Below are 72,089 nucleotides of genomic sequence, written 5' to 3'. Positions count from 1 at the left end.
CCCTTTCCCTTTAAGGAAGGTTTAAAAAAAAACACACACGTTGCAACGAATATGCGTTGATTCGTTGCAACAGAGAGACCCATCCAGCTAGCAGGTGATGTTTGAGCTGCCATTTCATCGTTGCCACGCTCTCCCCCGAGTGAGAAAAAAAAATCCCCCCCCTCACGGGCATGATTTTCGGCCAAAAACAGTGTGAAAAATAAAGTGAAAATAAACCAGCAAACGGGCCTCTGTGATGCTTGTGCTTGATGACTTTAAACAGAGGGACTGCAGCCGGGGAAGCCTCACTGGGTAAACGAAGGCTTGCCGGTGCGTTGATCTCCGCTCGTTCGGAGAAAAAAAATGGCGATCGCTTCGCCGGAAGATCAGAAGAGAGAGCCAGGGGGAGGGACTTCGCAGAAACCGCAACAATGGTAATGCACAGAACTTTCCCGCTAGTGTTGCAGATTGGTTGCAGGTGTGTAGCGCTTTCCGGAGGGTGAATCCACTTTTTGGGATTTCCCTGAAAGCGCTACAACAAAGCGCTTTTTGCAGATCGGTTTCAGGAGTGTTGCAGATTGTCAACGACGTTGTGCATAACGGCAAAACTGTAGCGATTTCAATTAGTAACCATTGTGCTATTTTGGACGAATGCGGAACGGCCCTGAATTTAGGCAGATGGTGAGTGGGTGGGCAGGAAGGGATGTGCCAGTATTTGTCTCTTGTGGCCCTTCCTTGCATACCCAGAGAATTGTTAATCACTGTGGGATGGTAGGTGAATTTCCTCCAGGCCAGGCAGGATTCTGGAAATTTTTGGTGGTGGTGGGGAATCACTTGGGTATGAAATTGGTGTCATTGTGGGTGACAGGTAGTTGTGAGTTCCTGCCTTGTGCAGGGGGTTGGACCAGATGACTCTTGAATCACTTCCAACTCAATGATTCTATGTTTCTACTATCCCTCTTCACTACAGTGAATACTTATACATCTGTGGTTAAGGAAGTGCCAACAAGCATTTACAAACATTGCCAAAGACCAATCCCTGGATAAAAGTGGAGTTTCAGTCATGCATTCAGCTGTACGTGGGTAGAATGTAACATGAGAATTACTCGTTGCACATATAAAGAAAAATCAAACCGAGATTTTAACATTTACTCTAACTTGAAAATAGGGTTACTGAGATGAACAGAAAGGTCATCTGTGCCAGGAACCTCAGCCATGGGGTGGGGGTGGGGGTGTTCACACAGCAAACTGGGGTTAACAAAAGCAGCAAAGATGCACAAAACATGGATTCTATAGTAAAAAGAAAGTAGGCTTCTATTTTATATCCCCTAAAACTACATCATATCTATTTGCTTTAGGATGCTTAGGGCTGATCCTGCGTTGAGCAGGGGGTTGGACTAGATGGCCTGTATGGCCCCTTCCAACTCTATGATTCTATGATCTATAGTGAAAATCAAACCTAATCCAATTTGATGACTACAAAGTGGTGTAGTAGATCTTGGTGTAGTGGTTAGGAGTGTGGAGTTCTAATATGGCGAGCTGGATTTGAATTTGCGCTCCCCACATGCAGCCAGCTGGGTGACCTTGGGCTCGCCACGGCACTGATAAAACTGTTCTGACTGAGTAGGAATCTCAGGGCTCTCTCAGCCTCACCTCCCCCATAGGGTGTCTGTTGTGGGGAGAGGAAAGGGAAGGCGAATGTATGCCACACTGAGATTCCTTTGAGTAGAGAAAAGCAGCATATAAGAACCAACTCTTCTTCTTCTTCTTCTTCAAAGGGAAGTGCAGCAGCACATAGGTACCCAATTGACAGATCCATGCTCACAGTCCAGAAACAGCAGTGCAACTCCCTTTCAAGGCTGACGTGACATAATTCACATTGCCATAGTCTTGTGTTTAGTTAGGCTCCTTGTCATTCCTTCTAAAGTGCACAACCAAGCCAGCTGCTTACACAGAAGAAAGGCCGTTTTGGGAGAGATGTTTGAGAGTACCAGAAATAAAGGCACCATTATTGCAACTTGCATGACATGTGGCTTAACTAGAGGTTTATTCAGCCTGTATTGTTTTGAGGGGGGGGGGGATCTTTCTTGGGTGGAACTGGGGCTGCTAAAATATTTAAAAGTCTGTGCTGCACTTGGAGTACTAATAAGCACAGAGCACTGTGGGCTGCAGGCCTCCGCTGAGACCGCACAATAACACAGGTTTCTTCTTCTCCCCGCACTCGTAGTGGGATCACCATCCATTACAACTGTCAGCCTGGATTTACTTCTGGGAACAAAATCTTCTTCCAGCAATGTTTTCTTGTTCTAAAAAGAGTGTGTTGGTGCTCAAATCCAAGATGTCTTTCAGGCTGCTGGTGCCAGCTGAGGGGCACAAGGCATAGCAGGAACCAGGAGAGGCAGCATGACGTAGTGGAGGAAATAGAAAAAAGTGGTTTGCAGCCATGCTGGTCCAAAATTAAAATCCAGAAACAAAGCACAATTCATGAGATAGCTTCTTTTAGTACCTGCAATCTGAATGACACAAAACAGTGATATGACATCGATCTCTTTTTATAATTTGCTGATGGGCGGAAGCAGAAAGTATATCCTATTTGTGAAAGGCTAAATGTAGACAGACCAGTGTGATCTAGCAGTATGAGACTTTGGACAATGTTTGAAAAAGAATAGAAAAGGATACCTCCCCCCCCCCCCAGAGAGAGAGTGACAAAAGCGCACTGTTGTTGTCATTTTGGTTGGTCCTAACAAAAAGCATTCAGTGGATTGTGCTTCGGTTATGGTTGTACTTAGAGCAAAGGTGCCAAACATGTGGTCTTTGGGCCAGAACCGGCCTGTCCGGGGCTTGTGAGCAACTGGGGTAATGGGGGAAGCCACTCTCTTGGTGCCGTCAGTGAGATGGAACAAATTTATTAAATCTGCGGGTTCAGTGAACACAGACTCCAATTCTTCAGAACAGCTCTTTTTATTTAGCAACTCCAGCAACAAACGCCAAATACTGAACAGAGAAAAACAGGCAAACTCATGCACTTTTATACCTTTTAGACAGCCCACTGCTGCCTCTGATTGACCCTAAGCAAAGCAATCCGATTGGCCCTAATTAGAGCAATCCGATTGGCGCTAAGCAGAGTGATCTGGGTGAACCTTAACAGGTTCCTTTGATTGGTTAGTTCCTTGGCTGGCAGAAGCCCTCATTTGCATCAGTGGCCAAATGCCCACAGACATAACACCCCTCCCCCCTAAGATAGGCACGTCAGAATCTCCTGATTGCTGCCATGATTTGATCTATTCTTTAGCCATTATGTAGCCATCTTGCTCTCTCTGTTCTCTAACCCTGAACTGTCTGCTCATGTATTCATTTAAGTAACAAGTTGGTATTATCATTGTAAGTAGTAACACTGGATGCTCCAAGGTCAATGCTGTGTATATTCTTGTAGTTGGCAGCTGTCCCAGGCTGTACCGGCCATGGAAGACTTATTGTGTCTGTTAGTGTGTGAACATCTTTTGAAAGAAGTCATTGTTTCGAGTCTGTCATCCTGACAGCACCAAACAAATTACAGTTCCCCAGGTATTTGGGTGCCTGGGGCCATGTTGAGAGTAGGAAGTTAGTCCCACAGCTGCTCGATGTGGAGATGTAGCAGGTTTCCACACTTGGTCTGTACTTCATATGACACTGGTCTGGTTTTCCATAGAATTTTAGCTGGAATCCAGCGGGGACCCCCCTCCCCACATAGTTGCAGACATACACCTCGACTCCACTTGTGAAAGAGCGTAGGGTCTGGTGGACCTCTCGCCTGAGAGGCCGGGTCGTAGTTAGGTCTAGGTTCAAAGGGTCAAGGATAGAAGTAAGGTAGTGTCCCATTAAGAGTTCAGCTGGGCTTCGGCTGGTGGCTGACGATGGGGTGCTGTGCTGGTGGAACAGCCACTCCTCTAGCCTCTGATGCCAGCTTCCTTTTGAGTGAGTCTTTGGTTGATCTCACCATGCAGTTGGCCTGTCCATTGGTGGACGGATGGAATGGGGCGGAAGTAACGTGTCGGATCAGCAGGCTCGTGGTGAAGGCATGGAATTCCTCAGAGACAAATTGTGCCCCATTGTCCGATACCAGCATGTTCAGCAGTTCGTGTATTGCAAAAACTGACCTCAAGATGGTGATGACAGTCTTGGAAGTCATCTAGGACGGTGGTCCCCCACCACCAGGCCATGGCCCGGTGCCGGGCTGCGAAGGCCCTGGCACTGGGCTGGGGCTCCCTGCCTCCGCAAGGCCGCGCAGGGCAGTGCATGCATGTTTGCACGCATGCGCAGGAGTGCCGCACATGCGCGTTTGCGGCCACGCGTGGTGCAAGCGCGCATGTGCGGCTGGGCCATCGCCCTCCCTGCCGCCGCCGGTCTGCAGCCTGAAAAAGGTTGTGGACCACTGATCTAGGACACGAGAGCCACTTCAAGCCACTTTGAGTATGAGTCCATGACTAACAGGAATATTTGACCCTGGAAAGGGCCAGCAAAATCCAGGTGAACTTGTAACTATGTGGTTCTCATTGACTCCCACACATGTATTGGAGCCTGCAGCATCTCTGGGCATTCCTGGCATGTGCCACAGCACTTGACCCAGTTCTCTATGTCCTTGTAGAGGCCCGTTCACCATACATAGCTGCATGCCAGAGCATTCATTGTGGACTATTCTGGGGTAGCTGACATGCAAAGCTGCCAACACCTGAGATTTCAGCTTAGGGGGCACCACTATGCGATTTCCCCACCTTGTGAATGGGTCAAACACAGCTGAAAGCTTGTCCTTCGGCCACCTCCTCCACACCCAGTTCAAGACACAGCTGACAATCGTGTCCCAGACAGATGCGGCAGTGATGTCAGCGGCATGAAGGGGGAGGATCAGGTAGCTTCTCCAGCAGCGGGATGCAATGCGCAGGTGAGGGGTCAGTGTCAATCCCCGGGAGTTACAGGTGACTGAGGACATCAGCATGGCCCATGGACTTGCCTGGATGGTGCTGCAATAGGAACCGGGATCTGTTCAAGAAGATAGACCACCTCAGCATCCTAGGCAACAGGATTTCAGGCATCTGCTTGTCTGGGGTGAAGAGCCCTAGTAGCGGCTTATGGTCCGGAAAGACAAGGAACGGCCTGCCAAACATAATGTCATGGAATGTTTTCACTCCAGCCATGATGGCCAGGGCCTCCTTGTCAATCTGTGCATAGTTGCGCTCAGGAGCTGATTAAGTGTGGGAATAGAAGGTGATGGGTGCTTACCTGCCGTCAGGGAACCGATGACTCAGAAAGGCTCCAATGTCATACAGTGAGGTATTGCATTACAACGTCAGCGGTAGGGCCTCCAAGTAGTGCGCAAGACGCTGTCTGATGATACCAGGTGTCTGATGGCCTCGAACGCAACTTGGTGTTGCCTGGTCCAGGACCAAGGCTTGTTTTTCCTAGCAAGCAGTGCAGTGGTTTTGCCATGGACACCTTGTTCTGCAGGAATGCATGATAAAAGTTCAGGGGGCCGAGAAAAGCTGTAGCTCAGTCCGTGAACAAGGCATGGGAGTTTGATTGCCTTGACCTTGGACAGTGTGGGGTGGATACCTGACGTGTCTATGAGGAACGCCAGGAATTCAATTGCAGGAACACCCAGTTGACATTTCTTCTTCTTGAATCAGAGACTTGGAACTTGGACAGGACGGACTGGAGCCGGGAAGCTAGCTCTTCTTCTGACAAACCGCAGATGAGCACATCATCAAAAATGGAACCACCCTGAGCAGCCCTCGCAGGAGGACAATGCTTGGGGCGGTGCTGACCCCGAACTAAAACCGCTTGACCCGGAATGCACCCTGATTAATCACAATAGTTTGTGCTTCTTGCTGACTGGAAATTGTTGGTATGCCTGGGCAAGGTCAAGCTTTGTGAAGACCTTATCTCCTGCGAGCGATGCCAGCAGGGGGCTGACCACAGGAACCGGGTATGCATGTTATTGTAGGGCTTTGTTGATGGTGCCTTTGTAATCTTTGCAAATGAGGATGCTCCCATCAGCCCTCAATGGCATCACAATAGGAGTTTCCCATTTGGCATGCGGCACTGGGTCCAGGATACCTTGGTTTATTAGGCGGTCCAACTCCTTGTCTATGCGTGGCTTGAGAGCAAAAGGCACTTGGCGTGCCTTCAGGCGAATCAGCTTGACTGCTGGGTCGAGATTGAAGCAGATCGGCGGGTCTGTGTAGCAGCCAAGTGTGCCGTCGAATACGGCCCCAAACTCAGTGTAGACTGCCTCAAGTGGTGAGGGCTGTAGGCGATTGATGCCAGAGATAACAATGCCTAGCAGGGTGAACCACTCAAGACCCAGCATGTACCCGTAAGTCCTTGGTGATGGACTTATGTTGCACCCGGAAAGTGCCGATGCCAGTGTCAGAGATGTGGTTCCCCTGGAGGTTGGTCAATTGCAGTCCGAGATCAAAGGCCCATCCTATTTTCTCCCCTGCCCCCTGAACCTATATAAGGTGTCAGCCCCCTATGTCCTTTATCTCTGTCAAGATTCCTGTTTTCAGCATTGCTATGTTTGCTGTAATGCGCAGTGAGTCTCTCCATCAAAAGATGCTATGCCTTCAGCCTCTCGTGAGTCTTGAAGATTTGATCTGGTGATCTGAGTCGGGTACAGCCTATACCTTGGTTTGTGACAGGGGCAGAATAATTCCATAGTTTTTGACACTTCTGCATAACATTCTTCCATCCACTGTCCTCTTGTATTGGATTCTTCTCTATTTGCCCTCCAAAAAGTGCTCCATGAGTTCTTTCTAAGAACTCTTCATCCTCCTTTATAGAATAAATTGTGGACAGGGATTTTTCTAGCTTCTGTACCTTCTCCTCCAGGAGCGCTACTAACTTGCACTTGGTCCTTGTGTATTTAAAGTTACTCTGAGGCAAAAATACAAACATGCCACAGACAGTGTAAGTCACAGCCTCAGGTCCATTGCCAGCTACGCCACCTAAGCCCATTGTGGGAAGAAACAGACCCCTTCTCCAAACACTGGAACGCTTACAAAGTCTTCCGGCTTGATCCTCATGCAAAGTGTCATTTAGCTTTTATACCTTGGAAATCAAGATCCTTTTATAGTACAATGGCCCACCAAGCAGAAGGTGGAGGTAGCAGTAAGCCCCAGGCAAAACTTCCAGCTAATGCAAATAAGCTAATGCCGTTAGATGCAGTTCACCAATACCAGGCAAGAAAAAAACAACAATACTCAAACAGCTTCCCATCTCCTGCAACCTATATACCTTCACATATGGCCCTTACACAATGTAAGGAAAAAAATCAACACTCACCAGTAGCTCCACCCTCTGCTGGGTGACCCTTTGTGACAGAGGCCTTTGTGACACAAGCAGCTAGGAAAGGAGAATGAGAAAGTGCCAGCTTGGGAGCTACTGGTGCATGCTGCTTCCTTGCCCTCCGGGGCAAGAGAGAACAGCTCTGCTCCATCTTCTACATGGCACCATTGTAAATACTTTTAAATACTTTTTAAATACTTTAAAATACTTGAAAATGGTTATCAGATCCCCTCTTAGTCATCTCCTCTCCAGGCTAAACAGACTAAGCTCCCCCAAACTTCCCTCATACGTCTTGGTCTCCAAGCCCCTCACCATCTTTGTTGCCCTCCTCTGAACACACACCAGTTTGTCTATATCCCTCTTCACCTGTGGTGCCCAAAACTGAACACAGTACTACAAGTGAGGCCGAACCAGAGCAAAGCGGTACCATCACCTCCTGTGATCTGGACACACTACTCTGTTTGATACAGCAGAAAATCTGATTTCCCTTTTTAGCTACTGAGTCATACTGCTGACTCATTTTTAATGTATGGTCTACTAAGACTCCTAGATACATTTCACACATACTTTTGCCAACACAAGTCTCCCCATCCTATCTTGGTGTAGATGGTTTTTCCTACTGAAATGCAGAACTTTACATTTGTCCCTATTGAATTTCATTTTATTTAGTTTAGCCCACTTCTTGAGCCTATCAAGATCATCCTGATTCTGTCTTCTGTTGTATTTGCTACCCCTCCAAGTTTAGTATTGTCTGCAAATTTAATAAGTGTCCTTTCTAATCCATCATCCAAATCATTTATAAATATGTTGAACAACACAGGCCCTAGGGCAGATCCCTGGGGCATTCCACCTGTCACTCTTTTCCAAGAGGATGCTGAACCATTAACAAGTACCTTTTGGGTATGATCTGTCAATCAGTTATTGATTCACCTAACAGAATTAGGATCTATACCACATTTTACCAACTTGTCAACATCGTGTGGAACCTTATCAAAAACTTTACTGAAATCCAGATAAACTATGTCCAAAGCATTACTCTGATCCATCAGTCACTTTCTGGAAAAAAGAGATAAGGTTGGTCTGACATGAGTTGTTTTTCAGAAACCCATGCTGAGTCTTAGAAATCATAGCTCTCCTTTCCAGCTGCTCAAGGACTGCCTGTTTGATGATTTGTTCCAAAATTTTGCCAGCTACAGATGTCAAGCTGATGGGTTGATAATTACCCAGATCCTCCTTTTTTCCTTTCTTGAAGATGGGGAGAACATTTGCCCGCTTCCAATCATCTGGCAACTCACCTATTCTTTAAGAAGTGTCAAAAATCACAGAATCACAGAATTATAGAGTTGGATGGGGCCATACAGGCCATCTAGTCCAACCCCCTGATCAATGCAGGATCAGCCCAAAGCTGATAATGGACAAAATAATGGACAGAGGTTCAGAGATGACATCTGCAAGTTCTTTTTGTACCCTTGGCCCAGAAGAGGTTCAGAGATGACATCTGCAGGTTCGTTTAGTACCCTTGGCCCAGAAGACTTTGTTTCATTTAAAGAATGTAGGTGTTTATAGATTCTCCCCACAGTGATCCTAGGCCACCATTCCAATCTTCCCTGTTGTGATGTTTTTGCCACATTGAGAATTATTTTTCTCAGGAATAATAGGAGGAATAATAGGAGTTAAGCAGTTCAGCCCTGTCTTCATCATCTGTTATAATTTCATCTTCTTGTCCTCACAGGGGTCCTACAGAGTCCCTACTCTTATTCTTACTTAAAATATAACTAAAGAAGGCTTTTTTGCTATGTTTAGCATTTCTCGCTAGCCTAAGCTCATACTGAGCTTTAGCTTTTCTAATAATCTCCCTACAATCATTGGTTATTTGTTTATACTCATCCTTGGTAATAAGGTTTTCCTTCCATTTCCAGTTTGGTGTAGTGGTTAAGAGTACAGACTACTAATCTGGCGAGCCGGGTTCAATTCTGCACTCTCCCACATGTAGCCAGCTGGGTGACCTTGGGATTGCCATGGCACTGATAAAGCTGTTCTGACTGAGCAGTGATATCGGGGCTCACTCGTCCTTACCTACCTCAGAGGGTGTCTGTTGTGGGGAGAGGAAAAAGGAGGCGACTGTAAGCCACACTGAGATTCCTTTGTATAGAGAAAAGCAGCATATAAGATCCAACACCTCCTCCTCCTCTTCATGACTCTTTTTTATTCCTCAAATCATTTGACAGCTGCTTATGGAGCCACCTGGACTTCCTTAGGCTCCTTCCATCTTTTCTTCTCAAGGGAATTGTTTGTGATTGAGCCTTCAGTATTTCAATAATAAGAAATTCCCAGCCCTCTTGGACTTCCATCTCTTTAAGTCTTTCTGACCACGGGACTCTACCCAACATACCTTTAAGTCTCTCAAAATATGTGTTCCTGAAGTCCAGTCTATACGTCCGACTACATAAAGGTTTTCTCTTTCCTACAATTGAAAATTCCAGAATCACATGGTCATTAGTACCAAGTGTGCCCACTGCTTCCACCCCATCTACCAGTTCTCCCCTATTGATGAGCATCAAGTCTAAAATTGTGGACCCCCGAGTTCCCCTCTCTGTTTTCTGGGAAATGAAGCTGTTGGCAAGACCAGAAGTTAATGGATTTTGTATTTTTAGCAGACTTGGTCTTCCAACTCTGGGTAATTGAAGTCTTATATGACCACTGTTTTCCCCCTCTTTGAAAATTGTGTAATTTGGTCTATGAGTATCTCACCCAAGTCCTCTTACTCTCATGGTGGTTTATAACAGACCCCCACAATAATACCATATACATTTCCTACTCCTTTTTTATTTACCCAAATACATTCAACTGAACTTTCATGATCAGGGCCTGTATTTCTTCACAAGTATATAAATAATTAACATATATTGCTACACCTCCCCCCTTCTTTACTTTTAGTCCCTTTTCAATAGATTTGTACCCCTCCATTCTAGTATTCCAATTGTGAGTATTATCCCACCAAGTTTCTGTGATACCTATTAGGTCATAGTCCCCTTCCTCTTTTACATCTACTAGTTTCTCCTGCTTGTTTCCCATATAAAAACAATCTGTTATCCAAGCTATTAAAAAAACCCATCCCCCACACACCAGACAGTACTCCCTGCCTCGGGTACAACCCCTTTAGAGGGGGATGGAGATCCATGATCTTCACCTTGCCTGTTTTTGTCCTCCAATAATGGTTGTTTTCTGAGAATCACTTGCATGATATCCAGCAGCAGATAAGCCTCCCCAGCACTCATTTGCAAAGGTTCTTGAGCTGCCTCTCCATTTCACCACTTGGAAAGATGAAGTGCAATGAAGTCCATCTTCAAGAAATGACCTGAAACTCTCAAGCATGGTGAATTCAGTCAGAACTGAGCTGTTTCTCAAGGGCTCTTAGCACCTAATAGGGAGATATTCTGTGGGCTTCTGCGGTGATGTGGGTAGGGCATTTTCCATTGAGCATCGGAAAAATCAATTTACCACCATACGTCTTGGAAGTAGCACCTTGTGTGCATCTGTTGGCTTGTGTAGCACTGTTTCCTGACCAACTCCTTTAGATTTGGTGGGGCTTTAGTCAGCAGTAGTATTGATATGGAGACTTTAGGTCCCGGTGTACCAGCCAACTGTTGGACACCCCTGCTTTCTGTCACACCTCTGAGACTTTTACCTATAGTGGTTTAACTAAAGGACAATAGTGACTGGAAGGGAGGCATTACTGCTTCTATAATAATATTGGATTTCAGAAGGTCTGCAAGATTTACATCTGAAGATCTCTGTTAAGAACATTGGAAAAGGCATTCCAGATTTGTACTAAATTAAAGAGAAATACTGTAGGCTTGTACACTGCATCCTTCTCTCTCTCTGCTCTGCTGTCTGCCAAATGGATTCGTATTATGATAATGAATACCTGAGGAATTAAATGTGATTTGTCACTTGTAAAACATTGCCTGCAATGGAAATCCTTCACTCCTTTGTGGCTACGAAGGTTGGTCTGTCACTGAGATTTCTGAGTGAGATGGCAATATCTTCATGAAATCTCTCTCCTTCTCCCGCAGCAGCTCTTAACAACCAGTTTCAATCCCCCTTTGGCCAGCAAATTCATAGTTACTGGAGGAGACTTGGGTGGCATGTGCTTTATTGCAAGTCACATACATGGATGCTTTCTGGGGTTTTGCCATCTTATATCCTAGTTACAGCCATGCGTGACAGTTCTGCTCTTCCCTGTAGCATGCAGCGAGCAGATGGAATGGTCAGTGATTCAAAATGTGAGATACCGAAAAGGTCATGTTCCATAAGGATGCCGCTGCCGGTTTCATCACTGATATTCTTATTCTCATATCAAAAGTCATCGTAAGGACAGTAACGAGAACATCGTAGATCTGGTCCTTTCACCTCAAGGCAAAGAGCAAAGAAGAAGGGAGTCTGTCACAAACCAAATAATGGCACCAGCCCTGGTTCTTCAGGGGAAGGAGGATTCCTCTGGGTACAAACCCCTGGGCTGGTACAATCCAACATTCAGTTCCTCCTGGATCCCACTGTTCCAGGATTCTTGCTTCAGAGCAAACATGTAACATCATGCTCTAATTGTGCTTCCCTCGTCTTTCCCCCCTGCTCAATATGTCCTTCTCAAACCCTCTTTGCTATGATCATTTTTGGGGAGAGCATTGTCCAAGGTATGTTTGGACAGGAATGTACATATTTCTAAAGGCCCTGCTCCCTGCATCTTCACCGTTGTGCTCCTGTCAGCAACTGCATTTTTCCCTGCTGAGCCACCAAAGAGCTTTACAAAATCTGTAACTGTTATAGTACTCTAATGTTTTATCCATAGCGCTATAGCACTATGAGGCCTGAAGCTGCCTACTGAAAGGTATAAGCTGCCTACAAAACATAAGACTGTGAAAAGCTTGGCTGGCACATTTCATTCTGCCTCCTGAGTTATAAACATCCAAGGCAACATCCAGCCAAAAATAAGCATGGATTTCACTGGGAAAAAGGGTAAGCAAGTGGTTATTTCCCAGGTAGCACTGAGAACTTAAAGTGTTTGGTAAGGAAGATTTCAAATTCCCTGTTGTTATTATTTTACTCCACCTTTTTCCCCACGATGGCTTACAACACTCTCCCTTCCTTCATTTTACCCTCACAACAACCTTGTAAGGTAGAATAGACTGAGAATCACCTAGCAAGCTTCCATAGCAGGGTGGGGATTAAAACCTGGGTCTCCCATATCTTAGTCCAACCACCACTACGCAACACTCTTTCTGTTACAATGCACTGAGTGTTCAGAGAAATGGGGCATCTGTAGTCTATGGACCCGACATATGAGACCTCTTGCAAGAAAAGGTATCCAATCTCAGAGAGGGGGTAGGGGGTAGGTAGCCCCTTGCCCTTCTCTTTTTATCACTCCAAGTAAATGGTACACTTAAAGGCCACGAATAGAGGATTGGGGGAGAAGACTGTCAATCTTTCTCATTGGCCCTGGAGACCACACCCACTGTAACTTAATCCTGCTCCTACCTGCATCGTTCCTCCCATTGATTTGCATGTTTCCTGATCACACTAGGCACACACTAGGTGGCCAAACTGTGACTCTCCAGATGACCATTGACTACAATTCCCATCAAAATGCTCCCCTGTATGGGAATGGGAAGAACTGGCATGTGCTGGCCTGCGTGTGGAAAAGGTCAGTATAGGACCCACCACTAATTTGTTCCACTATATATTTTTGGTAAGGCCTTGGAGGAGGAGCGTGTCTCATATCTTAAGTGCCGCACTTAACACCCAACTCAGGGGGTGGCTGTCCCGCCACTGAGTGCCTCCTCTTCCAACCAGCTTGCCTGTCTGTCCAGCGGCCAGCCTTCCATCCCCCACCCCTGGCCATCCCTTCCTTCTTCCACTTCCCTCACTGTGTGTCAGTGTGTGTGGTGGTGGTGAGGGTTTGAATGCAGCAGGGGAGGCACAAACAAACAAGTCAGAGGTCTCTGTCACAATGGTTGCTAAGCGGTTGCCAGGTAGAAGAGGATCTTTTGTCTTTTCCCTCCCCCAGGAAAGGCACCAGCAGAAAGCCTGGGGCTCCCCAGATGTTCATCAGAGGGAAGTCCTGCTGCCTTGACATTGAAGCAGCTGCTGCAAATGCCGACTGAAAGCCCTGCTTTTCGTTTTGTATAACAGCACCTAGAAAACGGATTCTCCCCCAATCTGGCTTACCTCTCCCACCCAACCTCCTGGGGATTTCTTGGAATTACAACTGATCTTCAGCTCTCCTTGAGAAAATGGCTGCTTTGGAAGGTGGATTCCAGAGCATCTCTCCTGAGTTCCTTCCCCTCTCCATCCTCCCAGGGTCCTCCCCACATTTCCTAAAATTTCCTGAGCAGGAGTTGCCAGCCTTGTGGCCCACTGCCTCCTGACACTGTCTGAGGTCTCTGAACAACAGTCAGTATGGTTGCCAGACTCCAGATGAGTCCTGCAGAGCCCCCAGTGTTAAAAGGAATCTCCAGACCACAGAGATCAGTTCCTCTGAAGAAAACAACTGTTTTGGAGAGTGGCCTCTATGACACCATCCCCCACTGAGGTCACTCCCTGCACTCTGCCTTTCCCAGACTCTATTCCTAGATCTCCAGGAATTTCCCAACACAGAGTTGGCAACCCTTGTGTGCTGGGCATAAATGTCATGGCATGCCTCCTCTTGTTTATATAATGCTATAACCTATTATATAAATTGTATAGATATGTAACTGCTCCTGTCCCACATTTGCCTTCTGGGCCTCCATAGAAAGAATCATCCAGAATCACACCCAGACTCTTGTCAGTAATGTCAGAATTTGCTAACTGGACACTCTCAAAAGTCAAGAGTTGCAATGACCCATCTAGGGTGTGCCAACCCAGCCAGATGACCTCCATCTTGGCTGCATTCAGCTTCAGCTGACTTGGCCTGGGCCAATCTGCCACAGCCTCCAATCATCTGGCGAAGAATCTGGGAGTGTCAATGGATGACCATCCATCATCTAATATAGCTGGGTGTCATGGCAGAGCAACAAGATTTTCTCAGCAAAAAAGCCTGCAAATGCCTCACAGCTAACATGCCCAATCATGTCATTCTGGGCTGTCCTATAGTTAGGGATGTCAGGACTCAAATAGACTTAAACAATTGTGCCGGGTGTGGACTGCAAAATGTTCCCTTTTTGTAGACTTCACAGCCATCTCATAAGCATTCATAAGCACTTTATAAGATGTTCTTGAGGCCTTGTCTCAAGTTTCCTGGCAAACTTGCTCTAGTCATGTCATTTCCTATTTCCATTTGCGCAGTTCGAGTACCATGGACTCATTTAAACTAATGGGGATTGTGATTCAGCTCAGATAACCCCCTCCTAACCCCCCCCCTAAATCAGCACTGATTTGAGTTTCTTCTGACTTATCTGAGCCGAATTGCACATATATGAGAATATATGAGAGTAAACATGAAATAAGGAGCTACTTGGCAGTGGTAGAAAGTGCCCCCACGTGACAGCTGACTTACGGCAAAACCTAATAGGGTTTTCAAGCCAAGAGATGAGTGGAGGTGTTTTGCAATTGCCTGCCTCTCTGTAGTGTCCCTGGAATTCCTCAGTGGTCTCCCATCCAAGTAGTAACCTTGGATGATTGTTTAGCTTCCAAGGGCTGATGTGATCTGGCCAGCCTGGCCATCCAGGGAAGAACAAAACTAATTAGGTGCCATCAAATCACAGAAGACTGAATGCCATCGTAAAGGTTTTCAAGGCAAGAAAAATGTGATGCCATTTTTACAACAGCACCTCTTCATGCCTTCCCCTCCCATGGTCTCTTGCAACATGCCACCTGGGATCCTGGTAATGGACGGGAAGCACAGAAGTTCCTTAGATAAAGAAACAGTGGCCTAAGAGGGGAATGTTGTCATGACCCTGTGAGGCCCATCGGACTCTGGACACAGAAACAACCTCAGGCAGTCTTTGAGCTCAAAGTCCATGAGGAGTTCTATTAGTCCCAGAGTGCAGAAACGGGAACAGGCAATCCTTGTTAAAGACAAGTGCCATCGGAATGGACTAGATACATCTAGGCTTTAGCCCAAAGCCCCCCTTCACTGGGCCACTTCTGAGCCAAAACCTTTTCCCACCAAGAACTCCAAAAGGATGGCCTTTCTCCCAGGAGTTGTGTGGAGAGGGAGGTATGCCACTGGGCTTTCTCTCTAGAGGCAGCCATGGAAGCCACTTTGAGGTGCCATTCACCACCTCCTTTCAAATCCTGAATCTGCCTGCAGCCTCAAAAAGTTGGGGATCCAGATTCCGTCCCACTACCCTTCACTCCAAGGATCCGCCCCATGGGTTTTCTGGCCCAGAAACTGGGCAACACCAGAAAGGGCAGCATGTGGACGGGAGCTCCAGGCAGTATCCCTTCAAGACCGGTCTTCAAGGCAGAACTCTGAAGCCTCGGCTGATGGATTCGGCAAGTGAGCCCCAAAGCAAGTTGTAATTTTCACATAAAAGATATGCACAACCATTAATTTTACTGACTGATCCGGATGTAAGGGGAAACTAGGGATAAGAAGTCGCTTCTGAGGGTCAGAGATGTTTGGGTGGCTCAGCACAGGGGAAGAGCAAAGGTTTTGGGTGGGGATAGATCAGGATAGGAGAGCATGAAAGAAATATTAGGGAAGGGAGTTAGGCTTCCGGAAGCTATCAAAGTAAGTACAGCAGGTGTGCAGAACGGGCTCCGTGGCTAGGCCTGCTGACCTCTCAGTGGGGCCTTGAGATCTCCCCAAATTCCAGGTGATTATCACACCACAGAGCTCAATTCCTCTGGAGAAAAGAGCTGATTTGAAAGATGGACTCAAGGGCATTATGCCCTATCCAAGCACCCCTCAAAAAACAAACAAACAAACAAAAAACACCAGGAGTGTCCCAATTCCTGGTTTGACTGTTAGAGCAGCCTCCTCACCTAAGTCTCCCTAATTAGCCATGTGAGGGAGGAAATGAGGGGGGGGGGCAAGCAGAGCCATGCATAATTTGTAAAACTAAATAGTTCTTATAGATTAACAGTACTACAGCCCGCCCCCCCCCTCCCCAAGCCTCTAGCAGTGACCTTCTGCATTTTAACACTCTGAGTTCACACATGCTCACAAAATGCCCCTCTCCCTTCCCACGTGGCCAGGGGGATGGAGACCTGTGGACACTGTAGCTCCTTCCTGCACCTTTCATGAGACTGGCCAGGCTAAAAGGGTTTCCCTCTCCAAATCCCCCAAAGAATCTTAGTGAAGCACACGCCTTCGCCCCCTCCCTAGAAACCCATGTGAGCTGTTTTCACTGAAGGCCTGAAGACAGGCGTGGGGGAGGAGAGGGGAGGAAGGAGGAGACTTCCTCCCAAGGATTCTAAAATAACATTTTGCATCCTCAAGTAATTTCCAGTTCTCCCTGGCAACCATTCATTCCTTCCGAATGGCAGAAATCCGCAAGATGAGAGCGGATTGGCTCCCCTTTCCTCACGGGGCCACGTATCTTTCTCTTCATCCACTGCCTTGGGTAAAAAGCAATGCATACGTTTACAATATAAATGTGATTTAATCGACCTCCCTGTCAGCACGAAATGGCAAGCATATCAAACAAGACCAAGATGTTAGAAGAAGGAAAGGGGGAGGGGGAGGGGTTCAAGAATAATAAATTATGGGTACTACTATGAGCTTCAGAGTCTGCTTCTTTTTTCAGAGGTGGGGGCTGGGGGGGAACCATGAGATCATTTGGTGCAAAGCTCTTCTTCAAAACAATAATTAAAATAAGTTGATATGACAAGGGGAAAATGATGCGCTTGGTACAAAATGTCGCTTTACGTTCAGCAAATGGAACATTTGTGGTATCGATTTGAATTCCCCACAGCTTCTGCCGTGCAAAACTAAAATGAATTGAACTGTGCACCCTCTCTCCCCCACCCCCACCTTCTCCTGTCCTTAATGAGCGGTCCTGTGTAGATCTGGAGCTGAAAACTGAGAGGCCTGCCTGTCTGAATGTGGGGGGCCACAACACAGCAACGAGAAGACCGTCTGAGGCCGACCCTAGCGTCATGCAAGGCAAGGGCACCTAACTTGGCTGGCAGATTTGGGACATGCAGGGAATTTCTTTCAGAATTGTGGCTTTCTTACCCTCCAGTTGACAATAACGTGCCAGCCGCCAAGACTGCATGAGCCCCCTCGAGACAACCAGCAGATGATGAGCACAGTATTTGCCCTTCTTTTTCATTTTTCCTTCATCTCCCTTAAAAAAAAATCATTCTTTTTTTTATACTTCTTACTAGGGGCAAAGGCTATTGTGTCTAGGAATTCAACAGGCACTAGAGCTTGGTGGTGGGAAGAGGAAGGGGAGGAGTTGTGCAGTCTGTAAGGGCATGGGGTTGAATGTGGGTGTTGTGTGGGAGGTTGTGGTGACAAATGAGGGCATGGGTGTGGAGAGATGGGTGTCAAGAACCTGTGGTTTGGAATGTTCGTTGATTGTGGGAGAGGACTGACCTTTGGGAATTGTGGCATAGTGGTTACAGATGAGCTTTCCAGAGCCATGTCCTCAGATATGTGAAGGGAAAATCAGACTGGAGACTCTTCTTAGGGGAAGATTACATGGCAACCAATTCCCCCCAGTTCTGCGTCATTTCCCTTCTTGTGTGAATTCACCGAAATGCCCCTCTGCCCTAATACACATAGGGTAGTCACAGTACACAGGTGTCCAACCTGCTCCTTCTGTCTCCATTTTTTTTTTACTGTTGATAAAATGTTATGTGCCCACATGCTTCTTTCATAGTTGCTCCTTAGAAGAACAAGAACTAGATTTTTATACTCTACTGTTTACTACCAAAAGGAGTCTCAAACACCTTTTCCCTTCCTCTCCCGACAATAGGCAACCTGTGAGGGAGGTGGGGTAGAGAGCCTCACATGGAAGATGGCAACGCTAAGAGTAGGTTTCTCTGAACACAGCAGTCTTGACCCTAGTCAGGTTTATGCACACCTAGGAAATGTGGGATTCTAGAACATGAACCTGTGCCAATCTGGAAACCTTACCTCCTCTCTGCAATGTTTTCTTGACCAATGTTTTGGTTTTGACCTGAAATAGGTCAGGGGATGCTAGGTGGCTTCAGGGGCATTACGCACTTTTGAGGCCCCACCTCCAGACTTCAAGGAATATGTTCAGACCAGGGACAGCCAACCTCCAGGTGGGGCCTGGAATTGCTGCTCATCTCCAGACTATACAGACCAGCTCTGCAGGCAAAAATGGCTACTTTGGATGGGTGAATGTGTAGCATTGTACCCCACTGAGGTGTGGGGATTACAGCCGAGAATCCCCTGGAAGTACAGCTCATCTCCAGGAAGTTAGGCTGAAGAGAAAGCTCTCTCCCCTCACATGCATCCCTTCAAAAAGAATGCATGTGGCCCCAGAATCCACTTGGCTGCTGATGTCTGCCCTTCTGAAGCCTGAGGCCTACTGCTGGCAACTGCAGTCCCTGTTGCTGTCTGCAAGGCCAAGTCTAATAAAAGTGGATCACCTAGTTTCCCCCATAGCCTCACTCTTTACTTTCCTGTAAAGCTAACTCCACTTGAATTTTTGGGATTTCCTGGCAAGTACTGATTTTTAATTTACCTGGCCAAGCTTGAGAAAAGTTTCTTCTTCAGCCATTTACTTGTTCACTATTTACAGTTTCATCCTGAAGATATTCTTTATTTAGATCTTCCTTCACTTTCCAGACTCACATCTTTGTTGCCTTCCTCTGGACACGCTCCATTTTGTCTACATCCTCCTTCAATTGTGTCCAGCACTGATCACAGTACTCTAAGCGAGGTCTAACCTTATATCTCTGCATCCCCTCCATTCTGACAGGCTCGGACTGAGAGTCCGCCTACCGTCCTATGCACCCCAAAGAGCCTTACGCTCTGCGGGTGACAATTTATGGGTTGTTCTTGGCTCCAGGGAAGCACGCTTGGCCTCAAACAGGGTCAGGGCCTTTTTGATGCCAGACAACCTGGTGGAATGAACTCCTGGGTGAACTGCGGGCCCTGCAGGAGCTTTCAGTGTTCCGCAGGGCCAGCAAACTGGAGCTCTTCTGGCAGGTTTATGGTTGAGGCTGGGAATAGCGAGGAAGATATGCAGGGCTCCCCTGGTCTACTCAGCAGTCAATTGTCATCGTGACCCTAGAGTTTTAGGGGGGGAGGAGGTTGGGGAAGTTTTACTGCCATGTTGTTCTGTTTTGAATATTAATTTTTAACCGCTCCTGCGGAGCAGATTAAATAAAGCGCTAAGGCCTCCAGGGGAGGAGTTAGGGCGGGCCCTGTCCGGGATAAAAACTCGGAAGGGCGAATCAGGAGCCGCAAAGCGGCTCCTGATTTGCCCCTCTGAGTGCCACTCGGGGGCCAAACAGCCAATAGGGAGCCTTGCGAAGCGCAGCTCCCCATTGGCTGCTTGGCCCGGCCTCACCAGACGAAGAAGAACTCTGAGCTGGTGAGTCCTCCCACCGACCTCTCCTCCCCATTGGGAAAGGAGCAGGGATGCCGCGTCGGAGACACGACATCCCTGTTCCTTTCTGCCCACCCCCCTAGCTAAGCTACCAAAACCCACCCTGCATCTTTCTCTACCGCCGCCCTCTACATAAACCCCACGCACACGCACACACACACGCACCAACCCTACGATCGCGAGTCCCCCTCGATCTCCTGAACCCTTCCCGCACCGCTGCCCCACCTCCACAACCTGACACCCACCGGTCACCTATCGCTCCGCCGCCCTCCCGCCCCTTCCCACCCACACCCCAACCGTCCCTTTCCTCGGCCCCTCTCCGCTGCCCTCCTTACCGTCACACCGTCCTCCGCTTTCCTGTCCCTTTATAATCCTTCCTGCAGCGCCGCAGCTAGGCTGTGCCACCCGTGCATGCCTGGTTGTCCTCGCCACCCGGAGCTCAAGGAAGTTGGGTGGGGGAGAAGGCTCCAGGTCTCCGCTGCCTCGCCGCCTGGCCCCCAGCCTTCTCCCAGTCCCGGAGACAGCCTTGCCACATCACGGACATGCCAAGGCTGCTCCTGGGGCCGGGAGAACGCCCCGCGTCGCTCATGGGGGGGGTGCCCGGTGCCCTTTTCCTGGCCCCGGGGACAGCCTCGTCACGTCTGTGACGCGGCGAGCCTGTTCCCGGGGCCCAGAGAACGCCCCAGATCGCGGCTTACTTACCGCACAGTGTGAACCCCAGGGAAGCCCAGTAGTAGTAGTAGTAATAATAATAATAATAATAATAATAATAATAATAATAATAATTAATAAATAAATAATTCAGGTCTGATTCCTTTTTTTACTCCCTTCTCAGTGCCTGCAATTTCTCACTCCCCTATCACCAGCTCTGCTTTCCCTGCCTTGTGCTTCCCTGCCTCACCTCCTTCTAGTGGTCACTATGCAACTTCTGTCGCCATTTTGGGTTGCTATGATGTAGTGGTTAAGAGCTTGGTTTAGTGGCTAAAACCAGTGGCTTCTGATCTGCCAAGCCAGGTTTGATTCCCACTTCTCTACATGCAGCTAGCCGGGTGACCTTGTGCTAGTGACAATGCTAATAGTGCTGTTCTCACAGAGCATTCCTGTCAGGGCTCTCTCAGCCTCACCTCCCTCACAGGATGTCTGTTGTGTGAAGAGGAGGGGAAGGAGATTGCAGGCTGTTTTGAGTCTCCTTCAGATAGAGAAAAGCAGCATCTAGGAATCAACTCTTCTTTTTTCATTTCCAACTGTCCAAATGATAACTACAGACAACTGCAAACAAATTTTCAGTTAGGAGCCTTTCTGGAAGTCATTCTCATACCTGAAAATATCAAGAAAACCTGATGCGTTTCAGTTAGAGAAAGAAGGTGGTGCAAAGAACTGGGGAGCATTTCTTCCAGACTCTTCTTTGCTTTTGGAAATGTGCTGCCGCAGACTCTGGCTTTGCAGAAATTATTGTTTTTTGACGGGGTCAGAAGGAGATTTCCTCTCTGGAAACAACTAAGGGTCTATCTAACAGGCTCATTCATTTTTGAATATTAATTTCAAAGAAAAACAGTAAACTAGCTCTGTAAGTGCAAAAGAGGATAATCCTCAACCAGATTATCACGTAAACCTACCATAGTGTCCTCCAGTGGAGGAGCTCAGGGTGGCCTAAGTGCTCCATCATTACAGGCTCTCCCATCCAGCCCCCCTCCCCAACAAATACAGAAAAGTCAAGAGGATGAATAGCTGCTGGGTTTTGTACCTCGCTTTTCACTAACCAAAGGAGTCTCAAAGCAGCTTACAATTGCCTTTCCTTCCTCTCTTGATGCCAGACACCCTGAGAGAGCTCTGACAGAACTGTTTCTGGGAACAGCTCTGGCAGGAGAACCAAACAGTGCCCCCCAGGAAAGCAAGCCAGAGCAGAACAACAGTACCCGAAGTTGGCAGCCTACTACAACAATTACAACAGCTACCAAACTGGGAAAAGGGACAACTTTAAATACAACAGGAGTTCTCCCCCTAGAACAAAATACTGAAAGAAAGAACTGTAAAAATCAACTTTTAAAAGGAACACAACCCCAAGAAAAAAAGCCAAACAATGCTGCCTCTCAGATAAAAAAAGAAACACTAGGAGAAAGAAACAGTGAATCCCAAAGCACCCCCAAAACCCACCCCAACCACAGAAACCAAAAGAATAGTTTGGAAGAAGTGTATAAGAAGTGGAAGAAGAAAAGTGAAGGCAAGAGGGGAAAAGTCCCTCAGTCAAACCAATGATGTCTTCTCCAGCGATGATCCTCCAATGTTCAGCACAGCAGCCAGCCAGTCAGCAGCACACTGTAGGAGTCTACCAGACAGAGCACCACAGGCCAGGAGGCCAGCAACAGAAGGCAGGTAAGAAGACCCCTAGCCTTATATACTTTCCTGGCCAGAAGATTTTCAAAAAGGAAAAACCTTCTATGCTTGGCCAGGAAATCCCCCCCCCCCCACCAAAAAAAAAATGCTTTCCTATAGACTAACTTCCTTAGCTGGCTTCCCACAGCCTCAGCAGGCTGTTGAAAAGAATTACCATATACACTCAAGTATAAGCTGAGGGGGCCTTTTTCAGTGTAAAAAATGCACTGAAATACATGGCTTACACTTGAGTATATATGGTAATTAAAGTCCTTGTGTTGTCACCCTTTTCTGTTCCCTACCATGTCTTTTTTTTTGTTCTACAACCTGCAGTCCTACAAATCTGTCAGCTCTTCCTGCAGGGGAAGGATTCTATGGACTCCTGGCCAGATTCCAGGTTTGAGTCATTATTTTCTGTCCTCCCCTTTTTACTATTAGATGCAGTTCTTTGGATTCTTCTTGGCTTCCCTCCTGCTAAGTGGCCACCAACTTGATCTCCAGACTTCTAAGCTTAATTTGCCTATCTGGAGTGAGGGGGGAAAGTACATCAAGTGGCTAATTCCTGCAAATAATACCAAGAAGGTTTTGCTGGTCAGAGGGACAGATGATTCCATTCCATTGTATTCTGTTATTGTTCTGCAGCATCTGACTTCCCCCAGATTCTGCTCTTCTAATGCAACTGTTTTCAGTCTTTTGACCACCTTAAAGAACTTTTTAGGTTTCGAGAGCTCTTGGCTGGTCATGCCTCCCTGCCATGCCCCTAGAAGTGTAATGTCACGACATAACCACACATACCTCTTATCCTCATTTTGCTCCCTCTCACTTCCTTTACTATGATTATGGTGACCCCACCTTATGTAAGCCAGAAAGGGCAGAAGCTAAGAAAACAGCCGAACCCCCCTCCCATACCACACTGCAACTGATTCCCCTTTGATTTTTAAACCCATGGCCTACCCACCAAGTTCTCCTGGTGGGGGCAACTAGTTCTCTAACTTGTGGCCAAGTCCATTAAGGCAGGAGGGGAAAGGCCACACAGCCTCTCTGGAGCTCCTGTGGATCCCCAGGGGTCTATGGTCCTCTGGTTGGGAATCCCTGTTCTAATGCTACAAGGACCATTTCTAGAGTTAATTCTGGAATTGGTGCATGTCAAGTTAGCTTCCCTTTTCAGTGTGTAGTTCATTTTTCATTTTTGGTTTTCATTTTCATCTTTGGCTAGTGATGCATAACAGAGTCTATAGATATGGGTTAAATTATGGAACAAAACAGGATTTGTGAAGATTCCTGTTTGCACAGTGAATACAATCAATGTATGTCTCTACTGATACACACTGGTAGCCTCTAAAAAACATATATGAACTGAAAATTGCAGTGAGCTGTCTTTCCTAATATGCTCCTCAGAGAACAATATAGTATGCAAACACAAATCTATTGGCAATCCTTGGCCCCACAGAAGTTTGACTGGCCTCGACCAGAGCTAGGGTTTTTTCAGCCATGGCTCCTGCCTGGTGGAATGAGCTACCTATACCGGGGATTTGACAGAACTGGCAGAGTTAGAATCATAGAATCAGAGAGTTGGAAGGTACCTCCTGGGTCATCTAGTCCAACTCCCTGGCTGGGACTCACATGCCTGGCTCCCATTGGCCCTGAGAAGGACCGGTGTAGCCTTTCTCAGCCTGGCTTGGATTTGACTGTCCCCCTGCCCCAAGCAGTCTCACCAAGGCTGAGAAAGGCAGTGCTGGGCCTTCTCGAGGCCAATGGGAGCCCTGGCTGGGACTCACATTCTTGAGTCCCAGCCAGGGCTCCAGTTCGCCCCAAGAAGGCCCAGTGCGGCTTTTCTCACCTCAGTGAGCTATCCTGGGGTGAAGGGGAGGGCTGGGTTGGAAATACCTGCCCTCCCCCCTAAGGCAAGCTCACCAAGGCTGGGAAATGGCGTAGTATGCCTTCTGGGGGTCGGGAGAAGGGAGGAGATGCCAACCTCCTATCCTGACGGCATCCAGGCGCTGAGTGGCGGCAAGTGCCTCAGAGTTCCTGTCACTGGGTTTCTTGGGGGCAGGTGTGACTCGGTTCAACCTTATTGGTCCGTAGCATTCCAGGAGACCAGAAGCAGAGGCTAGACTGGCTCCGACCAGGAGGGCTCTGTGCAAATATTAATACAACTAAGTGTTAAAGATGTGTTGTCAGATGCCCTATGCCTGCTCACAGGCCTATATAGTAAATATTAACATCAACATGTGCACCAGACAAAGACCCAAACTGATGGAGAGGCCAGAATGTGGGGTTAGAACAGCCTTTCTCAACTTCTTTACCATTAAGAAACCCCAGAAGTGGCATCATGGAGTGAAGGAGGTGGGGACCCTAGGGGGAAGTGACCATGTCCTCATAGAATTCCTTTTGAGATGGGGAGCCAAGGAAGCTTGTAGCCAGGCGCGGATGTTGGATTTTCGTAGGGCAAACTTTAATAAACTCAGAGACATGATGAGTGTCATACCATGGACGAGAATGCTGGAAGGGAAGTGAGCATGTGCAGGGTGGGTGCTACTCAAACAAGAGCTATTGCATGCTCAATCCATGACTATCCCAGAAAGACGAAAACACTGCAGGAGCTCTAAGAAGCCTATTTGAATGAACAGAGAACTTCAAGAGGAACTAAGAAAGAAAAGGGAAATGTTCAGGAAATGGAGGAAAGGACAGAGCTCTAAAGAAGAGTACCTACAGGTTACTAGGCACTGTAGATCAATCATCAGAAAGGCCAAAGCTGAGAGTGAACTAAGATTGGCCAGGGAAGCCCATTGTAACAAGAAAAGATGTGAGGAGCAAACATAAAGTAAAGGAGGCAATAGGACCACTGTTCGGTGCAGATGGACAAACTCTAACAGAGGATGCAGAGAAATCAGAAAGGCTCAGGGCCTATTTTACATCTGTTTTTTCCCACAGGTCAAAGGGTTTAGGCACATCTAGAGATCGCAGTAGCCAAGGGATAGTGTCTGGGTGGCAGGTTGACATGGACAGAGAGGTTGTCGAGAGGCATTTAGCTGCACTGGATGAGTTCAAATCCCCTGTGCCGGAGGAAATGCACCCAAGAGTGCTTGAAGAACTTGTAGAATCCTTGTCCATCATCTTTGGGACCTCTTTAAGGACTGGAGATGTCCCGGAGGACTGGAAGAGAGCAAACGTTATTCTGATCTTAAAAAAGGGGAGGAAGGATGACCTGGGAAACTACAGACCAGTGAGTCTGACCTCTGTTGTGGGGAAGATAATGGAGCAGATATTAAAGGGAGCGATCTGCAAACATCTGGAGGACAATCCAAGGAAGTCAGCACGGATTTGTCTCCAACAGGGCCTGTAAGACTAACCTGGTTTCCTTTTTTGACCAAGTAACAGGTTTGGTTGATCGTGGAAATTCGGTTGATGTCATTTACTTGGATTTTAGTAAAGCTTTTGACAAGGTTCCCCATGATGTTCTGATGGATAAATTAAAGGACTGCAATCTGGATTTTCAGATAGGGGGATAGGGAATTGGGTAGCGGTCCACAACCTTTCTCAGGTCAGGGTCCGCCTCCGGGGTGAGGGGAGAGCCGACGGCCTGTGTGCTGCGCAAACTCGCACACGCAATTGCAGCGCATGCGTGTTTTTGCCACCAGGGGGTGCATGCGCGTTTGCGGCGACGGTGCGTCAACGGCTGCGCCTGCCTCTTCCCTTCCTTCTCGCCTGTTCTTCCTCTCCCCATAACAGGCACCCTAGGAGAGAAGTGGGGCTGAGAGCTCTGAGGGAACTGGGAATGGCCCACAGTCACCCAGCAGGCCTCAGTTGTCTCTAAGCTGTTTAAAATAGCCTTTTCTTCCTCTCCCCATAACAGACTCCCTAGGAGAGAAGTGGGGCTGAGAGCTCTGAGGGAACTGGGAATGGCCCACAGTCACCCAGCAGGCCTCAGTTGTCTCTTAAGCTGTTTAAAATAGCCTTTTCTTCCTCTCCCCATAACAGACTCCCTAGGAGAGAAGTGGGGCTGAGAGCTCTGAGGGAACTGGTTTGGCCCACAGTCACCCAGCAGGCCTCAGTTGTCTCTAAGCTGTTTAAAATAGCCTTTTCTTCATCTCCCCATAACAGACACCCTAGGAGAGAAGTGGGGCTGAGAGCTCTGAGGGAACTGGGAATGGCCCACAGTCACCCAGCAGGCCTCAGTTGTCTCTAAGCTGTTTAAAATAGCCTTTTCTTCATCTCCCCATAACAGACTCCCTAGGAGAGAAGTGGGGCTGAGAGCTCTGAGGGAACTGGTTTGGCCCACAGTCACCCAGCAGGCCTCAGTTGTCTCTAAGCTGTTTAAAATAGCCTTTTCTTCATCTCCCCATAACAGACACCCTAGGAGAGAAGTGGGGCTGAGAGCTCTGAGGGAACTGGGAATGGCCCACAGTCACCCAGCAGGCCTCAGTTGTCTCTAAGCTGTTTAAAATCGCCTTTTCTTCCTCTCCCCATAACAGACTCCCTAGGAGAGAAGTGGGGCTGAGAGCTCTGAGGGAACTGGTTTGGCCCACAGTCACCCAGCAGGCCTCAGTTGTCTCTAAGCTGTTTAAAATAGCCTTTTCTTCATCTCCCCATAACAGACACCCTAGGAGAGAAGTGGGGCTGAGAGCTCTGAGGGAACTGGGAATGGCCCACAGTCACCCAGCAGGCCTCAGTTGTCTCTAAGCTGTTTAAAATAGCCTTTTCTTCATCTCCCCATAACAGACACCCTAGGAGAGAAGTGGGGCTGAGAGCTCTGAGAGAACTGGGAATAATCCACAGTCACCCAGCAGGCCTCAGTTGTCTCTAAGCTGTTTAAAATAGCCTTTTCTTCCTCTCCCCATAACAGACTCCCTAGGAGAGAAGTGGGGCTGAGAGCTCTGAGGGAACTGGTTTGGCCCACAGTCACCCAGCAGGCCTCAGTTGTCTCTAAGCTGTTTAAAATAGCCTTTTCTTCATCTCCCCATAACAGACACCCTAGGAGAGAAGTGGGGCTGAGAGCTCTGAGGGAACTGGGAATAATCCACAGTCACCCAGCAGGCCTCAGTTGTCTCTAAGCTGTTTAAAATAGCCTTTTCTTCCTCTCCCCATAACAGACTCCCTAGGAGAGAAGTGGGGCTGAGAGCTCTGAGGGAACTGGTTTGGCCCACAGTCACCCAGCAGGCCTCAGTTGTCTCTAATCAGTTTAAAATAGCCTTTTCTTCCTCTCCCCATAACAGACTCCCTAGGAGAGAAGTGGGGCTGAGAGCTCTGAGGGAACTGGGAATGGCCCACAGTCACCCAGCAGGCCTCAGTTGTCTCTAAGCTGTTTAAAATAGCCTTTTCTTCCTCTCCCCATAACAGACTCCCTAGGAGAGAAGTGGGGCTGAGAGCTCTGAGGGAACTGGGAATGGCCCACAGTCACCCAGCAGGCCTCAGTTGTCTCTAAGCTGTTTAAAATAGCCTTTTCTTCCTCTCCCCATAACAGACACCCTAGGAGAGAAGTGGGGCTGAGAGCTCTGAGGGAACTGGTTTGGCCCACAGTCACCCAGCAGGCCTCAGTTGTCTCTAAGCTGTTTAAAATAGCCTTTTCTTCATCTCCCCATAACAGACACCCTAGGAGAGAAGTGGGGCTGAGAGCTCTGAGGGAACTGGGAATGGCCCACAGTCACCCAGCAGGCCTCAGTTGTCTCTAAGCTGTTTAAAATAGCCTTTTCTTCATCTCCCCATAACAGACACCCTAGGAGAGAAGTGGGGCTGAGAGCTCTGAGAGAACTGGGAATAATCCACAGTCACCCAGCAGGCCTCAGTTGTCTCTAAGCTGTTTAAAATAGCCTTTTCTTCATCTCCCCATAACAGACACCCTAGGAGAGAAGTGGGGCTGAGAGCTCTGAGGGAACTGGGAATGGCCCACAGTCACCCAGCAGGCCTCAGTTGTCTCTAAGCTGTTTAAAATAGCCTTTTCTTCATCTCCCCATAACAGACACCCTAGGAGAGAAGTGGGGCTGAGAGCTCTGAGGGAACTGGGAATGGCCCACAGTCACCCAGCAGGCCTCAGTTGTCTCTAAGCTGTTTAAAATAGCCTTTTCTTCCTCTCCCCATAACAGACTCCCTAGGAGAGAAGTGGGGCTGAGAGCTCTGAGGGAACTGGGAATGGCCCACAGTCACCCAGCAGGCCTCAGTTGTCTCTAATCTGTTTAAAATAGCCTTTTCTTCATCTCCCCATAACAGACACCCTAGGAGAGAAGTGGGGCTGAGAGCTCTGAGGGAACTGGGAATGGCCCACAGTCACCCAGCAGGCCTCAGTTGTCTCTAAGCTGTTTAAAATAGCCTTTTCTTCCTCTCCCCATAACAGACTCCCTAGGAGAGAAGTGGGGCTGAGAGCTCTGAGGGAACTGGTTTGGCCCACAGTCACCCAGCAGGCCTCAGTTGCCTCTAATCAGTTTAAAATAGCCTTTTCTTCCTCTCCCCATAACAGACTCCCTAGGAGAGAAGTGGGGCTGAGAGCTCTGAGGGAACTGGTTTGGCCCACAGTCACCCAGCAGGCCTCAGTTGCCTCTAATGAGTTTAAAATAGCCTTTTCTTCCTCTCCCCATAACAGACTCCCTAGGAGAGAAGTGGGGCTGAGAGCTCTGAGGGAACTGGGAATGGCCCACAGTCACCCAGCAGGCCTCAGTTGTCTCTAAGCTGTTTAAAATAGCCTTTTCTTCCTCTCCCCATAACAGACTCCCTAGGAGAGAAGTGGGGCTGAGAGCTCTGAGGGAACTGGGAATGGCCCACAGTCACCCAGCAGGCCTCAGTTGTCTCTAAGCTGTTTAAAATAGCCTTTTCTTCCTCTCCCCATAACAGACTCCCTAGGAGAGAAGTGGGGCTGAGAGCTCTGAGGGAACTGGTTTGGCCCACAGTCACCCAGCAGGCCTCAGTTGTCTCTAAGCTGTTTAAAATAGCCTTTTCTTCATCTCCCCATAACAGACACCCTAGGAGAGAAGTGGGGCTGAGAGCTCTGAGGGAACTGGGAATGGCCCACAGTCACCCAGCAGGCCTCAGTTGTCTCTAAGCTGTTTAAAATAGCCTTTTCTTCCTCTCCCCATAACAGACTCCCTAGGAGAGAAGTGGGGCTGAGAGCTCTGAGGGAACTGGGAATGGCCCACAGTCACCCAGCAGGCCTCAGTTGTCTCTAAGCTGTTTAAAATAGCCTTTTCTTCCTCTCCCCATAACAGACTCCCTAGGAGAGAAGTGGGACTGAGAGCTCTGAGGGAACTGGTTTGGCCCACAGTCACCCAGCAGGCCTCAGTTGTCTCTAAGCTGTTTAAAATAGCCTTTTCTTCATCTCCCCATAACAGACACCCTAGGAGAGAAGTGGGGCTGAGAGCTCTGAGGGAACTGGGAATGGCCCACAGTCACCCAGCAGGCCTCAGTTGTCTCTAAGCTGTTTAAAATAGCCTTTTCTTCCTCTCCCCATAACAGACTCCCTAGGAGAGAAGTGGGACTGAGAGCTCTGAGGGAACTGGTTTGGCCCACAGTCACCCAGCAGGCCTCAGTTGTCTCTAAGCTGTTTAAAATAGCCTTTTCTTCATCTCCCCATAACAGACACCCTAGGAGAGAAGTGGGGCTGAGAGCTCTGAGGGAACTGGTTTGGCCCACAGTCACCCAGCAGGCCTCAGTTGCCTCTAATCAGTTTAAAATAGCCTTTTCTTCCTCTCCCCATAACAGACTCCCTAGGAGAGAAGTGGGGCTGAGAGCTCTGAGAGAACTGGGAATGGCCCACAGTCACCCAGCAGGCCTCAGTTGTCTCTAAGCTGTTTAAAATAGCCTTTTCTTCCTCTCCCCATAACAGACTCCCTAGGAGAGAAGTGGGACTGAGAGCTCTGAGGGAACTGGTTTGGCCCACAGTCACCCAGCAGGCCTCAGTTGTCTCTAAGCTGTTTAAAATAGCCTTTTCTTCATCTCCCCATAACAGACACCCTAGGAGAGAAGTGGGGCTGAGAGCTCTGAGGGAACTGGGAATGGCCCACAGTCACCCAGCAGGCCTCAGTTGTCTCTAAGCTGTTTAAAATAGCCTTTTCTTCCTCTCCCCATAACAGACTCCCTAGGAGAGAAGTGGGGCTGAGAGCTCTGAGGGAACTGGGAATGGCCCACAGTCACCCAGCAGGCCTCAGTTGTCTCTAAGCTGTTTAAAATAGCCTTTTCTTCCTCTCCCCATAACAGACTCCCTAGGAGAGAAGTGGGACTGAGAGCTCTGAGGGAACTGGTTTGGCCCACAGTCACCCAGCAGGCCTCAGTTGTCTCTAAGCTGTTTAAAATAGCCTTTTCTTCATCTCCCCATAACAGACTCCCTAGGAGAGAAGTGGGGCTGAGAGCTCTGAGGGAACTGGGAATGGCCCACAGTCACCCAGCAGGCCTCAGTTGTCTCTAAGCTGTTTAAAATAGCCTTTTCTTCATCTCCCCATAACAGACACCCTAGGAGAGAAGTGGGGCTGAGAGCTCTGAGGGAACTGGTTTGGCCCACAGTCACCCAGCAGGCCTCAGTTGTCTCTAAGCTGTTTAAAATAGCCTTTTCTTCATCTCCCCATAACAGACACCCTAGGAGAGAAGTGGGGCTGAGAGCTCTGAGGGAACTGGGAATGGCCCACAGTCACCCAGCAGGCCTCAGTTGTCTCTAAGCTGTTTAAAATCGCCTTTTCTTCCTCTCCCCATAACAGACTCCCTAGGAGAGAAGTGGGGCTGAGAGCTCTGAGGGAACTGGTTTGGCCCACAGTCACCCAGCAGGCCTCAGTTGTCTCTAAGCTGTTTAAAATAGCCTTTTCTTCATCTCCCCATAACAGACACCCTAGGAGAGAAGTGGGGCTGAGAGCTCTGAGGGAACTGGGAATGGCCCACAGTCACCCAGCAGGCCTCAGTTGTCTCTAAGCTGTTTAAAATAGCCTTTTCTTCATCTCCCCATAACAGACTCCCTAGGAGAGAAGTGGGGCTGAGAGCTCTGAGGGAACTGGGAATGGCCCACAGTCACCCAGCAGGCCTCAGTTGTCTCTAAGCTGTTTAAAATAGCCTTTTCTTCCTCTCCCCATAACAGACTCCCTAGGAGAGAAGTGGGGCTGAGAGCTCTGAGGGAACTGGTTTGGCCCACAGTCACCCAGCAGGCCTCAGTTGTCTCTAAGCTGTTTAAAATTGCCTTTTCTTCATCTCCCCATAACAGACACCCTAGGAGAGAAGTGGGGCTGAGAGCTCTGAGGGAACTGGTTTGGCCCACAGTCACCCAGCAGGCCTCAGTTGTCTCTAAGCTGTTTAAAATAGCCTTTTCTTCATCTCCCCATAACAGACTCCCTAGGAGAGAAGTGGGGCTGAGAGCTCTGAGGGAACTGGGAATGGCCCACAGTCACCCAGCAGGCCTCAGTTGTCTCTAAGCTGTTTAAAATAGCCTTTTCTTCCTCTCCCCATAACAGACTCCCTAGGAGAGAAGTGGGGCTGAGAGCTCTGAGGGAACTGGGAATGGCCCACAGTCACCCAGCAGGCCTCAGTTGTCTCTAAGCTGTTTAAAATAGCCTTTTCTTCATCTCCCCATAACAGACACCCTAGGAGAGAAGTGGGGCTGAGAGCTCTGAGGGAACTGGGAATGGCCCACAGTCACCCAGCAGGCCTCAGTTGTCTCTAAGCTGTTTAAAATAGCCTTTTCTTCCTCTCCCCATAACAGACTCCCTAGGAGAGAAGTGGGGCTGAGAGCTCTGAGGGAACTGGGAATGGCCCACAGTCACCCAGCAGGCCTCAGTTGTCTCTAAGCTGTTTAAAATAGCCTTTTCTTCCTCTCCCCATAACAGACTCCCTAGGAGAGAAGTGGGGCTGAGAGCTCTGAGGGAACTGGTTTGGCCCACAGTCACCCAGCAGGCCTCAGTTGTCTCTAAGCTGTTTAAAATAGCCTTTTCTTCCTCTCCCCATAACAGACACCCTAGGAGAGAAGTGGGGCTGGGAGCTCTGAGGGAACTGGTTTGGCCCACAGTCACCCAGCAGGCCTCAGTTGCCTCTAATCAGTTTAAAATAGCCTTTTCTTCCTCTCCCCATAACAGACTCCCTAGGAGAGAAGTGGGGCTGAGAGCTCTGAGGGAACTGGTTTGGCCCACAGTCACCCAGCAGGCCTCAGGTGTCTCTAATCAGTTTAAAATAGCCTTTTCTTCCTCTCCCCATAACAGACTCCCTAGGAGAGAAGTGGGGCTGAGAGCTCTGAGGGAACTGGGAATGGCCCACAGTCACCCAGCAGGCCTCAGTTGTCTCTAAGCTGTTTAAAATAGCCTTTTCTTCCTCTCCCCATAACAGACTCCCTAGGAGAGAAGTGGGGTTGAGAGCTCTGAGAGAACTGGGAATGGCCCACAGTCACCCAAAAGGCCTCTGTTTTCTCTAAGAAAATAGCCTTTTAAACTAACTTAAACTAATTTGTGTATTTTAAAAAGAAAATTCAGTGATTGCCGGAAGTTCATCTGTCAATCAGCCATGCTAGGAGGGGATTAGTTGGCCAAAGTGATTGGCAGTGGTAGGCAGGAGAAAGCGCAACAAGACTGAAGTGCGTTGCTCTCTCTTCTCACGTTTTTGAGGAGTGCAAAACACAAGAAAACATTTGTGACAGCTAGGGTTGGGCGCTTTGATGCCCGAAGCGGCTGTTTGCTCCTGACGCTGAACAGCACCGCACCGCCTCTGCAGCACAGTGCTGGCTGCGTCGGGAGCGAACGGCCACTTGAGAGGTGTGTAGTGACAGTAAGTCGCAATTATTTCTTACACTTTGTTATTTGTTATATTTTGTTAGACTTTTGTATTTTTGCCATACAGCAGGCTTCATCGGATAATGTCCAATGTGTGGAAAACCTCCCTTCCTCACAGCCTGTTTTGCTCATTCCTGTTAGTGCCCAAGTGGGCAGGAACAGGCACTGGGACCCAGAGAAGCCAAAGTTCTGCAGGTAGCCAAGGGAGAACTGCAGCCCTGAGGAACCATTGGACGTGTTCATAGCAACAAGAGCTTTAATGTTGGGGATGGATGACAAAAGTGGGAGGGGGGGTTCTCCCAAAGCAGGAAAACCACATAATTATGGGAAAATAGTCCTCTGTCATAACCATAGAAACTGTATGGCTGAGCCAAGAGGAATAATCTAAGCACCGCATAAAGGCAAATCAGTGAGTATGGAAATTAAATGCACGATGGGGAAATGTGCCTTTCCGCTGCCTAAATTCAGAATCTCCATGTCTGCAAACCTGAGAAAAGAGTGTGTGTTTTCCTTTATTCATAAACTGTGATGCATTTCAAAGCAATAGCACAAAGAATAGCTCACACTCAGGGAGGCTATGCTATTATAGGCTATCCTGTTATAAGGATACCAGCCTCCAAAGTCAGCATTTTCTGTCACCACTGGTCTTCTGAATCTTTGCTTTCATATTTTTTTCATTTTGAGTGTCTGCTCTTGTAGAATAAGGCCTTCAATTTGGAAGCCACTTCCAGATGCTTCCATTATCAGCTTTCTTCTCTATGCCTTTCATATATTGCCCATACAAGTGCTTTTGCTTCCAGTTGTCAAAGGGAGTTTTGATTTTAATCGTTTTGTCGTCTTCTTTGGCTTCTGTCACCTTAAATAAGTCTGCCTTGTACACTTCAACTAAAAGCTTATTTTTGCTGGGTGTAGTCATTTAGTGCTCATTTTTCTTCTTCAGCTGCTTGCTTACCTTTCAAGAGGCCTCTTCTGCCTAATATTCTTTGTAGGTTGAGATGATCAACATCAATTCTAGGATGTAGCGATGATGATGATGATGATGATGATGATTGATGACGATGATAAATCTTTCTAGCACCATCAGTTTACAGAGATTCATCAAAAAACAATGTGCTAAAATATATAGGCATGCTTTGATGACTATACCATCTAGGTTTTGACTGCAGGGAAGTGGGACCAACACAACAAGAGTGAAAATGAGACAATGAGTAATATTTATTTGTTTTTTTAGGTATTTATACTTGCTTTTTATCTCCAAGGGAGGGGAGGGGAGGGTATTTTAAGGTCACAACAATCCCACAAACCCGGGCAGAGTCTGCACTTATTATGTTTATTCCATTGTCAATCCTGTTGAATTCAGATTGCTTTGAACTCGGGTCTTCCACTTCCCCCCCTCCCCATTGAAACAGGAAAGTGTTCTGCACGTGGTTAGGGAGGGTCAGAAGAGGGGGGAGGCAAATGGCGACTCTTTCTTTGTTTTCTTGAAGGGGGGAGAGGATCAAAGAAAGAGAAGGGAGGAAAAATCCGTTCTTTTCTTGAAGGGGGGGGGGGAATGAAGAAGGCACAAAAAAAAATCCAAGGCCGACAGAAGTTGAGAGAAATTAGGGGCTTCTTCTTTAAGGCAGGCTTGTCACATGACCACCTGTAGCCAATCACGGGTCCTCTACCACGGAGGAGAACCCAGATTCAAAACAATGTGATTTTAAAATATATTGAGCATTAAAAGCACTCCAAGATATCGCACAATAAAGGTAGGGTCACTCTGGATCAATCCTTCTTGCTGCAGAAGGAAATTTTAAATCACCCCAAATCCAAACGGAAATCGCATTCTGTGTAGAGGGCAGAGACTGAATTGACGTGGAGTTGGAATAAAAGCTCCGTGCAGTTTACACCCAGGTTAGGCTGAGAGAATGATGGGCCCAGGTCACCTCTGAGCTTCTGCAGCAGGCTGGCATTTCAAACCCATGTCTCCTAAACCTTAGTGAGATATTCTAACCATTACATCTTGTTGGTTCTTGGTATGCAGATGAAATCAGAAACACAGAAATTAGGGAATACTTGATGCAGCTTTAGATGCAGACTTAGGCTTAATATCTATAAGAGAAAGGGACTTAGGAGACCATACCGGTACTGGGATTCAGGAATATTCGGAAATACCTATAGTTTGGTTCAATATATCCAAATCCAAAAAATACGGGGGGTGGGGGTTGCACACCCCACACTGGTATTCTGGGCATTAGCATACTTCCAATCAGATCCTTGCAAGGGAGCAGGACAGAGATTGAAGGCAGGCAAAGTTGTCCTCATCATCAAGAAGAGGAGAAAGGAAGATCCGGATAACGACTGACCCATCAGCTTAATGTCTATAGCTGGCAAATATTTAGAACAAATCATCAGTCAGTCAGTCCTTGAGCAGCTAGAGCAGATGACAGTAATTACTAAGTCATATGAGGAAAGGTTGAGGGAGCTTGTTCTGTTTAGCCTGGAGAGAAGGCGACTAAGAGGTGATATGATAACCATCTTCAAATACTTGAGGGGCTGTCATAGAGAAGTTGGAGCAGAGTTGTTTTCTGTTGCCCCAGAGGGTCGGACCAGAACCAATGGGTTGAAATTAATGTAAAAGAATTTTCGGCTTAACATCCGTAAGAAGTTCCTCACGGTTTCCTCTGACAGAAATGCTGATTTTATGAACTTAGGCAGACTGTGAGTGGGTGAGCAGGAAGAGATGTGCCAGTGTTTGTCTCTTGCATAACCAGGGAATTGCTAATCACCATGGTGGGATTTTAGGTGAATTTCCTCCAGGCCAGGCTGGAATCTGGAAAATTTTGGTGAGGGGATCACTTGGTCATGAAATTGGGGTCACTGTGGGTGAGCAGTTAGTTCTGAGTATGGTTGTGCGCTTCGGCATGGTTCGGCCGCCTTGGTGATCACCGAAGCCTCAAACAGCATGTAGGAGGCCAGTGCTGCAACACGGAGAGGAGGGGCAGTGGCGGCACACCAGCCAACAACTGCACACAGGCGCAGAGAATTCAAATTCATTTGAGCGAGGTTATCTTTAATAACTCTCGCCCCAGACCCTCAAACTGGCTGTCCATTGAAAAGAACCCTTTCTATAGTGTGTGTGGAAGGAACTGCATCTGCTTGCAGAAGACGGTGTGATGGGTACAAATTTCTCAAAAAACCTGGGGTAAATGCACTCTTGGATACCCCCCAAGAGGGGGGGAGAAAGTGAACTGACTCCAAAGTGGAGCCTGAACATTACAAAAATGGTGCAGATGGGGGGGAGGCAAAATGCATCCAAGCAGAAAGAGGCATTAGATGCAGAGATTTTATTTTAAACCAAGTGGAATGTACAAGAAAACCCAGTACATAATTGGTCTGGAAGACCACCCAGGGAAGACAATGGAAAACCACCTCTGTTTCTCACTGGCCTTGAAATCCCCTTGCTGTGGTCGCCGTAAATTGTAACTTAACAGCATATAGGCAAACATGGAGAAGGGCCCCAAATGAAGAAGAAGAAGAAGAGTTGGTTCTTATATTCCGTTTTCCCTACCTGAAGGAGTCTCCAAGCGGCTTACATTCGCCTTCCCTTTCCTTTCCCCACAACAGACACCCTGTGAGGTGGGTGAGGCTGAGAGAGCCCTGATATTATTGAAGAAGAAGAAGAGTTGGTTCTTAGATGCCGCTTTTCCCTACTCGAAGGAGGCTCAAAGCGGCTTACAGTTGCCTTCCCTTTCCTCTCCCCACAACAGACACCCTGTGAGGTGGGTGAGGCTGAGAGAGCCCTGATATTATTGAAGAAGAAGAAGAGTTGGTTCTTAGATGCCGCTTTTCCCTACCCGAAGGAGGCTCAAAGCGGCTTAGTCACCTTCCCATTCCTCTCCCCACAACAGACACCCTGTGGGGTGGGTGAGGCTGAGAGAGCCCTGATATTATTGAAGAAGAAGAAGAGTTGGTTCTTAGATGCCGCTTTTCCCTACCCAAAGGAGGCTCAAAGCGGCTTACAGTCACCTTCCCTTCCCTCTCCCCACAACAGATACCCTGTGGGGTGGGTGAGGCTGAGAGAGCCCTGATATCACTGCTCGGTCAGAACAGTTTTATCAGTGCCGTGGCGAGCCCAAAGTCACCCAGCTGGTTGCATGTGGGGGAGTGCAGAATCAAACCTGGCATGCCAGATTAGACGTCCGCACTCCATACCACTGCACCAAACTGGCTCAATGATGCTCTGTTCAGGGCCATGTCTCTGCAACTCTGTAAAAGAAGGAACAGACATCTTTATGGAAGAAGGCTTCAAATGAATCACTTGATGTATTATGGGTTGCTCAAGTAAATGCGCATGAGAGAAAGAGAGCAAGCAAGAGAGAAGAAACGAAGGAATGAAAGAGGAACAGAGAGGTACAAATCAGCATTAAATAGGGAAGCAATCTCGGTCTTGAACAGGAAGCACTACTGCATGGCTAAATGGTATAGTTAGAAACCTGGTGTTCTGGGCATATTGCTGTGAGCAGATGGTTAATACGCATTGTGCTTTCCAAGACTTCCTGAGCCTCACACCCTTTCCCATGGCAGTGTGCCTGGCTGTTTCCAAGTGGGGGGTAATCTGGGAACTTTCCTCTCGTAGTCGTTTCCTTCCCGCCCCCCCCCCCTGCCTTTTGACAGAGGGGCAAGAGGTGCCTTTGTGTGCCTCGACAACAGCGGCAGTCATGAGAACCTCACGTGGGCAGAGATCTGTTGGTCCAAATGACTTCTCGTCTCCAGAAACAATTTGCGGGCTTCGCTGACTGATTGTGCAGATCATGGCCCCCAGCGTTCCCGATCAGCCTGTCACAGTGGAGAGGCTGCAAAGACATCAATCCCACCAGCCAGGGCAGGTTTCAAAACAGCAGGCCCAAGGCCTTGCTTGCCATGACAGCTCAGGCCATATGCATGCCCACCATCTGGTTCGGAGGACAGCATATGTGGCTGACACGGGCTCTGCAGTTATGGACAAAAGCCCCTTTGCCCTGAAGACGCAGGTCAGAAATGTCCCCTTCTCCTTCGCTCTCTGAGGTGCTTCCCATCCCCCACTCCCAAAATGCCCTGCAGATTTTAACTGGAAGAAAGCTGGTTACAAGGTAGGCATCTCCACTATTCAGCAGCTGATTAGCTCCACCACACACACACATACACACACACGCACACACACAAACAGTTAAAAGAAAAAGAAGAGAGACTATAGTGTGCACAGTATTCCTAATGAAGCCACACTGTAGACCTATACAATATTGGCCATGTTATTCTCAACCCCATTCCTAATAATCTCTAACAATAAATTTCAGAATCAGACCGGTGGTCTGGCAGTCTGTCTCACCCAGTGGCCACCTGGTTCCCCCAGAGGGCCAGCAGTAGGGCATAGAGCAGGGGTAGTCAAACTGCTGCCCTCCAGATGTCCCAGGAGCCCCTGCCAGCATCCGCTGGCAGGGGCTCCTGGGAATTGTAGTCCATGGACATCTGGAGGGCTGCAGTTTGACTACCCCTGGCACAGAATCATAGAATCATAGAATCATTGAGTTGGAAGGGGCCATACAGGCCATCTAGTCCAACCCCCTGCTCAACGCAGGATTAGCCCTAAGCATCCTAAAGCATCCAAGAAAAGTGTGTATCCAACCTTTGCTTGAAGACTGCCAGTGAGGGGGAGCTCACCACCTCCTTAGGCAGCCTATTCCACTGCTGAACTACTCTGACTGTGAACATTTTTTCCTGATATCTAGCCTATATCGATGTCTCTGCTTTTTAGGATGCTGTCTAGATTTGCCATAGCTTTCCTCCCCAGGAGCAAGCATCTTTTAATTTCTTTGCTGCAGTCCCCAACTGCAGTGATCTTGGAGCCCAGGAAAATAAAATCAGTCACTATCTCAATTTCTTCCCGATCTATTTGCCAGGAATTGAGAGGGCCGGATGCCATGATCTTTGTATTCTTGATGTTGAGTTTCAAGCCAACTTTTGCACTCTCCTCCTTCACCCGCGTCAACAGGCTCTTTAGTTCCTCTTCACTTTCTACCATTAGAGTGGTATCATCTGCATATCTGAGGTTGTTGATATTTCTCCCTGCAATCTTGATCCCAATTTGTGACTCCTCTAATCCCGCCTTAATCATGATGTGCTCTGCATACAAGTTAAATAGGCAAGGTGAACTCCTTTCTCAATTTTGAACCAATCAGTGATTCCATGTTCAGTTCTCAATGTTGCTTCTTGACCTGCATATAAGTTTCTCAAGAGACAAATAAGATGCTCTTTAAGAATTTGCCACAATTTGTTGTGCTCCACATAATCAAAGGCTTTAGCATAGTCAATGAAGCAGAAGTAGATGTTCTTCTGGAACTCCCTAGCTTTCTCCATGATCCAGCGTATGTCGGCAATTTGATCTCTAGTTCCTCTGCCTCTTCGAAATCCTGCCTGTACTTCTGGAAGTTCTCGGTCCACATATTGCTGGAGCCTAGCTTGTAGGATTTTGAGCATAAATTGGCTAGCATGAGAAATGAGGGCAATGGTGCGGTAGTTTGAACATTCTTTGGCATTGCCCTTCTTTGGGATTGGAATGTAAACTGACCTTTTCCAATCCTGTGGCCATTGTTGAGTTTTCCAAATCTGCTGGCATATCGAGTGTAGCACTTTTACGGCATTGTCTTTTAAGATTTTGAATAGTTCAACTGGAATGCTGTCACCACCACTAGCTTTATTGTTGCTCAGACTTCCTAAGGCCCATTTGACTTCACATTCCAGGATGTCTGGCTCCAAGACAGTAACTACCGCACTGTGGCCATCAGGGATGTTACGCTCGCTCTTGTATAGTTCTTCTGTATAATTTTGCCACCTTTTTAAAATCTCTTCTGCTTCTGTGAGGTCCCTACCATTTTGGTCCCTTATCATACCCATCTTTGCATGAAATGTTCTCTTTCTTGAAAAGATCTCTGGTCCTCCCCATTCTATTGTTTTCTTCTATTTGTTTGCACTGTTCATTTAAGAAAGCATTCTTATCTCTTCTAGCTTTTCTCTGGAATTCTGCATTCAATTGGGTGCATTCAATTTCTCCCTTGCTTTTCACTTCCCTTCTCTCCTTAGCTATTTGTAAAGCTTCCTCAGACAGCCATTTTGATTTCTTGCATTTCTTTTTCTTTGGGATGGTTTTAGTTGCTACCTCTTGTACAATGTTGCGAACCTCCGTCCAGAGTTCTTCAGGCACTCTATCAGATCTAATTCCTTAAATCTACTGTATATTCGTCGGGGATATAATGTAGTTCATACCTGAGTGGCCTAGTGCTTTTCCCTACTTTCTTCAATTTAAGCCTAAACAAGAAGCTGATGATCTGAACCACAATCAGCTCCTGGTCTTGTTTTTACTGACTGTATCGAACTTCTCCATCTTTGGCTGCAGAGCACATAATCAATCTGATTTCTGTGTTGACCGTCTGGTGATGTCCATGTGTAGAGTCGTCTCTTGGGTTGTTGGGAAAGAGTGTTTGCTATGACCATTGTATTCTCTTGACAAAATTCTACCAGCCTGTGCCCTGCTTCATTTTGTACTCCAAGGCCAAACTTGCCTGTTATCCCGGTTATCTTTTGGCTTCGTACTTTAGCATTCCAATCCCCCATGATGATAAGCACATCACTTTTTGCCGTTGCTTCTAGAAGGTGTTGTGGGACTTCATAGAACTGATCAACTTCATCCTCTTTAGCAGCAGTGGTTGGGGCATAGACCTGGATTACTGTGATGTTGAATGGTTTGCCTTGGATTCGAACTGAGATCATTCTGTCATTTTGGGGACTGTATCCCAAGACTGCTTTTCCTACTCTCATATTGATTATGAAGGCTACTCCATTTCTTCTGCGAGATTCTTGTCCACAGTAGTATACCTGGTGGTCATCTGAATTAAATTCACCCATTCCTGTCCATTTTAATTCACTGATTCCTAAAATGTCAATGTTCAGTCTTCTCATCTCTTGTTTAACCACATCCAGCTTGCCTTGATTCATGGATCTGACGTTCCAGGTTCCTATGGAATAAAAATCTTTACAGCATCGGACTCTCTTTTCGCCACCAGTTACTTCCACAACTGAGCGTCCTTTCAGCTTTGGCCCAGTCTCTTCATTCATTCTTGCGCTACTCATACTACAGCTAGTATGTCTGCTCATACTTGCCTTTTTAACCAGTCCATTAGGTTTTCATGGCAAAGATACTGGAGTGGTTTGCCATTTCCTTCTCCAGTGGATCACTTTTTGTCAGAGCTCTCAGCAATGACCTGTCCATCTTGGGTGGTCCTGCACGGCATAGCTCATAGCTTCACTGAGCTATGCCAGCCCCTTCGCCACAACAAGGGAGCGATCCTTGAAGGGGTCATAGAATAGGCTGCCTAAGGAGGTGGTGAACTCCCCCTCACTGGCAGTCTTCAAGCAAAGGTTGGATACACACTTCTCTTGGATGCTTTAGGATGCTTTGGGCTGATCCTGTGTTGAGCAGGGGATTGGACTAGATGGCCTGTATGGCTCCTTCCAACTATAATTCTATGATTCTAATCTTTAAATAGGACAGGGTCCTATTAAATAAAAGAGTAAGGCCACCTGGGGAGGAGTTAGGGCGGGCCCTGTCCAGGATAAAAACTCAGAGGGCCCAATCAGGAGCCGCAAAGCGGCTCCTGATTGGGCCCTCCGAGTGTCCATCCAGGGCCAAGCAGCCAATGGGGAGGCGCGCAAAGTGCCTTCCTATTGGCCCCTCACCAGGACAGACCAAAATTCCATTCACCCAGCCAAGTCTGGCTGCCAGTCTGCTCCTGACCACCAAAGGAAGAAGAGGTCAGCAGGGCTGCCAAGGGGGATGAAAACAGAGGCTGCACCAGCCCCTTTTGCCCCAAGGCTGTCCTAACTGTCAAGTCCAACTGTAAATTGCCTCAGAACCCTGACAGAGCTGGCAGGAGGCTGCAGAGTGCTCCCCCGCCCCCTCCCTTCAGGCCTGCTGCAAAGGAGCCTCTTACAGGCCCTGACTGAGGGAAGGGAGGCCTTTCCAAGAGCAACGCAGGGGAGACTGAGGGCCTTCCTTTTGAGGGGGGGGACTTTCCCCTTCTGCCAAACAGTTGGCTGACAGGGAGGCCACAGAAAAGCCCCTTCTCACTTAAAATACTGCTCAGGCCGGGGGTTAGACACAGCCAAGCCATGTGTCTTTCTTTGCAACTCTCTGCAAATTTGAGGCCACTGCACAGCGTTATTCTGCCGAGGAAACTGGCTCTTTTGTCTCCTGTTCCATCTGCACAACAACCCTGTGCAGTAGGCCTCAAGTCTTTCAATTCAACAACAACCTGTGTGGGAAGCCTTAAATGTTTCTTCTCTACCACAACCCTGTCCAAAGTAGCCCTTTCTGCTTGGGGAGCTGATCTTTATACTCTGCAGGTGAGCTGTAATTCCAGGAGCTCTCCAGGCCACACCTGTAGGTTGGCTACCCCTGGGTTCGAAATATTCCTGGAGGTTTGGAGGTGGGACTTCCAAATCGTACAATGCCTCAGAGTCCAGCCTTCAAATGAGCCATTTTTGCCTGCAGTTGGTAGGGAGTGGTGCAGGAGTGTCCCTCCTGGCCTATGGGTTATGTCCAGCCCTTACCAGCAACTGTTTGTATTCTGGGGCGCAGACAGGCAGACCAGCATCAGTCCTGTGAGTCTGGAAAGTGCAGGAAGATCTAAATAAATATTTACAACCTGAAACTAAATAGAGAACAAGTAAATGTCTGGAGACACATCGTAACTGAAATAGTAACTGGCAAATAACCTTGGCCTGGCAAATAAAAAAAACGTATACTAAGGTCAAGACTGCTGTGCACAGACAGTCTTCCTCTTAGGGTTGCCAGCTTCCCTGTGAGGCTCGCTACCCCACCTCCCTCATGGGGAGTCTGCTATGGGGAGAGAAGGGGAAGATGGTTGGAAAATGCTTTGAGATCTCTCAGATCTCTCACAACCCTACATACCTCACAGGTTGACTATTGTGGAGAGACAAATGGAAAAGGTGTTTGTAAACCGCTTTGAGACTCCTTTGGGTTGTAAGCAATAGGGTACAAAAATCCGTTCTTCTAAGGAGCAACCATGAAAGAAGCATGTGGGCACATAACATTTTACCAACAGTGAAAATATGGGAGATAGAAGGAACAGGGTGGACACCTGTGTACTGTGACTACCCTATGTGTATTAGGGCAGAGGGGCATTTCGGTGTCTGTGGCCTAATTCACACAAGAAGGGAAATGACGCAGAACTGGGGGGAATTGGTTGCCATGTAATCTTCCCCTAAGAAGAGTCTCCAGTCTGATTTTCCCTTCACATATCTGAGGACATGGCTCTGGAAAGCTCATCTGTAACCACTATGCCACAATTCCCAAAGGTCAGTCCTCTCCCACAATCAACGAACATTCCACACCACAGGTTCTTGACACCCAAATATCCACACCCATGGCCTCATTTGCCACCACAACCTCCCACACAACACACATGACAACCCCATGCCCTTACAGACTGGACAACTCCTCCCCTTCCTCTTCCCACTGCCAAGCTCTAGCGCCCGTTGTATTCTTGGAGACAACGGGCTTTGCCCCTAGTCATAGAATAATAGAATTGGAAGGAACCTCCTGGGTCATCTAGTCCAACCCTCTGCACTATGCAGGACACTGATGAAGAGTGCTTGCACTCGAAAGCTCATGCCTTGAATAAATATTTGTTGGTCTTAAAGGTGCTACTGGACTCTGATTTTATTGTGTTACTTCAGACCATCACAGCTACTCATTTGAATCTACTTGAAGTCAAGGAGCTTGAAGTCAAGGAGCTCCTTGGATACTAACAAGTTTTGGGGGTAAATGCTTTCAAGATTCTTCACTCCTTTTTGTCTGGAAAGTTTATGCTCAAAAATCTGGTATTTAAAGTGCTACTGGATTATTACCTAGTTGATCTACTGCAAGGCAACATGGCTACCCTTTGAAAAAAAATGAGCAAGACAGAAGAAGAAGAACTGTTTTTTTGTACCCTGCTTTTCACTACCCAAAGGAGTCTCAAAGCAAATTACTATTGCCTACCCTTCTCTCCTCACAAAAGACTCATTGTGTGGGAGGTGGGGCTGAGAGAGCTCTGAGAGAACTGGGAGAGGTGGAAGGCCACCAAGCTATCTGCATGTACAGGTGTGGGAAATGAAACCCGATTCTCCAATTTTGAAGCTGTCACTCTTAACTTCTCTGCTAAGTGACACAGTGTCCTTTCCTCACTGTCAAATGTTTAATTCCTTCTAATTATCACATGATTTCATGATCCTAGGGGGAGTGAGAGGGCATCTACAGAGTTCTTCCACCCCACCCCCCCAGTCTAGTGTCTGCGGTATTCCTAATTGCAATAGGCTTTGTCCCTAGTAAATTATAATTCAGTCATTTCCCTTTCTAGGGCAGAGTCTGCACTTACTTTCTTTATTCCATTGTCAATCCTGTTGAATTCAGATTGCTTTGAACTCGGGCCTTCTTCTCTCCCCCCCCCCATTGAAACAGGAAAGTCTTCTGCACGTGGTTAGGGAGGCTCAGAAGGGGGGGGGAGGCAAGCCTCTTTCTTTCTTTTCTTGAAGGGGGGAGGGGGGGAGAGGAGCCAGGCAGGGAGCCTCTTTCTTTTCTTGGAGGGGAGGGGGAGAGGATCAAAAAAGGTAGAGGAGGGAGGAAAAATCCAGGACGGACAGAAGTTGAGAGAAATTAGGGGCTTCTCCTTTAAGGCAAGCGTGCCACATGACCAGGTATAGCCTATCAGAGGTTCTCTACCACGGAGCTTTCTTTCCCAAATGGATATTGAGGATTAAAAGCAGTCTGAGATATGGCACAATAAAGGTAGGGTCACTCCGGATCAATCCTTCTTGCTGCAGAAGGAAAATTTAAATCGCCCCAAATCCAAACGGAAATCGCATTCTGTGTAGAGGGCAGGGACTGAATCGATCTGGGGTTGGAATAAAAGCTCCGTGCAGTTTACACCTAGATTTGTGCGATTCGGCCACCAAAGCGGCCGTTCCCGTCCATAGCAGCCAGAGCCGCGCGTCGGTCAATGCACACATGGAGGTGCTGCACCTATGTGTGTGCATCAACCGTTGTGCCGGTGCCTGCGCCTTCCCCCACTCCCTTACGAGGCGCTGGCTGCTATGGGTGGGAACGGCCACTTTGGCAGCTAAATTGCACAGCCCTACAAGTTTCCACTCTTTTCCTAAAGTTTCTTTGCAATAAAACAGCTACTTTGACGTCATCCACTGAATGTTCTGAAAGGCTGAAGTATTCCCCTGCAGGTTTCTCAGTCTTGTGATTCTTGATATCAGATTTGTGTCCATTTATCCTTTGACAGAGGGTTTGACTGGTTTGCCTTATGTAGAGAATGGAAGGACATTGTTGGCATTCAATGACATATACAGTGTTAGAAGAATAATCCTAAAACGATGTAGTTGATGTTGTTAGGTCCAGTAATCCTGTTGTCTGGGTGTATATAGCAGCAAAGTCGGCATCTAGGTTTATTGCAAGCTCTGGTATCAGTGTCCACATTCATTAGATGTTGTATTATTGTGGAATTGTTTAAGATTTGTGGGCTGCACTGATAACTTCCACTTAAGTAGATCTGAAGAAATGTGCATGCACAATACCTTGAGCATTGCACCCCACAAAAGTTTTGCAAAACCAATGATAGCATGGATAATTTAAAGCATTCTTCACTCTTATAACGAATGACCTTGGAAAAACAAAATTATCACTTTCTTGGTCTTAAAGGTGCCACTTGGCTAGAATTTTGTTCCCTTTTTGACAGGAATTTTGGGAAAGTAAGCAAAATCTCCAGCAGGGTTCTTGCATATTCCTAGCAGAAAATCTAGTGTGGAGCGGTGGTATTTAAATGGACTCTGTGTCCCCTGGGAAATAAGTCAACAGGAAGTACTAACAGTGCTCATGACATGTTAAACAGGCTCTGATGTTGAATGATAAGCATGTGTGCGCACAGAAGAAATGATCTGACTGACATGTGGAGGGTCCTGGTTCAGGGGAACAGATTGAGCAGTCTCACCAGCCCCTGTTATTAATTGGGCTTTTATATCGTTTGCCCTGTTTGTTTTCCCCCTTAATAAATTAGTTGTTCCCATAGTAACTGTCACATTACACGAGTCTCAACCTGTGGTCTGTGTGAGACACAGATCAACAACTCAGATAAATAAGCATCTCAACATGACAGAAACATCAAGCCTTCGTAATGTGCTATTGAGCAAAAATAGTTACGGTTAAAAAAACCCGAAAAAGAACACGCAAAACACCAGAATGTGTTTCTATTCACATCCCCACTAAAATTGCCTTCTTGAGTCTATGAATGGTCTGATTAACGAAAGGCCAAAAATAGAGCTGAAATCAAGATGCTTATAAGCTAGCGGATCATGTCATGACTGGCTTGGGCCTTGTTCCAAGAGAACCAGGCTAGGAGTTACAGTCTCCTGTTGGGGACTGGAAATCTCCTGGAATTACAACCGATCACTAGATCACTTAGACCAGTTCCCCCAGAGAAAATGGAAACTTTGGAGGGTGACAGCCAGCTGAGGCCCTTCCCCTTTCCAAACTCCAGGTTCTATAGCAGGGTTGGCCAAACTTGCTCTCTAGATGTCCATGTACTACAATTCCCATGAGCCCCTGTAGTCCATGGACAGCCACAGTATGGCTACCCGTCTAGTCCAACCCCCTGCACAATGCAGGAACTCACAACTACCTGCCCACCCATGGTGACCCTAATTTCATGACCAAGTGATCCCTCCACCAAAAATTTCCAGAATCCAGCCTAGCCTGTAACCTACACTTACAATCCCACAGCGGAAATTAGCAATTGCCTGGTTATTCAAGGGAGGGCCACAAGAGACAAACACTGGCACATCCCTTCCTGCCCACCCATTCACAATCTGCCTAAGTTCATAAAATCAGCATTTATGCGAGATGACTACTAGCCTCACCACCTCCTGAGGAAGCTTGTTCCTGTAAGGAACCGCTCTAACTGTCAGGAACTTCTTCTGTATGTTTACCCAAAGATTGTTTTGAATTAATTTCAACCCATTAGTGCTGGTCTGCCCCTCTGGGGCAACTGAAAACAACTCTGCTCCATCTTCTATATGACAGCCCTTCAAATATTTGAAGATAGTTATCATCTTCTCTCCAGGCTAAACCAACCAAGTTCCTTCAACCTTTCCTCATATGACTTAGTAATTACAATCATCTGCTCTAGTTGCTCAATAAAACAACTAATTTGGGGTCACCCACTGAATGCTCTGAAAGGCTGAAGTATTCTCCTGCAGGTCCATCTATCCTTTCGTGGAGGGTTTGACTGGTTCACTCCAAACCCCTCACCATCTTTGTCGCCCTCCTCTGGACACGCTCGAGTTCTCTACATCTTTCTTCAGTCGTGGTTCCCAAAACTGAAGTGAAGTCTAACCAGAGCGGAGTAAAGTGATAACATCACCGTGCGTGATCTGGACACTACTTCTTTTAATATAGCCAAGAATCCCATTTGACTTTTTACCTACCAAGACATACTGCTGACTCATGTTCAGTGTCTGGTCTACTAAGACCCCCCAGATCCTTTTCACATGTGCCAAGACAAGTCTCACCCATGATGCATTTGATTTTTCCTACCTAAATGCAGAACTATACATATTTCATTATTAAAATTAATTTTATTCATTGCAGCCACGTTTTTCAGCCTGTCAAGATCATCCTGCATCCTGATTTTGTCTTTTGTGTATATGTTTGCTACGCCTCCCAGTTTAGTATTATCTGCAAATTTAATAAGCACCCACTCTATTCCTTCATCCAAATAATTTCTGAATATGTTGAACAACACAGGGCTCAGGACAGATCCCGGAGGCACTCCACTCGTCACTCCTCTCCAAGAAATGACGAACCATTAACTAGTACCTTTTGGGTGCGATCTGTCAACCAGTTCTCAATCCACCTAACAGTAATAGGATCCATACCGCATTTTACCAACTTTCCAATAAGAATATCATGTGGAACCATATCAAAAGCCTTACTGAAATCAAGGTAAATGTCCCCTGCTTTCCCCTGATCTAGTAAGGCAGTAACTTTCTCAAAAAATGAGATAACATTAGTCTGACATCATTTGTTCTTGAGAAAGCCATGCTGACTTTCACCCATCCGCTCTAGCAGTCTCACCAGCCATCCACTCTAGCTGCTCAAAAACCTACTGTTTGATGACTTGTTCTAAAATTCTGTCAGCTATAGATGTTGAGCTGATGGGTTGGTAGATACTCAGATCCTCCTTTTCCCCCTTCTTGAAGATAGGGACAACATTTGCCCGCCTCCAATCTTCTGACACTTGATCTATTCTCCAAGAAGTATCAAAAATAATGAACAGAGGCTTAGAAATTACATCTGCAAGTTCTTTTAGTCCCCTTGGATGCAATTCATCTTGAGCAGAGGATTTGGTTTCAGTTAAAGTTGATTACCTCCTCCCCACAATATGCCGGGGAGCTCAGGGGGTTCCAGGATGTCCCCAGTATCCAACAGCTGGAGAGAGACATAAGAAACAGGAAGAGAGGGAGGGTGGTGAAGCCTTGTTTCAGCTTTAGGACCAGCACTTCCCTTGTAGCCCTGAGCCCAGCTGGGGAAGTTTGGCATGCTGTTTTCCTGGACACGAGAGGCCGTTTCCTTACTCCCCCCCCCGCCCCCTTTTATCACTTATGGTTACGAACTCCTGTGGCACAGAGTAGACTAAAAACGGATTTGACAATATTGGGACCAGGCTGGCCTCTTGGCAACTGGTCTACTCAGGATTCAACAGGCAGACAACTCGTGAGTCAGGCACTCTCCCAGAGAGAGCGTTGCTACTCCTATATTTTGGCTGGAATGAGAAACGCAGCAGGGGCTGCTGCCCCCACCCAGGTTTAACACCAAATTGTTCCTGGCGGCCATCCAGCAGACATGCTAGGGAGGGCCCCTGTACCACAGCCTGCAGCGTCCTCACCTCTTCTCGCTGCCCGGATTGGCAGAAGATGGATAGGTGGCTGCCCACTCAGGCCAGGGGTTCTTTACTCTTGCTCTGTGCAGGGTGCATGCATGAGTTCGTTTTCTGGGTAGCTCCTTGACAAGGTAGTTTCAAAAGTGTGGTCCTTAGCAGTGGGCTTCCGCCAGCTTCGTTCTGGGGGTGTTGCTCTTGGTGTGTGGCTTCTGGCGTGCCTCCCACGCTCCCTGGATGTGCCCCCTGCACTTCTCTGCATCGGGCGGGTGGCTCTTTTGGGAGATCGGAGCCCCCTTTCCTCCACTAGCCTACTGGGCAACAATTCACTGAGGTACTCAAGAGTCTCCCTGGCTTTGGAGCCTCTCTAGGAGGATGTGGGGGGGGGGGTTATCTTCACTGGCTGGTTTGAACTTTCAAGCATCCTTTGAGTAGGTTTTTTCCCTAGCCATGAGGCATAGCCGTGGGGCCCCTGTTGCAGCCACTTCTAAGATCTCTGGGGGAGAGGGGAAGACCCCTCCACTCACCATTCCTTCCACGGTAGGGTCGCACTCACATCTCTCTGCAGTTCCAGTGGAGATTTTGAGATTCTCTGGGACCATGATCTGGGCTGGTAGTGCCAGACATTTCTGCCTGCTCCTGGGTGTCGGAAGGGGGAGTAGTAGTAGAAGAAGAAGAGTTGGTTCTTATATGCCGCCTTTCTCTACCCGAAGGAGGCTCCAAGCGGCTTATATTCGCCTTCCCTTCCTCTCCCCACAACAGACACCATGTGAGGTGGGTGAGGCTGAGAGAGCCAAGGAACCAAGCCCTATAAAGATAGGTTGAGGGACTTGGGAATGTTCAGCCTGGAGAAAAGGAGGTTGAGAGGGGACATGATAGCCCTCTTTAAGTATTGAAAGGTTGTCACTTGGAGGAGGGCAGGATGCTGTTTCTGCTGGCTGCAGAGGAGAGGACACGCAGTAATGGGTTTAAACTTCAAGTACAACGATTTAGGCTAGATAACAGGAAAAAGTTTTTCACAGTCAGAGTAGTTCAGCAGTGGAATAGGCTGCCTAAGGAGGTGGTGAGCTCCCCCTCACTGGCAGTCTTCAAGCAAAGGTTGGATACACACTTTTCTTGGATGCTTTAGGATGCTTAGGGCTAATCCTGCGTTGAGCAGGGGGTTGGACTAGATGGCCTGTATGGCCCCTTCCAACTCTATGATTCTATGATTCTATGATATCACTGCTCGGTCAGAACAGTTTTATCAGTGCTGTGGCCAGCCCAAGGTCACCCAGCTGGCTGCATGTGGGGGAGCGCAGAATCAAACCTGGTTCGCCAGATTAGAAGTCCACACTCCTAACCACTACACCAAGCTGGCCTACACCATGTAGAAACAGTGGCTTCTCCCTCTCTCTCTTCCAGGAACAGTAGTGGAATCTTTTCTTTGCTGGGGAGCTGATGGAAAGGGACTTTGCTGGAACCACCATTCCCCAGTGGGGCATTCTCTTTGAAGGTCCCCAAATGCTCCCCCTTGATACTTCAGTCTTGGGGGGGGGAGTTGGTTGGCTACTGTTTGATAGCGTTTCCAGAGTGTCTGTATGAATTTCTCCCTCAGGGAGCCACTCACCAAAACTACTCATTAAGTCCCTTTCTGGAACAGATGAGGGGAGGTGGGTGACTTCCTTCCGTGGAACCGAGACTGTTCATGTCGGGCTAGACAAGACATCTCTCCTACTCCTGCACTCCGCTTCTCTTGTGCCTGTGCTCCCTGAGTGCACTCCATTGCAGTGGTGGCAGCAAGGTGTTTTCCCCCACATTGGGGCAATGTGAGGGAAAGGGGGGGCGTAGCTCCCCTCCCCTCCCCTCCTTGTCCTGGACACATAAGTTTTATCTCTTCCTGGTTGGAAAGCAGCTGAGGAGTTGCCTCGAGATAACATCCTTTCTCAGGTGGGCTCACAGGAGGAGTGGAGTTCCCATTGGTGGAGTTGAGTTTCCGTGCCTCTGGCTGGGTGGGGCACTTTCCTCCTCTCCCTGCTGTTGTCCATGCCGCACTGAACGAATGGTAGTCGGGGCACAGGATCTTCTTACCTCTACTTGGATCTCATCATCCAGATCACCAGCAAACCAAGTTTCCAGCACGTCTTGCGACTAGGTGGCATCGGTTTCTGGGAACAGACTGAGTATCTCTGAAGCAAAGTCATCTATAGGCCGCTCTAAATGGAATAGAGGGATTTCCCCCCACCTTTCCTCTGTGATGTTCAGCAGGCTCACAAACTGCGTGAGCAGATCAATGGCCTTGGGCAGACCCCTTTTTTGCTCTGGGTCTTCCCACATTCTTTAGCTGGCCCTCTTAACTGGGATCTGGCCTATTCTACTTCCAAATCAGGTAGTACCCTCATCTCAGCCATCAGTGGCTGGGTGCGTTTCACCATTTGGAGGAATGGAATCAGCACTCTGATTGAGCCATCAAAAGTACCAAGGGGGAAGGAAGGCCAGGAATCAAGGGGGAGGGGTGTGGTTCCTTGGTAAACCTCTAAGTCAACCAGCCAAGGAATGAGGATGGATATGACATCTGGTGTTTCTACCAGAGACTAAATGAGACACAGAAAATGGGGGTTCATGACACAAATGCACCCACAACTTTGTCAACCTATTCTTACCTATTGGTAAGAATTAAGTCTAAAACATCAGATCCCCTGTTTGCCCCTTCTACTTTCTTGGAAATGAAGTTGTCAGCAAGACTTTTATTGGACTTTTCATTTTTAGCAGAGCTGGTCTTGCAACAGATATCTGAGTAATTGAAATCTCTTTTAACCACTAGGTCCTGTCTCTCTGAGATTTTCGTAATCTGGTCTAGGAGCATCTCATTCAAGTCCTCTGCCTGGCCTGGTGATCTATAGCGGACCCCCACCATAATACCACTATTATTTTCTACTCCTTTTATTTTTACACAAAGACTCTCAGCTGAACTCTCATGCTTAAAAAATGTATTTCTTCACAATACATGTATTTCTTCACATTCTTAACATATAATTCTACTCCTCCTTTTTTGTCTGTCCCTTTTAAATACCCCTCAATCATATTATTCCATGTGTGAGAGTTATCCCACCAGGTTGCTTTATGCCTGTTAGATCATAGTCCCCTTCCTTTATTAGGACTTCTAGTTCTTCCTACTTGTTTCCCATACTCTGCGGATTAGTGTAGAGACATCGTAATTATATGAGTACCCTAGGCTTTTAGTTTTTGAACTTTTCTATGTTAATAGTTCTCTGCATATGTCCCATTCTCTTTAAATCTGTAGTGTTCCCATCTATGGATATCGTCATCGAACAAGGCTTTCAATGTACATCTCACTCCCCCATTGGACTTCATTAAAACCCTCCTCATCAGGTCCACAAGACTTCACAAAGACATTTCCCCCCACATTCGGGAGGTGCAAACCATCTCCTGATAGTTGAACCTCATCACGGTAGCATGATCCATGATCCAAAGACGTCCATGATCCACACCTTTCCCAATGACACCAATGACGTCAGTCATTTATCTGCATTATTTTTCTTTCCCTTCCTAAGGCTTGGCCATTAACAGGAAGAACTGATGAAAAGATCTTAAAATGTAATATATGGTGAAAAGATGAAAAATGTAATATGATGATAGATGAAAATGTAATATGTGGTGAAAATAACTGATCTTAAAATGTAATATGTAGAGCAGCTCACAAAGGTGAAAATCAGGTTTTGCAAAACCAAGGATAACATGGTTTACAGCATTCTGAAGCCATATTACTAATGACCTTGGAGAAAAAAAATCATTATTGTGTGTAAGGACTCCTTCACCCATTAAGTTTTGGGTGTTTATCCCAAAATGAAAAGCTGAATGACACTAACAGCATATCTAAATATCCAGGATGTTATTGGGTTGACACCAAGGGTGCCTATTGGGGTCCAGGGCCCCACAGAGGACCTATCAGTGGCTAGTGATGCTTGTCAAGAGCACTTCCACGAAGAAATTGCTTCAGAGGCTCCTGCAACATCATAGAGGATAGTTGGCTAATTCCTTGGGATTTAAGAGCATGGCTCCTGCAACTCGCAGCTGTGGCTTGTTCCCCCCTATCTGACTCTCAGTGTAATCCTGAATAGTATTACATTGTTCAAAACCCATTGGCTCCAATGAATTTGTTTTTTTTTTTTTGACCTTCTTTGACCAAGTGATGGGCTTATTAGATTGTGGAAATCCAGTGAATGTTGCTTATCTGGATTTAAGGAAGGCTTTTGATAAGATTCCCCATCATGTTCTGTTGCGTAAACTGGAGGACTGTATTTTCGGATTGTTAGGTGGCTAAAAAGCCACACCCAAAGATTGTTTGTCAAAGTGGAGGGAAGTGAGCAGTGGGGTGCCACAGAGCTCAGCATGGGGTCCAATACTTTTCAACATTTTTGTCAATGCTCTGGATGAGGGGGTACAGGGACTCCTTATTAAATTTGCAGAGGACACCAAATTCCTGAATAGGTTGAGGGACTTGGGAATGTTCAGCCTGGAGAAAAGGAGGTTGAGAGGGGACATGATAGCCCTCTTTAAGTATTTGAAAAGTTGTCACTTGGAGGAGGGCAGAATGCTGTTTCCGTTGGCTGCAGAGGAGAGGATGCGCAGTAATGGGTTTAAACTACAAGTACAACGTACAACGAAGAGCCTCTTGTGGCGCAGAGTGGTAAGGCAGCCATCTGAAAGCTTTGCCCATGAGGCTGGGAGTTCAATCCCAGCAGCCGGCTCAAGGTTGACTCAGCCTTCCATCCTTCCGAGGTCGGTAAAATGAGTACCCAGCTTGCTGGGGGGTAAACGGTCATGACTGGGGAAGGCACTGGCAAACCACCCCGTATTGAGTCTGCCATGAAACCGCTAGAGGGCGTCACCCCAAGGGTCAGACATGACTCAGTGCTTGCACAGGGGATACCTTTACCTTTACCTTTACAATGATATAGGCTCAATATCAGGAAAAAATTTTTCTCAGTCAGAGTAGTTCAGCAATGGAATAGGCTGCCTAAGGAGGTGGTGAGCTCCCCCTCACTGGCAGTCTTCAAGCAAAGGTTGGATACACACTTTTCTTGGATGCTTTAGGATGCTTTGGGCTGATCTTGCATTGAGCAGGGGGTTGGACTAGATGGCCTGTATGGCCCCTTCCAATTCTATGATTCTATGATTCTAACAAAACAGCAGTAACAGCAGTAGGGCAGCAAGCCACCCACCCAGTGGGTACCCCACCACAAAAATAACATTGAAAGACACAGAACTGTAAATGGTCCCTTCCAACTCTATGATTCTATGATTCTAAGGCAAATGCAGTCTTGGGCTGTATCAACAAAGGCATCACAACAAAATCACAAAATGTGATAGTCCCACTGTACACCACATTGTACACCACCTGGAGTCCTGTGTGCAGATCTAGAGACCTCACTTCAAAAAGGATGAGCCCAAAATTGAGAGGGTTCAGAGGAAAGTGTTGAGAATGATCTGGGGCTGGGGACCAAGCCCTATGAGGAAAGGCTGAGGGATTTGGGAATGTTCAGCCTGGAGAAGAGGAGGTTGAGAGGAAATATGATTGCTGTATTTAAGTACATGAAATGATGTCACTTAGAGGAGGATAGGGAAAGGTTCCTTTTGCCAGCAGAGGATATGATCCACAGTAATGGTTTTAAACTACATGGAGAATGATACTGGCTAGATATCAGAGGGGGAAAAATTCACAGTCAGAGTAGTTCAGTAGTGAAATCCACTGCCCAAGGAGGTGGTGAGCTCCCCCTTACTGGCAGTCTTCAAGGAGCAGCTGGACTTATCCTGAATGCTTTAGGCTTATCCTGCATTGAGCAGGGAGCTGGATTAGATGGCCAGTATGGCCCCTTTCAACTTTATGATTCTATGTATTTGTGTGCCTTCACTCCTGGCCAGCCAACTCTAAGCGGCTCACAGCAATTCCAGCAATAAAATACCAAAGAATAATACCATTAAAAATCATCCCCGCCTTCCCCAACCCACTCTAAACCTACGTCCTATCTACCATATCTTCTCTCAGCCTGGCCTCAACCAAATGCCTGGTGGAAGAGCTCCATCTTTCAGGATCTGCATAACTGAGTCAGCTCCATCAGGGCCTTCAGCTCTTCCAAGAACTCCTTCCACCAGGTACAGCCAGGGCCAAAAATGCCCTGGTCCTGTTTATGGCCTGGTGAGCTTCATGTGGGCCAGGAATCTCCGATCTATTTAAACTTGCAAAACGTAATGAGCTACACAGAGGACAGGGAGTCAGGTGGTCCCTCAAATACATTGGGCCCAGACTGCAAATGCCCTTGAAATTCAGCACCAAAACCTTGTTCCAGTAAGCAACTGGCAGCCAGTGCAGCTGTCCCAACACTGGCTAGATGTGGACTCTCCAAGATGTCCTTGTAAGAACCCTAGCTGCTGCATTTTGTACCAGCTGCAATTTCCAGTTAAAGGACAAGAAAAGATCCTTGTAGTTACAGAAATCCAGTCTGGAGGTGACTGCCACGTGGCCAGGTATTCCTGGTACAGATAAGGTGCTAGTAGCCTTGCTTGCCATAGGTAGAAAAACCCCAGCTGGGCTACTCTAGTGACTTTCACTTACATACAAAGGGAGGCATCAAAAATCATACCCAAATTCCTTGCCGAATGCAAGATCTTCAATTGCACTCCATCCAGGATGGACAAGCACTCTGGCCCTCTCTTACCAAACCATGGAACCTCCACTTGGAGGGGTTGCCTGAGCTTTGCCTGAGCCACATCATCACTGCTTCGAAACAACTGGCTAATGTTTCGGGGGTCGGGGTGGGGAGTTGGGGTGACTGTCCATCGAGAGATATAGCTGGTTGTCATCACTTTACTATTTACTGATGACAATCCAACCTGAAGCTCTGGAGAAGCTGGGCCATGGGGTGCATGAAGATGTTCAACAGTGCAGGGGAGAGTATCATACCATCATACCCTGTGGAACTTCACAAGGGAGACAGTAAAGATACAACTGATCCTCCTCCACTGCAACCCTCTCTGTCTTAGGGTTGGGCGCTTTGGCACCCAAAGCTGCCATTCACTCCCAATGCAGCCAGTGCCACGCAGCGGGTGTGGGGTAGGCTCGGGTATCAGCATGCCTGTACAACCCCCAAGGCAAATAAAGACTATGGAAGACTTCAGTTTTCATTTTATGAACAGAGCAAGATATATGATCTCATCTTTTTGAGTCTTGGAAGTCCTGAGTGTGTGCCCCCGCCAGCGCACTGATGCCCGTGCCTCCTCTCCTGCCCTGCAGCATGGCGCTGGCTGTGTCGGAAGCGAATGGCTGCTTCGGGCGCTGAAGTGCTCAGTATGTTCTGAAGAAGTGCATAACCAGGTCTATCACCTAAACATGAGATTATGAGATTATGTCTCAGGGGATTTTCAGGTTCCCTTCCTGCTCCACCTATATGTGGTCACAATACATGGGCAAAAACCTTATACTTGTATCAGGATTAGGATTGGGCTACTCAGGACTTCCAAGACTCAGAAAGATGAGATGAAGATCATATATCTTGCTCTGTTCATAAATGAAAACTGGAGTCTCCTGTAGTCTCTATTTGCCTTGGAGATTGTACAAGGAACAGACAGCAGGTTTAGTCCTTCAGCCTCCATTTTGTTTTGATATTTCAACCTCAGCTCCCTGCTTTCTGTTTAGCATTTTAAAGGGGGGATTTCCCTCCTTAAAAAGGCTAATAATAAAGCAGTGATCTCAGTTTCAAACAGAGAAAATTTTATTATATATCTATGCATATCCATATTATCTTGTATGTTTTAAAGGTAATGTAATGTAAAAATATAGGTAGGAAGGTAGGTAGGCAGGCAGGCAGGCAGGGAAGGAAGGAAGGAAGGAAGGAAGGAAGGAAGGAAGGAAGGAAGGAAGGAAGGAAGGAAGGAAGGAAGGAAGGAAGGAAGGAAGGAATTATGTGGAACGTATTTCCCTGGGTCTCCTGTTAATTGTAGTCCATGGGACTTCTGGAGAACCTCAGTTTGGCCATCCTTGGAGGTTGAACGGATAAGCCCCTTTCCCTTCTTTGCACAGATCCAAGTAAAACTGGGGCTGCATGAGTCTCAAATTTGCATTTCATGAAGGAATTGGATTGCATTGCATTGCATTGCATTGCATTGCATTGCATTGCATTGCATTGCATTGGTTTTCCTTTCTTGGGTTTGAACCCAGGTAAACCAGGGTTTGTCATTGTACAATTTGTGAAATTAACATTTGTATTTATTTTGATGCTCTGACCTGGATGGCCTGAGCTAGCTTGATCTTGCTGATTGGTACTTGGATGGAAGTCCACCATAGAGGTCCAGAGGCACTGCACAGAGATAGGCAATGGTGACCCACCTCTGAATGTCTCTTGTATTAAAAATCCTCTGAGATCACCATAAATCAGCCGTGAGGACTGTGCTTTCTACCACCAACATTTATTTTGCTACCTCAATCCCACTTTTCTCCCCAAATGGTCTCCAGGATAGCTTTGAACATCCTTCTCCCATTCTCTGCTTTATCCTCAACTCCACTGTGAAGTAGCCAGACTGAATGAGTGTATCTGACCTAAGGTCACCCAGCAACCATCCAAGGCAGAATGGGAATTTGAACCTGTGACCCCCAGGTCCTAATCCACCCCCTACTCAGCCCAGGCAGTCAGAAAACTGAGAACACAACCCATTCAGATGAAATGTCTTTTTATTACCATTTACTTCAGCATGAGTGATAAGCACATTAAAATTTCAGACTGAACGGACAAGCACTGCTATTATTGTACCCGTCCCTCTTCCTTCTTGTGCCACTGAAGGGATGAGAAGTGCAGCTGTCATTTTGGCTTAATCTCCGCTCCTTCGATGGAAGATTTGTGGCAATGGAGTCCAGAGGCGAGGAGCTTGCTTGCTACAAAGCATTCTGGGAGAAAGCTGTTGACCCCGAAGTATTTTGTCTCTAAATGCCAGGGCAAAACAATCGTCCAAACACTCCACACTGGCAGCAACATTAACCGCCCTGTAATGTATTGGAAGAGAAAAGGTGAAGTGTAAAAATGGTCAAGTGTGGAGGACAAATGAAAGTATCATTTCTGTCAAAAAGCACGGGAGGCTGACAATAAAATATGGCCCAAATAGCACCGGACTGTTAATGTTTGGCTGCATTGTTCGATAGAATTGCCCTTCAGCTACGCAGGGCTTCTTAAATTTCTGATAGATGAGGTTAATGTTGGGCAACTGTGAAGTTCTTGAAGGGGGAAAAGAGAAATACTCGCCTCCTGCAAAGAGGAGCCATATCGGTTAAAAAAAAAACACACACACATACACACACAAACACCACTTCAGCCTTGCGACCGAAAAAAAAGACAACCACAGTGTTTGGATTATTTTTCCTCCTCCAAGGGAATGCTTCTGAGCAGGGGTAGTCAAACTGCGGCCCTCCAGATGTCCATGGACTACAATTCCCAGGAGCCCCTGCCAGCGTTCGCTGGCAGGGGCTCCTGGGAATTGTAGTTCACGGACATCTGGAGGGCCGCAGTTTGACTACCCCTGCTTCTGAGATACAAGAAGCCTGTCAAAAGGGAAGATGTGCCTTGTCACTCTACCTCCCACATGTCTGGTTCTTTCTTAATAAACTGTGACATAACAAGGGCATGTTTATGCTACTAAATGTGCCCGTTTCTTCAGCCCTGTTTTAGCTGTCGTGGCTCTCACTCAAGGACTCCTCTGCCTTGTCGTTCTCAGACAGTTCTCAGCTGGTAGTCCAAATGAAAACCCTCAAGGCTCTTGGGGAGAAGGTGAAACCAGTTTCACACTGGGACTTACCAAGGGTTGCCAACTTCCAGATGCAGTGTGGAGATCTCCTGATATTACAGCTGATATCCAGATAGCAGAGACCAATCCCCCAAGAGAAAATGGTGGTTTGGAAGGTCAGACCATATAGTGGATGGAAGTCCCTCCCCAGGCACTGCCGCCAAATCTCCAGGCATTCCCAAGTTAGAATCGGCAATCCTAGCTCCACCTGGCAATATGGACAGATAGTCAAGGCACCTGGCCAAATTAAAGTTTTACATAATGTATAAAAACTCTCTCCTGGTCACCATAGTTACTTCGTTCTCAGAATAACATATGTGATAACAATGGGGGCTCAGAGGCTTAACAGGAAAGGATTTTTCCCTGTCACAAAATCATACCCAAATGGGGGTTTATCTCAAAAGCAGGCTTTTCCTTGAAGACATTTCTGCCTCACTAAGCACACATTTGCTCCAACAAAATAAGCAGAGGACAATATGTGAAAATGAAGGACAACCTCTGCCATAAGAACTCAACACATATGTACTTGACAAGCATTCTGTCCATCCAGAATATGTAACCCACGTTTGTGCCTTACAACTGCATCCTTGATAGGTGTTTCTATGCATTGCATTTCTCTCAGTCCCACTGGGATGTGGACAGAATTGAGAGGATGCAGAGGAGTGACGAGGATGATCCGGGGCCTGGGGACCAAACCCAATGAGGAAAGGCTGAGAGGGGATGTGATGGCTCTCTTTAAATATTTGAAAAGTTGTCACTAGAGGAGGACAGGGAAACGTTCCTGTTGTCAGCAGGGGAGAGGACCCACAATAGTGGGTTTAAACCAGGGGTAGTCAAACTGCGGCCCTCCAGGCAGGGGCTCATGGGAATTGTAGTCCATAGATATCTGGAAGGCTGCAGTTTGACAACCCATGGTTTAAACCAGGGGTAGTCAAACTGCGGCCCTCCAGATGTCCATGGACTACAATTCCCAGGAGCATTCGCTGGCAGGGGGCTCCTGGGAATTGTAGTCCATGGACATCTGGAAGGCCGCAGTTTGACTACCCCTGGTTTAAACTATATGTAGAATGGTACCAGCTATATATCGGGGGGGGGGGGATTTGGTCAGAGTAATTCAGCAGTGGAATCAGCTGCCCAAGGAGGTCGCAAGTTCCCCCTGCATGGCTCCTTCCGGGACCATGATTCTATGATATCTGGCTTGGAAAAGGCTCTAATATTAAATCCCAAATAATGTGGGAGGAAAGAATTACAGGTAGGAATGTGTATCTCAATGTAAACAATGTCCAGGTCATCCGAACACAGTGACAGCTCCAAATCCAGGACACCATCATATTAAAGAATTCGATCAGTCTTTTGAACAAGCAGAAGCTCCAATGGTCAGTATTAAGTCCAGCCATACTAGGATGCATACCACATTTGTCGACAAGAATATCATGTGGAACCTTATCAAAAGCTTTACTGAAATCTAGATAAACTATGTCCACAGCATTCCCCTGATCCAGCAAGGTAGTCACTTTCTCAAAAAAAAAGAGATAAGGTTGGTCTGACATGACAACAACAACAAGCCTTTAATAGCATATAAAAGTACAATATAAGAAGGGAAAGTGCAAAAGGATCCACTGCTAGTGAAAACAAAGGCAAAAATCATGCTTTAGGGTAGGACATAATGCATTCACGATTTCTCATGGCAAGATATAAAAAGCTACTGGTTCAATTATATCAGGGTTCTGGGATGTCAAAAGAAACAGAATCTTACGTACACCCGAATGCAGTTCTCTTTTACACAACAGTGAATTAAGAAATTTGGCTCGGATCAAGGAATAAAATGGACAATGGAAGAAAACGTGTGTAATTGATTCTATACAGCAGTGGTCCGCAACTTTTTAAGGCTGCGGACCGGCGGTGGTGGGGAGGGTGATCGCCCGGCCAAGCATGCATGGCCACAAATGCACATGCGCGGCCCTGCTTCCTTCTCTCCCCCCTCCCACAAAAATAAGCTTGCCAGGCCGCAAGCTAATCAGCCACTTTTGCGGCCGATTTGCTTGTGGCCTGGAAAGTTTCTTATTGCGGGGGGGGGGGGGGGAGAGGGAGCCACGGCCCGGTGGTTGAGGACCACCGCTATACAGCATAGAAGATAGAGCATTAGTTCTAGCTAACATGAATGCTCTACGCTGTTGTGGGATGATTAGATGGACACTGTTGTGGGATGATTAGCTGGGTCTGACATGACTTGTTCTTGTGAAACCCGCAATGAGTCTTAGAAATCACAGCTCTCTGTTCCAGCTGCTCAAGGACCGATTGATGATGTGGTCAACAATTTTGCCTGCTACAGATGTCAAGTTGACGGGTCGATACTTACCCAGATCCTCCTTTTTCCCTTTCTTGAAGATGGGGACATTTGCCTGCCTCCAATCACCTAGCATCTCACCTGTTCTCCAAGAAGTGTCAAAAAGAATGGACAGAAGTTCATAGATTACATCTGCAAGTTCTTTTAGTACCCTTGGATTGAATTCATCTGGCCAGAACACTTTGTTTCATGTAATGCAACTAGGTGTTTATGGACTGCCTCCACAGTGATCCTAGGCCTTCATTCCCATACCCCCTGCTGTGTTACTTTTTTGAATCCACATTGAGTACTATTTCCCTCAGAAGAGAAGACTGTGGAGAAATAGGAGTTAAGCATTAATAGGAGTTAAGAAGCAATAGAAGTTAAAATGATAGACAAAACCTCTGAGATTTCCACGCATTGAACACTGGAGTGGGGAATCAAATCTGGCTTTACAGGTCACAGGCCACCACCTTTAACCACTACACTAAGTGCTCATCAGTCAACCACTGTCTTCATCACCCCTGGCCACCCCCTGAGAACTGATGGTTGCTTCTTGTATTTCACGTGCTGTAAGGCCTGCAGTCGATTTGGGAGATGTTTTCCAATTTGTGGGTGGCTTCTGGTGACTGAGGGCCCAAGATTTGATCTCTAGGTCCCTCTGGTCTGCAGTGAGACCTTTCCAGGTAGGTTGTGGAGATTTTTTTTTGGGGGGGGGGGACCAAAAAGAACCAAACAGTGCCCACAGGCCACAACAACAGCAGGAAATCATAGCAGAGAAAGAGTACCCAAAGTTGGCAACCCAAAACAACAAGTACAACAGCTACCAACCTGGGAGAATACATTATAACTCTAACACAACAGTGGCATCCCAGAAACATCCACAACAGTGCCCCATCCCCAGAATGAAAGAGCGACAATGAAAGAAATAACTGTAAAAAACTGTAACAACAACAGTGGCACCCCAGAAACACCCACCACAAGCAGCCCCCCCCCCAGAAGATAGGTTGAGGGACTTGGGAATGTTCAGCCTGGAGAAAAGGAGGTTGAGAGGGGACATGATAGCCCACTTTAAGTATTTGAAAGGTTGTCATTTGGAGGGGGGCAGGATGCTGTTTCTGTTGGCTGCAGAGGAGAGGACACGCAGTAATGGGTTTAAACTACAAGTACAACGATATAGGCTAGATATCAGCAGTGGAACAGGCTGCCTAAGGAGGTGGTGAGTTCCCCCTCACTGGCAGTCTTCAAGCAAAGGTTGGATACACACTTTTCTTGGATGCTTTGGGCTGATCCTGCGTTGAGCAGGGGGTTGGACTAGATGGCCCCTTCCAACTCTATGATTCTATGATTCTAACAAAACAGCAGTAACAGCAGTAGGGCAGCAAGCCACCCACCCAGTGGGTACTCCACCACAAAAATGACATTGAAAGACACAGAACTGTAAAAAGCAACTGTAAAAATCAACTTTTAAAAGCAACACAATAGCGCCGCAAGAGGAAAAGCCAAACAGTGCTGCCCTTCAGTCAGATAAAAAAGAATATAGAAACACAAGGAGAAAGAAACAGTGAATCCCAAATCATCCCCAAACCCCACCCCACCCACAGAATCCAAAATACTAGTTTGGTTTGAAAATAAGTTGTTAAGAAGAGGAAGAAGAAAAGTGAAGCGAAGAGGAAAAAATATCAGAGTCCCTGAGTCAAACCATGTGCTGTCTTCTCCAGTGATGATCCTCCAATGTTCAGTGCAGTAGCAGCAAGCCAGCCAGCCACACAACAAGGCCCAGCACACTCTCTGGGAGTCATACTATAAGAGCCTACTCTATAAGAGCAGCACAGGCCAGGAGGCAGCAGCCATCAACAGAAGCAGGTAAGAAGACCCCCCCCCCCACCACCACCACCACCACCACCACCTCCTGGCCAAGCACAGAAGATTTTCAAAAAGGAAAAACCTTCTATGTTTGGCCAGGAAATGTTTTCCCCCAAAACATCCCTCCCTATAGGCTAACTTCCCCCTCCCAGCCTCCCCCCTCTCCAGTTGTCTTCCTTTTCAGCAGAGCAACCTCCAGACCTCAGCATTGCAATACATTTGCAAATGAAAAATACATTGCAATAATAGGCTGGAGGGAGCCCAGCCATTTGTCTGTCTCTCTCACTCACACCTCCCTTTTTTCCAGGACCTGAGAAACCTGGACAAAGAGCAGGAAAGGCGGAGAGCGAAAGGAGCCAGCCAAGTTAAGTGTCTCTCTGCTCTGCCCTTTAAACTTTAAGCGGCCACTTTGGAAGCATGCTTCGGAGACTTTCGAGGGGGGCCCGTAGTGGCCATGGCGGGTCCGAATTGCGATTTGGAGAGCCTGTCTAGGATCTGTTAGCTGTAGGGATTGCCTGCCTTGGCCCACCATGGAGCGATTTGCCTCAAGGCGGTCCTGCTTTGGAGGTTTTTCCTCTGAGGTGGGCCATGGCACACATCCCTAATCCACAACTCGTTTTAAAGAAAACAGCTTTGTTCTATTTATTCGAGGTCAGTTAAATTATAAAATCCAGCTGGCCACAAATATCTGTGATTTTCTGCTTCTGAAGCATTTTGTTACAGCAAGTGTTCCGAGCAAGCAGCAACTTTGCAATTAGTACTACTGAATCCATGAAAAAGTTGTTGACAAATTCCCCAAGATATTAAACTGGTGCATTAAAAATGCAAATCAATGGCTCAGATTGTTATGGGGCGGTTTAAGGCTGCTCCTGAATGAAAATGATACACAAGAACTAAGTCTGCTTTGGAGGGGGAGTGAAACACAACCAGTTGCCTTGAACCATTTTGCAGCTATGCTTCAAAGTTTCTGAACTATCAATAAGATGAAGAAAGCATGTGAACATAAATGCAGATGCACACACTTTTAAAAACAAAAGTAACGAAAGTTTATCTATGAACACCTACAAAAGAGCTCCACCATTTATCATCTGCAGAGAAGTGCCATCAAGTATCAGCTCTCTTACGGTGACCGCAGCAATAGGGTTCCAAAGCAAGTGAGAAGCAGAGGTGATTTTTGCCCTTGCCTTCCTCTGCAGAATCTGCCATAATGGTCAAGTACTCCCCAAGTACTTCCAGTCCAGTTTAGCTTCCAGCTTTGGGGATTCCACTTTCAATGTAAGTGAGAAGCAGAGGTTGCTGTCTATATTGTCTTCCTCTGCAGAGTCATCCAAACATCAGCCCTGTGTCACTTCCAAATTATGGCTACTCCAGCGTGGCTTTCAAGGCAAGGGAGAATCAGAGGTGGATTACCATTGCCTTCCTTTGCAGCGTCTTCGTTGTTGGTCTCATGTCTGTTTATGTCTGAGATCTGATGAGATCAGGCTAAACTGTGCAGCTGTCATTCCCACTAAATGTGGTAGAATGCATAATTAAGCTACATGTGCACATGATGTTCAAATGTAGTTTGAAAGAATGGCCAGAACATGCAAAATCTTACCATTATTATTATTATTATTATTATTATTATTATTATTATTATTATTATTATTATTATTATTATTATTATCTTTCGATTTATTGTCCGCCACTCCCTTACGGCTCGTGGCGGGTTACAACATTTTAAAACCCCCAATAAAATCCATTAAAATCCCTCAACAACAATTACAATATAACATTATCGGTTAGCAAGCTAACCTGGCAAGATAGGCTAATCAACCTCCCCCTCCTACTACAAGCAGGTGGAGAGGGGATACTGATGGTACTAATCCCCAATCTCAATCCCAGGTCCCGGGTCCCCGGGGGGGCATAGATGTTAGCCTCGGCCTCAACCGTAAACCTGGCGGAAGAGCTCCATCTTGCAGGCCCTGCGGAATGATGGAAGATCTTGCAGGGCCCGCAGCTCTCCTGGGAGCTCATTCCACCAGGTAGGGGCCAGGACGAAAAAGGCCCTGGCCCTGGTCGAGGCCAGGCGTGCTTCCCTGGGGCCGGGAACGACCAGCAGATTTTCTCCCGCAGAACGTAAGGCTCTGCGGGGGGCATAGGGTGATAGGCGGTCCCTCAGGTATGTGGGTCCCAACTCGCGTAAAGCCTTGAAGGTTAAAACCAAAACCTTGAACCGGATCCGGGCAGCAATTGGCAACCAGTGCAGCTGCCTCAGCACTGGCTGAATGTGGGCCCTCCAAGGTGTACCAGTGAGGACCCTGGCAGCTGCGTTTTGCACTAGCTGGAGTTTCCGGACCAAGGACAAGGGAAGGCCCGCGTAGAGTGAGTTACAGAAATCTATTCTGGAGGTGACCGTTGCATGGATCACTGTGGCTAGGTGTTCGGGGGACAGGTAGGGCGCTAGTAGTCGGGCCTGGCGAAGCTGGAAAAATGCCTGGCCCGCTACTCTTTTGACCTGCGCCTCCAAGGTCAGGGAGGCATCAATGATCACACCCAAATTCCTGGCCTGGGACGCGATGGTAAGGTGCGTCCATCCCAGGGTGGGTAAATGCGCTTCCTGTTCCTGCCCCCTACGTCCCAACCACAGGACCTCCGTCTTGGAGGGGTTGAGTTTCAGGCGACTCTGCTCGAACCATTCTGTCACCGCTTCCAAACATCTGGCAAATGGTTCCGGGGGAGAGTCCGGGCGGCCGTCCATGAGGAGATAGAGCTGGGTATCATCAGTGTACTGGTGGCAACCCAGCCCAAAACTCCACACCAGCTGGGCCAGAAGGCGCATAAAGACGTTGAACAATGTGGGAGAGAAGACCGCGCCCTGTGGGACTCCACAAGGAAGTCTGTAGGGGCGTGAGAGCTCATCTCCCATTGCTACCCTCTGGGTCCGGTCCTGGAGAAAGGAGTGTATCCAGCGTAAAGCTGTGCCCCGTATCCCCGTTTCGGCGAGGCGGTGGACCAGTAGTTCGTGGTCCATGGTGTCAAAAGCGGCCGACAGGTCCAGAAGAACCAGCACTGCCGACCCGCCTCTATCCAGCTGGCGACGGAGGTCATCCAATAGGGCGACCAACACCGTCTCCACCCCGTGGCCAGGTCGGAAGCCAGACTGATATGGATCGAGTGCCGAAGTTTCTTCCAAGAATACCAGGAGCTGGTCTGCCACGGCCCTTTCAACTACCTTGCCCAGGAATGCCAAATGCGACACCGGGCGGTAGCTGTCTGGGTCCAGCGGGTCCAGCGTGGATCTTTTCAGGAGAGGGTGAACCACTGCCCCCTTCAGCTGCCCAGGGAACTCCCCGGAATCCAGGGAGAGATTGATGATATCCCTGAGCTGGCCTCCTATCCTCTGGCCACCTCCCTTGAGGAGCCAGCATGGACAGGGGTCAAGGGGGCAAGTGGTCGCCCTAACCGAACCTAGCAACTTGTCCACTTCGGGTAAAGAGAGCCGTCTGAAACCATCGAACGTCACCTCCAAAGGCGGCCAACGGGTCTCCAGTTCATTTACTGTATTAACTGTGGTGGGAAGAGCGCGGCGGAGTAACGAGACTTTGTCCGCAAAATGGCTCGCTAAAGCCTCGCAGCCTAGTTCCAATTTACTACTATTTTGGCGCCACTCAAGGGCGGTAAGAGATCTAACTGTCCTAAATAGTTGGGCTGGGCGAGAGCTTGCGGACGCGATTTCCGCGGCAAAATACTCCCGTTTTGCCACTTTCACCGCCATCTCATACGCCCTCATAAGCGTGCGATGAGATGTTCTCGTAGCTTCGTCACGAGTCTTCCGCCACACTCGCTCCAGTCGTCTCACTTCCCTTTTCCTCTCCCGGAGCTCCCTGGTATACCAGGGAGCCCGTTTAAGTCGAGGGCAGAGAGGACGTTTAGGGGCGATCTCATCTATAGCAGCCGATAGGCGTGACTGCCAGTCCGCCACCAAGGCTGCTAGTGAGTCGCCAGGAGGCATTGGGTCCCGCAGAGCATTCCGGAATCCAATTGGATCCATGAGTCTCCGCGGGTAGGCTAAAATACGCCCGCCGCCCAACTGGGGAGACATTAGAAGAGACATATATGTGCTTTTATCAGAAAAAAGTTCTCCCAGTGTTCAAGAAGGCAGAAATGCCTGCTAGAATCAGTGGAAAGTTTCAGACACCTCTTCTGAGGATTCTTCTTCAATGTTATTTCATACTGCTAGGTTTGACATTGGCAATCATAAACAGTTGTCTGGAAATAACATAAGCACTTATGTGTTATTGGCTGAACCATGAACGAGAAGACTGGTTTTAGACCAACCCATTTTTTATTGGTTAATGACCCATTTAAAACCGTCATTTCTGCTCCCTGTGTTTTTTTACAAGGACAGAAAGCAGGGGGCCATTTAATCCATTACTTTCTGCTCCCTGCGAAAAGCTGCAGGGAGCAGAAAGCAGGGGTGAAATAGCCGGGAGTCATTTAAACCCTCCTCTGGCTTTTTGTGGGGAGCAGAAAGTAATAGTTTAAATGGCTCCCAACCATTTCAACTAAACAACTGTTTTTTTGTGAAGAGCAGAAAGCAGGAGTTTAAACATCTGCTTTCTGCTCTTCCCAAACCACCATAAACTGCCAAAAACTTCACTGAAATTTGTGAAAGTTCATTGCAGTTCTTTAGTTTGTAAACATTGCTTTGTGAACCATAGACTGCCCAAAATTCAGTAATTTGTGCCCTTCCATAGTTTTCAGAACAGGAAAAATGTTGACTTTGTGTCTGTTGGGCCAGAATTCTCATGGTGGGCAATTTGGATGGGAATGGCAGGACAATTATTGCTGAGTAGGAAGTCATAAAAGTGTTTCAAAGTCAAGTTTACTAAGCTAATTAATGCAAGCTGCAAAAACAAAACAAATCCTAGCAAAAGAATGGTTTGTATTCGTACCATGAACTTATGAAATGAATTGTAGATCTGATTGAGGAAATATTATTTTATGTTGAAATCATGTGCATAGGTCCTTGGGCATTATTTGTGGACAGTTCATCTCACTATAGCTTTAGTGACCTTAGCACAGCCAGAGGTGCCAGCTCTGATTGGGAGAACTCCTGGGGATTTGGTGAGGCAGCTGGCTGTCAATTGTATCTTGGGAAATTCCTGGAGATTTGAGGTCAAGTCTGGAGAGGTTGGGATTTGTGGAGAGGAAGGATCTCAGTAGGGTACAATGCTCGAAGAACTTTCTGGAGAGCTTGCAGAACCCTTGTTGATTATCTTTAGGACCTATTGGAGGACTGGAGAGGTGCTAGAAGACTGGAGGAGAGTGAATATTATCCCAACCTTCAAAAAGAGGGGGAGAGATGATCCAGGAAACTACAGGCCAGTGAGTATGACTTCAATTGCAGGGAAGATAATGGAACAGATTTTAAAGGGGGTGATCTATTATTATCTGAAGGATAATTTGTTGATCCGGGAAAGTCAGCATGGCCTTGTCTTCAACGGGTCCTGCCAGAACAACCTGGTTTCCATCTTTGACTGAGTGAAGGGCTTATTAGATCTTGGAAACTCTATGGTTGTTGCTTATCTGGATTTCAGTAAGGATTTTGACAAGGTTCCACATGAAGTTATGATGGGTAAACTGGAGAACTGTAGACTTAATTTTTTGATGATTAGGTGGACAGGGAACTGGCTAGAAAGCCTCACACAAAGAGTGGTTGTCAGTGGTATTTTGTCAAAGTAATGAAAAGTGAGATATAAAAACTGCAAATCAGGCTAGCTGGAAGGTCTTTGGCTACGCTCCCTCAGCTTAGCCTACCTCACAAGGCTGTTGTAAGGATAAAATGGAAGAGGGAAGCTCCTTGACTCTATGTTGCTTGCCCTGCACATGCTTCCACTCAGTTACATTGAATGAGACCATAAGTTCTTTGTTCTATAGCCTCTTGTGGTCAGACATAAATTTGTTGTGATGGAGTTGGGAAAATAATAATTCACTTAAAATGGTGACCCTAAAGCACTTCAGATCAGCTTTGTGGGAGGAATTTTGTAGGAGGCAATCAGACATGCAGGCCGTTTCCTGTGAAGTAGGAGGGCATATCTCCTACATGTTTTGAAGCTTGACAGAGAAATCATGTTTCTCTCAAGAACACCGAGAGGGAAGAGGAAACATGAGAGAAGAGCGATGCCTTTATCTGTTCTGTCAGCCGAAGAGCACTTTTCAAGTGAACACACACAGAGACAATATTCTTTTGTCCAAAATGGTTATAAAGATGGTGAATGGTCTGACTTCGGTGCCCTTTATCTGCCTTTGTTTCTTGGCAAAGGTTTGTGCTGCTGAGACCAGAAAAGAGAGTTCCGGCAGCAGAACAGACACCCTGCATACTAGGAGTGCCAGCAAAGTGAGAAATCTTAGAACAGTCCTCCCATAGTTTCTTTATTTTATTATTTATTTATTTGATTTTTATACCCGCCCTTCCATATGGCTCAGGGTGGTTTATATATAACATCACGGGGGGATACATGGACCGGACTGACAACATAGTCAAATACAACAACAATAATCTAACAGTGGTTCTAAATAACACAATTTCATCTGTTGCGTTCTGTAAGAATTGCAGTGTCCGGGTCAAGGCTAAGGGCAGGCCTGTGTAGAGTGAATTGCAGAAGTCCAGTCTAGAGGTGACCGTCGCATGGATCATTGTGGCTAGGTGTTCTGGTGCCAATTGGGCACTAGTAGATTGGCTTGGTGTGGGTGGTAGAAGGCCTGCTGTGCTACTCTTGTGTCCTCCATGGAGAGGGAGGTGTCAGGGATCACCCCCAGGTTTCTGGTGGAGTGGGCGACTGCTACACGCACTCTGTCCCGGTTGGGTAGGCACACTTCCTCACTTGGTCCCTTCTTACCCAGCCACAGGACCTCCATTTTTGAAGGGTTGAGCTTCAGATGACTCTGAGCCATTTCGTCACTTCTTCCGGGCATCTGGCTAAGGTTTCTGGGGGGAATCGGGGCAGTCATCCATCAGAAGGAAGAGCTGGGTGTCATCTGCATATTGGTGGAAACCCAGCCCAAACCTCCATATCAGCTGAGCAAGAGGATATTAAAGATATTAAATAAAATAGGTGAGAGGACTGCTCCCTGTGGGACTCCACACGTGAGCTGATGATGGTTGTATACTCTCTCTCCTATTTCAACCCTCTGTCCACGACCCTGGAAGAAGGAGATCAGCTATCTGAGAGCTGTCCCCTGTATCCCAGCATCGGCAGGATGGTGAACTAGGAGCTCATGATCTACAGTGTCAAATGCTGCTGACAGATCTAATAGTATAAGCAGCGCTGACCCACCTCGGTCTAGCTGGCGATGGAGATCATCCATCAGGGCAACTAGCGCCGTTTCCACCCCATGGCCAGTCCAGAAACCCAACTGAAATGGGTCAAGGGCTGAAGTTTCCTCCGGTATGCTGATATTTGGTCTGCTGCAGCCCTTTCAACTAATTTCCCCAGGAATGCTGAGTGCGAGACTTCTGTGGGTCAAAGGATGTTCTTTTTTTTAGCAATGGGCACACTACTACTTCTTTTAGTCCTTCCAGGAATTCTGTCCTTGCGAGAGAAAGGCTGATTATTTCCCGAAGCGGGCCCCCAATTGTTATGTCTGTTGTTTTTATGAGCCACGATGGGCACGGGTCTAGTGAGCAAGTGGTTGGCCTCATTGTTGTTAACATCCTTTAACCCACAGGCAATGTCAGGATTTTGTTGCTAATGCTTATAATCTGCTCCCCTCTCCTCCTGCAGATAGCTGGGAGGTCTGCAGCTAGGGTTATCCATAGTGCTTTTGTCAGCGGAGAAATTCCTGTGAAATGTTCTAGTAATACAAACATCATGTCCTTAACTATAACCTCAGCTCTTTACAAATTCATTTAATGGGGGAGAGAGTCTATAAATCATAGATTCTCAGATTCCTGGAAATAAGAACTAGGAGGACTATAAAATATGTGTGTCCAAGAATCACATGATACTGGAATTGGTGTAGCTCTTTAATTGTGAACGTACATGATACAAACAGCACCAAGACTTCACTCTGCAAAACCCCCCCTAGAATCCCAACATATATACATAGAACAATGGGGCTGGCCAGGGCAGTGAGCCATTGGAACAGACCTCTTGATTAATTTAACCTGATCGGCTGTTGCAGTGGCTGTGACGGTTAGAGGCCAGGGTCCATGCCTCACACACTGGATAATACACTTGCAATGCACTTTAGAAGTAGATTATCCTACACAGGAAAATCCATCTGCAAAAGCTCTTTATTTTTTCTCCAGTAGGTGGGACATCTGTGTCATATCCAGGGATTCTTCATCAGATTCCTCTGTTTCCAGCTCTATTTCTTCATCCTTGTATTTGTCATTAATCTTTTTGGTCCTTCTGAAAGTGGCCATATCCTTCTTTCATTTCCAAAAAGCAATTAAATCCTCCCACCCGCGGCATCGACAGAGCGAGATGAAGGCCGCAGAGAACCCCGTTGGAGACCGTTGCCCGAACCAGACCAGGCCTCCCAACTGAGCCTGCTGCTGGGAGCCCAACTCTGTCCCATGGCCCGGGAAAGCCTGCTACTTGCCTCACCCGGATTGGGGGGTCGGAAAGCTGGGAGGCGGGAAGGACCGCGAGGGGTGAGGGGTGGGAGACAGGGCGAAGGGGGAAACCCGCAAGGGGAGTTCTTAGAAGTTTTTACCCATGCTTCCTCAAGCTCAGCCAACCAAGCGCAGGTCTCTCAAGCCGCAGGCAGAGAGAGAGTCCAGAGAGGGGATCAAATCCGTCCCAGTTCAAACTTTTACAGTCGAAGTTGTATGAAGTGAATACATAAAAGACCAAAAGAATATGGTCATTTAATATAATGCTATTTAAAACAGATCATAAAATAGAACTTAAAATTATGCTACTTTAGAGCATCAGATTTTTATGGTGGAGGCACAAAACTTAGCCAGCTGAGTTGTCACCTGGGAAGACTCATCACTTAGCAGCCTCTTTGCTCAATCTACATCATGATGTTTTGGCAACTTTTTAAGGAGTGGTTCAATCAAGTTGCTACGAATGTCTACATAAGCAGGGCAGTGGAACAATATATGCTCTCTTGTATCAATTTTGCCACTCCCACAAAAACATTG

Source organism: Paroedura picta, chromosome 8 (genome assembly GCF_049243985.1).
Source record: "Paroedura picta isolate Pp20150507F chromosome 8, Ppicta_v3.0, whole genome shotgun sequence".
In the NCBI taxonomy this organism is placed as follows: Eukaryota; Metazoa; Chordata; class Lepidosauria; order Squamata; family Gekkonidae; genus Paroedura; species Paroedura picta.
The sequence above is the reverse complement of the archived record's forward strand: the minus strand, read 5'-3'. Positions refer to the sequence as shown.